Source organism: Apis laboriosa, unplaced genomic scaffold (assembly GCF_014066325.1).
Source record: "Apis laboriosa isolate Shangri-la unplaced genomic scaffold, ASM1406632v1 scaffold1321_cov151, whole genome shotgun sequence".
NCBI lineage: Eukaryota > Metazoa > Arthropoda > Insecta > Hymenoptera > Apidae > Apis > Apis laboriosa.
The window spans coordinates 1,560,905-1,632,993 of NW_025221248.1; the positions used below are offsets into that span (position 1 = coordinate 1,560,905).

General features: G+C 36.6%; 2 protein-coding genes across 2 annotated transcripts in view; one reads left to right on the forward strand and one right to left on the reverse strand.

The window, feature by feature from the left end:
• Window positions 1-4,532: 4,532 nt before the first annotated feature.
• LOC122720662 (muscle segmentation homeobox) lies at window positions 4,533-15,990 on the reverse strand. The gene is made up of 3 exons (XM_043947479.1): window positions 14,572-15,990; window positions 8,822-9,003; window positions 4,533-6,058 (listed from the first exon to the last, which is right to left on the reverse strand). Exons 1-3 carry the CDS (start codon window positions 15,479-15,481, stop codon window positions 5,840-5,842), a joined length of 1,311 nt encoding a protein of 436 aa, XP_043803414.1. The 5' UTR covers window positions 15,482-15,990; the 3' UTR covers window positions 4,533-5,839.
• A 54,027-nt stretch (window positions 15,991-70,017) lies between these two features.
• The window catches only part of LOC122720709, a 23,208-nt gene continuing 21,136 nt past the window's right edge, over window positions 70,018-72,089 (forward strand). The window contains exon 1 of the mRNA XM_043947592.1: window positions 70,018-71,788. Within this exon, the coding sequence (XP_043803527.1) occupies window positions 70,729-71,788 (1,060 nt within the window). The 5' untranslated portion in view covers window positions 70,018-70,728. The remainder of the gene's footprint in view (window positions 71,789-72,089) is intronic.

A 72,089-nucleotide genomic window follows, 5' to 3' on the forward strand; every position in this document is an offset into this window, starting at 1 on the left:
ATTTCTCAATGTTCTTTTGATGTAATATTTTTATTTTATGCAGTAGTGTTATAAAATCGTTGTGGAGTAATGATCGATAAGTATGATGACTCTGAAAATTTGTACGATCAAAACTTAATTGACTGAATTATATTTGTTCAAGAAGAATCGACGGAAGTATTTAATTATTCGATTAGAGGTGAAAGCACGCGTTGAGGGATAGGGGTGAACAGGTTTCATTAGGGTGCCGTTAGATAGCAATTAGACTAGGGAGTCTAAGCAGTCGAAAATAATTTATGATTAAGAATGCTGGTCGAGAATGGGGAAATTGAATGAGCAGCCAACCGAGCAATTAGTATCTTTGAAATGATGCTAACTGGACGAACGAAACCCACACGACACCCACATGAAACGAACCCACATCTCCGATTTTCACTTTCGATATTACTTGAACATTAAAAGAAAGTGTTTTGAAAAAAATTCGGCCTCTCTTTAAAATAAAATAAAATCTTTTTAAAATTGCAGCCAACAACTTGAGTTTTTTTTAATAGATCAAATTATCAGATGATGTGTAAAATAATTTTTGCAAAAATTATATTCATTAATATTATTAGCGATTAATTGATTTTTTATTTTAACTTTTTAATTTGAACTTTAAAAAAGAAGTGAAAATGAAAATGAAATCTTTATAACTATTAAAATTTAAATTATTAAAATTAATTTTTATTATAATTTTATAGTTTATCCTATAAATTTTTAATGTAAAATTTAATGTAAAATATTTTATATCTAAGTAAAATTTATTTTTAAAAAAAACTAGATATTAATAAATTTGTTTAACATTTAATTTCTAAATTTATCTATATTATTTATTTATAATTTCAATTTAATAAATAAACTTGTAATAAACTTTTTGTAATAATCTTTTTGTAATCTTCAGAAAAAATATTCTCAAAAACAAACTTATATTATAATATAAAATATATAAAAGCATTATAAATGAAATATTACTTTTAAACGATTACAAATTTAATAATAAAAATGCAATTAACGAATATGTTGTTAAAATCACTTACACAATTCTGATTTCCAAGCTTCAAGAACTTACTGTTTATAGAAAATTCTTTCTAATACCGAAATAACAAAATCTATGAAAATGAATAATTTCTTTTCTCTCTCTCTCCCTTTTTGAGCATCAGATAATTTGAAACACATCATATCTCATTAAATGAAAACATATCACAAGGCAATACAGATTTATACATAGATGTGTTATTCAATTCCAAATCCAAACAATAGATATTAAAAAAAACAACGACTATATACTCTTCACTTAAGCAATAAATTTCAAAGCATTTGGAAAATAAATAAACATACATCGAAACATCCTTGCCTCTGAACAATATCATAATATTCGAAACATTTGATTTTATTAAATTACTAATATCTACACCTCAAGCGTCGTTCCATCCCCAATCCATCTTGACAACAATGATGAACAATGAGAAATCAAAGAACGAAGAAGAACGTGGTAGCAAAAGTGGAGGAAAGGGAAGGGATGGGAGGAGAAGAATTAGAAAAAGAAGAGGAGCGGACGGGCCACCAGACGAAAAAATTCGGAATATTTATGCTCGGTATTATTAGCGTACGTCGGCGATATCTCGGTGGGCATCGCTAATTAGGCCGCGCGAACGGCGCTCTCGGGCCTTTCGGCAAACAGTGGTGGCTACTGTCTTTAAAGGTTCTCCACGGGTGTAATCAAGATGGTGGCGCCGGCCGCCCGGGGCGGGTCGATTCCGAAACTAATTGCCACGGCTAATTTATTCCCGCGACATGTACGCACAGAGACGCCATTCTCGGCTACCGCGTAATCGTCGCGACGTAATCGAGAGTGCCACCAGTTGGACACACTGAGGAAGAGGGGGGGATGTGTTTACCCCTCGAAGATTCTCATCTAATTCTCGTGCCTCCGTGAGTAAGTCCATGGTGCTTCGAGCTGTTTTCAGCTGTTGGAGGAATTGTTTGTTTGTTTGGTTTCTGGGTGGATGTGATGAAGTGTTGTGAAGTTGAATTGATTGGAATTTAAATGTTAATGGTGGAATTGGGATGAAAAATAGAATTAAAATGAGGGATGAAATTTTTTGTGCAGATACTAGTGCTTTATAAGAAATTTTATCCGGTTAAAAATTGTAATTTTATTGGAAATTTTTGTGTGTGAATATAATTGATTATATATGATTAAATCTCTTTGAGATTAAATTAAAGTTAAAATTTTGGATTTTGTTATATCAAAAGTAAAAAAGTAACGAAATGTTGAATGTTAATTTCACCTGTTTAAAATTTATCTAAAAGATTAAAATTTCTTTTTATATTTTTACTACGAAATATTCATTTCAAAATAATCCAAATCTCAATATATAAAATGATATCAAAATATACATTTAAAATATTATTTATGCAACTACTTTTTCAAGAAAAAGTTTATTTTCAAAATCTTGATAAAAATACTCACTTCTATTTATCTATTTTCAAAAACCAATTTCTATTTAATCAAATATAATCTTACTTAATTGTTAACCAGTAGACCAATGAATAAAAATGAAAGCAGTAACAAGTTTAAAACATCTAAAAATTAATTTCAGAAGAACATCAATTATGATAAAATTGAAAGCGTGTATACTTTTTTACCAGCAATATAATATATGCAAGGTACGATCAAAGTCGAATATTTCTTCAAAATTCAATTACTAAATCTTCGAAGCAACGAATCTTCGAAGTAACACGGTACGCCTAGCTCGTAATTCTCGACACAAAAAAAAAAAAAAAAAATCTTAATTAATTCGACGAGAATGTAAATAAAAGAAAAAAGAAAAGAATCCAATGAAAGCTTAGATAAAGGTTTCGATAAACAGTCTAATCAGCAGAAACATCTCTCTTCGGCAAGATTGGGAATTGGAAACGGGTACACGCGTGATTTCATGAAATATGACTCACGCCACCAACCGAGGAGGCGCGGAAGGAGATACTCGGTGTGAATTGGGAGGATTGTAGTTGATTAGTGGCAGCCGATGATTGCCGAACTTGTTAGAGAAGAAAGTTCCTCCAGCTCCTTCTCGTTTCGTTGCTTCACCGTTGCTCAAATGAGTTTCATATCGATTGAATACATTTAATTTGCCTCGAGACGAATAACGAATCACGTTCGATCGATCAAGACAAGTGTGGATTGATCTTGGCGATATTTTCATCATGAATCTCGAAAAAATAAAATTGGCAACTTCTTATATTATATGCTTGTTATATATAATATAAATAGAACTTCGTTTATATGAATTCTATTTTAATCAATGAAATTATTCGAATTAATCCTATCAGTCCAATTATGTGAACATCTGTTACAAATAAAAAGATGTAATAGATGTAATAAATACAAATTAGAAGTGCGAATATTTGAAGATAAAACTCTCAAGAATTTAACTTTAAAATAAATTTCTAAACGTAACGAAAAGTAAATGGTAATTATTTATTATCTTGGTATTATCTTGATGATGATTTTTTAACACCTGGTGGTCAGAATCATCCTAAATTGTTTTGTGAAAATTTTACTTGTTCAATTTTTGTTCGTTAAAAACAATTAATTAACAAAAACATTTCTCCTTAAATTTTCATTCAATCTTTATTCGAGATAAAATGTAATTTTAGAATTGGCATAAATTGATGCGAAATTTATTTAATTTCTGTTAGGTTAATTCTTAGTAACTTTCGTATTTATTAACAACATATTAAAAAAAAAAAAAGAAAATCATCGAAAAGTAATATCAATTTTAATACCATATTTACCAAATGAACGAATTAGATGTACCGATAATTGAAAAATTTCTTTTTTTTTTTTTTTTTGAATTCAGATTTTCGAAAAAGAAGAAATCTCTCGTTATATAAACTGGTCACATGAACATCCAAGTATTTCAATCCGATGCTTTATCCCCCCGTTCCCCCCTCCGGAATCCATCCCCGCAACAACTGTGTGGAATCGATCTTCTCGGTTTGTACGCGTAAACGCACAAACTCCTAAAAGCCTGTTGTCATTTACGAGGTAATAAATCTAACGTTATTCGAACGTTAAAGCGGATTATAAAGCTAGCTCCGTTCAAACGGAATAAATTCGTTCGATTTATCGATGATCGGGTGATCATCGTCTCGTTTAATTGCCATTCGTAATTTATTCCAACTTTCTAATCCTGCCTGCGCGGAAAACAAGAATGAAGAAAAGATCATCGATCTTTTCAATTAACGATACCCCCTCCCTTCCCTGATTTGATTCTTCCATTTCGATGTTCGAACACCGTTTTCATCGTTCGACCATCCACCGTTTCATCATTATATACTCAATTAGAGCTCGTAGCCTGGAAACAGGGTTCAGATGTAAGGATTATTAAATCTTATCGGTTATATACGTATACATTTTGTACACTGTTGAAAGATCGATACCATCTGGGAATTAGAGAAACAATATATATATATATACATATATATATATATATATATTTATATACGTGTTACTTCTATACTGTGGTTTATTAAATAAACTCTGCTACTCTCTCGGTTTTACATTTATACAAAATTGGAAAAAACAGGCGGGCACGATCCACCGAGGATCGTTCGTTTTGAAGATCGAACATCGTATTTACAGGTCTACCGTGAATTAACGCGTGAACGACGATTATTTACACTTTATGTACAAGACACGTCGGACGATAACGCGTCTGTTATTGGCACAGATTCACGATACACTATTCTCTGCTCCCCCAGAGAAATTTTCTTCTTGTTGTTGTTATCTCTCTCTCTCTCTCTCTCTCTCTCTCTCTACGAACGAATTTGTGTTTATTACACGAATGTCGATTGAGAAAAGAGAGTTTAATGTTTAGAATAGAGTTTTTTTTTTTTTTTTTTCTTTCAGAATTACTTTGGTTAGACTTTTTTCGTGAAAATTATTCGACTTCCTTTCCATTTGGTCTCCATTGAAAATTTTCATGAATTCGTACGCAATATGGATTGGATTCAATTTACGTTTTTTTTTCTTTTTTCATTCCCTTAAATAACTCGAGGCTGGATACGACAAACCGATCCAAAAGTAATTCCAGAAGGGAAATTTCGACGAATTCGAAGAAAATCCGGTTTTTACGCTTCAGTAGTATTTCTCTTGTTTCTAATTCCAATTGTTTCTCTCAAGGCATATTTCAAACCAAGAACCGGAACTTGGGAAAAAATTTCCGCAAAAACATTTGATCGTTCGAAGATCGATTCAGTTCGATAGATAATGCACTCATAAATGCGCTCCGTTTCGCATAATATTTCTTTCCTCCATACTTTTTCACCAACCTTTTCTTATATCCCATCAAATATCTCAACACTTTTGGTATATATTTCTCATAAATTATCATTCACTCTCCTTCTTTCCTCCTTCCTCACTTTTCTGGAGGTAAATATCTCAATCCTCAACAGGAGGACAATTTTATATAAAAGAATCTCTTCACTTCACCATAAATGCTTTGCAGAGTTTTCCTTTTACCTCTTCCTATTCTTCCTTCTTCTTCATCCCACAAGGCCAAGTTATACATCCAAAAATAATTTCAGAATGATCCTGGATCCTTGTTGTCCACCTCGATATCCCATAAACGCATTCCACGTGATCTTCTTTCCTCCCCCTCTTCCCTTACGTCTCTCCTGGCCATATCCCAAACCGGTCGCAACGCAAAGAGACAATGTCGAAGGGGAATCGGCCAATGTTCGCGAGGGATGATCCAGGATCGATTCACTACCGATTCTGACTCGTCGTCACCAACTTTGACCCCCCGCGCCCCTCTCATTCCCTGGATGGATGCTGGGAGATCGGGTGATGCGGCGTCAGGCCTGGATGAGACAGCATTCCGACCGGGTAGAGGCTTGCAGGCGTCAAAAGGCCCGGATGAGAGCCGTAAAGCGTGGTGTGGTGCTGCCTGACCGCCGACATCCGCAACTTCTCGATTTCCGCTTCCTGCATGCGCTTCGCCTTGGCGCGACGATTTTGAAACCAGATCTTCACCTGTAACAATGACAAGGGCCCCGAGTTTGTTATTACTTGTCGCCTCCCGATCTTAACGGATCGACGATTCTTGCCGGCCGGCTCTCGTTGCGGTCTCGGCTCGATTCACGGGATAGAGATGGGAAAAGGAATCGATCACGGCCACTGATCGAGGAGAACGGATCGAGTTTTTTCTTCTTTTTATCTAACTTTTTCCGTTCAAAAATGTTACAAATTTCGCTACTCGATTGTGGAATAGGATATGACAGAGAGGGAACGATAATCATTATACTTGTAATACAAATTTTCTTTAGAAAATATTTAGATATTGATTCTTGATTGTGTGTCAAAAATATTGGTATATTTAATTGGGAAAAGAAGAAAAATAGAGGGAGATAATATTATTATGGTTATTTTAAATTGTAATAAATATGTATTAAAAAAATGTCATGTCATGTAATAAAAGTAAAATATATTTATCTAATGCATAATTGAGGTAAAAGTAATTAAAAATTAAAAGAAACAATTATTCAAGCTTTTTTCATATATTTAATTTTTATAAATTAATAATGCAAATAATGTTGATATGGTATTCTATCTAATCTACCTTATTCACATTGCAACAATTTTGAAAAATTTTTAATACAAAGTATTAAAAAACCTTCTCTTTCTTAACAATCTTCCCCTCGCAAATCCATCGATATTTAATCTTCCATCCCAATTAATCCCAACTCGTCCCCCAAAGGGAACAGTGACGAGGAGGAGGATAATTACACGAGGAATCGAATCTCTTCCAAGAGAAACAGAAACCGTTCTAAAGTCGAGCGGGCCTAGAGATAAAGATAGAATGAATTTGTCGAGAAGACTGTAGAGGTTTCGGTGACAACGGCTGAGGCGGATGTATCGCCATGTTGACAGACGCGCGGCCGGAATCGCGTTTTCGAGAAGACAGGGGGGGAACAAGACCATGATAATTTGGGATAATTGGTCGGTCATCGCGCAATTTGTAATCTATTAATAAAATACCCAGTGTTGTCCGCCAGAAATATCACGCGCTAATTACCATCCGTGTTCTGGTAAACGGATTTCGAAGATCGGTTTAGGATCTTGTGTTGCAATTGATTCCTTTTCGATTCAATATCTGTGTTAATCTGCCTAAGGCTGGATAGGATGTCACCACAATAAGAGAATATCGGTTGGGGACGGATGTTGAATCGTGTTGAAAGTGAGTGTAAAGAAGGCGTAAGATGGCTCAAGTTTTGAGCAAGGATGACTGGGTTTATGGTGTTTGTAATAGCAGCTTGTTTGTCCTGGAAATAATGGGTAGAGAGGTTCCAGTGTATTCCAGGTATAAATAAAATATTTCTGAATTTAACTTTGACCGAGCACTTTGGAAAATTGAATGTCTTGGAAAGATCTCTCGAGTGTGTACCTTCGTGTGTGTGCTCGAATGGCCAATTGAATTTAAATTATATAAATCTCAATTTTGGGAATTTGGGGATTTTATATATGGAAAAAGCGAGGAGTAATTGATAAGAATAATAATATTTGCATGAGAATATTTTAAATAAATCTTTTTAAATAATCCTTTCTTTTGGGTAGGAATTAAATATTTCTTTTTTTTTTTTCGAATTAGAGAATTAATAGGTTGTATCTCAAAAAATACAACGTGTATATTGATTATTTAATTGTTTGAGGAGGAAGAAAAGGATTTAAAAGTCGTTTTATTCGAATATCGTTGTATTTAGCTATCTTGTCGATCGTTTAATTTTAGTTTTAATTATGGGATTAAAAAAAGTTTGAACGAAAAGAATAAAGAGGATAGAAGTCGGAACACGAATTTTTTTTAGATAAACATTTGTTAATAAAATAAATATCGACGTGCAAGTCGTTATCCTCGAATCTGTAGACACACATTAATAAAGATAAAACAACAAAGAACTTTCTTGTTCCGATCTTCATCTTATTACTTTTTTTTTATTATTCAATATCAGATCTTTTCGATCGAAATTAATTAAAATTGAAAAATGGATTTATGATTCCAATCTGATTCGACAAAGTGGCTATTAAACAGTAGTGAAAATTAAATTCAAACAGAACGAAAATTTTAAATTAAATGGCTGACGTAGAAGAAAAAAAATTTGCAATCTCATATATTATTATTCTATATTTTTACCAGTTCCATTATTTTTCTGTGTGCAACTTGTAAAGTAACTCATACTTAATTATAGTAGTGGTATAGAAAAATAACACAGTATCGGAATTAGTTAGATAACGACAAGACTAAACAAGGCTTGATGCTTTTTTTTATCGACGGCATACATCAAATCGACACGTTCAATCTTTTTCTTTACTCGCTTTATTCGTTCAACCTTTTATAAAACATACACGGTGGGACAAATAGAAATATGGAAAAATTTTTTTACACGCAAAAACTTCGAAACTTCTTATTCTCATTTTCTTAAATTGCATTATATTAAAGAGAACCTTTCACACGAATTGAACAACCCTCGTTATTCGAAAATTCGAACGAAAGACAGTACAATTAACTATTCGTTGCAATGATGGAATAATCATTTTTGTTTCACACATCCTTCTGACCATCTCTGAAACAAATTCACAAAAGATCCTCAACAATCTCTTCTAATAAACCATTGTCCTAAATAAAACCTTTAAAAATAACAAACATATTCAAAGTTGAATATTGTGTATACACAATCTATACACAATATCCCCGAGCAAGAAAGGAGGAAAAAGAAGAAGGAAGTAGAGCAGAAATCTCACCTGGGTCTCGGTGAGGTGAAGGGAGGACGAGAATTCGGCCCTCTCCGCAACGCTGAGGTATTGCCTTTCCGTGAACTTCTTCTCGAGCGCGAGCAATTGTTGCGTGGTGAAAGGCGTCCTCGGCTTCCGGTTCGGCTTGTGTTTCCTCAGGTTGCACTTGATCTTGGCCGGCTCCCCGTTCTCTGCAACCGAAAAGCAACAGGAGGATGATCGCACGACGCAGTCATCGTCACCGTCCTGGCGCAGCAGCCCCCCACAGCCTTAACGAGGGGGGAGGGGAGGGGAACCGGGTTGTTTCGCGGGTTACGAACGAACCGAGGCGAAACACCTCCGACCGCAACCTCCGTCCGTGTTTTTGCGGGACGCGGCACAGTTTCAGAGGAAAGCGAAACTTTTTAGGGATCGATTCATAATTTTCCCCCGTCGGCGCCGCAAACTCGGCCCTCATTTAGCCCTTTTTTGCGCCCCGACCGCAAGATCCCCAACGCCTTCCCCAACGCTTGTATTCATTAGATATATAGCCCTACCCTTCCAGGTGAAATGTACGTATAATCGCGATAATCGATACCCGTTTTCTCCAATAATTCGCCACGATCGGTTTGGATCAACAATTATGGATCGTCGAGGTAACTGCGTTATTGCAGAAATTTACCAGCCTACTTGCACGAGGGTTTTTCTTGTTTCTTTTTCATTATTAGTGGGATTAGTGGGGGGTGGTTTTGCGATCACACGTCTCATAGGATAAGCTTGTACTGAATTATATTCTATTATCACGGGTTTATAAGTTTTTTTTGTAACAGCGAATAAGAAGTAGGAGAGCGAAATGATATAGTCAAGTAGAAATTTAATTTCACGAATATGTTATAGAATAATCAAACTTGATACGTTTCACTATTATTCTCCGCGCTAGGTAAAATACGAGCTTGTCGTATTTGTCGCAACAGATCGATTCATTTTGTGATTCGTATTGATTTTCGCACAATTATCACACAAATGTGATAGCTATGTACTATCCTATAATATAATACACTGAACGAACCTCCTTTGCAAATCCTCTTTTCTTCTTTTCTTCAACGTTTGAATTGAAGAATTCATATTAACTCGCATATTATGGATCGTTGACTAACAACTGGCTGGAAAGAATTATCCACCACGAGAAAATAAACAAGTCAACTCGTTCATCCTCTTTGCCTCGTGAAAAAAAAAAATATTTACCTCGTGTAAAAAAAAATATTTCTACGTTTATACGTTTTATACGTATCTATACAATTGCTGGAAGCATCCGTCAAAATCATCCTCGAAAATCTCGAACAATGTCCCGGACTCAAGCGTCGGTTGTCGCAACCTGTACAATAAGCCGGGACGAATCGAACGCGGCGAAACATCTTATCAGGGGGAGGGGGAGGCGAGGAGAGGCTCGTGTCAAAACATATCGGTTATATTCCCCGAGATTTGTCTCGGGACAATTGACAGATTTGTAGGGAGGGAGGAGGCGAGTTTCTCGAGACGAGAGACAAAAGGGAATATCGTTCTCTCTCCGCCGCTTCTGAATTTCAAATTTTCCAGCGGATCTCCTCCCCCTCCCCCTCCCCCTCGGCCATCAAGTTATTCGTTCGCGCACGGGGGAATTTCGCGAATTCTTCGAAAAAGAGAGAGAGAGAGAGAGAGGAACATCCTTTTGTGCGATGATCCTCCCTTCTCTCTCCCTTTTATTTCTACCACGACTCCTCCAAAGGAGGCCCAATTAGTATCCGCCGATTCCTCGCCGGATGCCCGAAAACTCGAGGACCCGATTTCAATCCATTGAAGGCATTTCGAGATAATTAGCTGAGATACCGATTTTTGGGAAATGTGGTGAAGGAGGGGGTGAATGGTGGTGGGGATGATGATCGTTGATTTGATCGAAATGGAAATTGGGATTCTTTTTTATTCGAAGGAAGATTTCGGCAAATATTCAATGGATAATTCGAGAAATCAAATTGGTTGAAATTTGTATGAGCTCGTTTGTATTTTCGATCTTGTGGTTTCGTTAATGATTAATAAAGAATAAGAACGAAAAATAAGAATGATTAATAAAAGAATGTATTTAGATTTGTATTTGTATTGTATTTAATTTGATTGATGAAGATTAAAAAAAGAAACGGATAATTGATTATATTGTAACAATGAATAATAAATTTTATTAAGAGTGTGAAAATAAAGATCTGTGTAATATTACAGTTTCTGTATTGTGTTTTTGATCACAAAAGAGGATAATTTTCTTTTCAATTTTGTAAAATAAAGATAACTTGAAATATTTCAAATTACGAAGCCCTTGTTTTGTTGTTATTTTTTAATTGAACCAAAATTTAAGTTTTCGGATGCTTTATATTTTTTAATATTATTCAGAATTCGAAATGTAATGGTACATTTAACATTAATTTCACTCGCGCAATAACTTTTTATTCTTCAATCTTAGAAATGATATTCCAAATAATTTTCTCTACCTTTAATCGAGAGACATTTTTTTTTTTCAAAGATTCAAAGACGAAGCAATTGTCGAAGAAATATGTAAAATTGACGAAAGAAAGAAAATTGCATTGAACGATGTATATATCGAATGGAATAAGAATCGAACGTGAATGAATGCATAGATAAAAAGAAAGAGAGAAAGAAACGAAGAAAGATACCCTTTCGATCGATTTTCATGCAAATTGGTGAAATAATTAGCTGATTTCGAAGAGATATCTAACGAGGAGGACGATCGCCGCGAAAGAGGTAAGGCAGAATCGCTCTTTCGTTCAGAACGTTCTTTGTTGCGTTGCGCAATCTTTTCCATGGGCCACCACGAGCCCATCTATGCTCTCTCTTATTAGTCGGCTCGATCGATAAACGAGCAGTAAGCGTGCTCGTTTGTTTATTAGAAATCGAAATTCTAAAGAGCCTTCCGCGAAATCGCTTGTATTCATCTTCCCTGTCCAAATGAATCACCTTCTTTAACGGAGGGGGCAATTAATTTATACTACTTGACATTTGTTGAGTTCAATTCCTTCGTGCAATTACTACTAATTTATTTTTCCTCGTATTTTTTCTTGGAAATATAATCCGTGTAGAACGCACGAATGAGTAGATATTCATTCTGTTTGATATCGATACAATTGAACAATTTATTCGTAAATAATATTCAATCATTTGTTGAGTTGAAATCCTTCGTTTAACTTAATTAATTCTAATTTGTTTTTCTTTACTTATTTTTTCATGGAATTGATTTATAAAAAAGTACTCGTATCGATATTGGAGGTAATATCTTTCATTTTTCAATAAAAATAAAGTAAATAATGAAAACTGATTTGCATTGTTATTCCTTATATTTTTCTTGAAAATAATTCATAAATAAAAAACACAATCAATATTTACTTCCTGTTTTCAACAACCAATTATTTATTATTATTTATTATTCATTGATTCAATTCTTTCTTGATATAATTATTTCTAATCTATTTTTTTCTTCTATTTCTTCCGGAATTAATTTAATAAAAAAGCATGAATATGATTTTGTAATTTGTTTGCTATCAATATTAAAGATAACATTTTTTTCCATTTCAATTTATTACTACTCAATTTCTTCGTTGAGCTTAATTTATTTTTCCTTATATTCTTCCTGAAAATAATTTGTGACGGAAAATAGGTTTGCACCCTGTCGTTGAAGATAACACTTTGCAACCCCTATTTTCAACCCCTTCTCGAGCATATAGTTAAAGTAAAGAGCGGTGAAACAAAGTTTGAAGGGTTGCACAATTCGGAAGGAAGCACCCTCCATAAGTGGCCATATTTCAAAATCACGCTGGTTCCCCTAACACGACTCGACCGCCGGGACTCGATTATGGTCGATTGTACTCTTCTTCCCAGCCACCCTAAATTGTGCGTAACAATGATCTATAAATTGGAAGGATATAATAAGGATAGAAAATCCGTAATAAAAGGCAACATTATGCTTTATACATTCCCGATTTCAATTATATTCTATGATTAACATTAGCGTTTATTTATTTGAAATACTTGAAATATAAAGATATAAACACACGATTAATTTTATCTAATCAAAAATTAACAAATATCTCAGATTTTGTTATATATAAAAATGCTAAAAAATATAAGTTTCTATTGGGAAAAGATCACAAATAGATGAAATAAAATTTGTTACTAGAATTTCATAATATACAGTGCAACAAGGAGAAGTGCAAAAATTTTATTGCTCGATTAAAATACAGTCGAACGAATGAAAACTCTCGACTCTTCTTCTCGAACGTTCTTTCTACTCTGTATAACTGAATAAAAATAAAAATTTCCACATAAATCGTCTAGTTGAAAAAAAAAAAAAAAAAAAAACTGGGAAAAAAAATTTGATCAACAACGACGACGACCAGTTTTCCATTCCAACGAGTGATTTGCAGTTGCAACACCTTTTTGTAATAATCGCCTATTGTCTGTCGTCCAGATTCCACGAGGCCCGACAAGAACCGGCCCTCTGTTCCTTCTTTCTGCCTTAGTGGCGGCGCTCTGACGAAGCGAGAAAACTTTGATTGCCTCTTTAACGAGAACCCGGCGCAATTATCAAGCCGCGACCTCAATAATTAGTGTTAACGATGATTCAATCGCGACGAGTCATCCACGCGCGCGCGCGCGCGCACGCCTTCCAAGAACTGCATTCCTTTCGCGGTGATTTTAGGTGAGCCTCTTTCGACCGCTAATAACGTATTGGCGACAATATCGTGCGTCTCAATTTATCAATTGCCTGCGTTTTTTCTTCCTTCCTTCCCCCCTCCCCCCTCCTTCGATATTTTAATTCAACCAGTCCCAACCGATTAAGTATCTATTGCTAGAATTTGTTGACTGTGTCATCGATTTTTTTATCCCGATAAATATCTCTCAATCAATGAATAAATATAAAACGAGTCGGACGATACTTTTAAATAAAAGCTGCTGCTTTCTAAAAAATAGATAAAAAGGAGATAACGTGCGATTTCTATTACGAAAAGAAAAAAAAAGAAAAAAGAATTATTAGAATCATTAATTTACTTCGAGCATCATTTTCAATACCTCGTGATCCAACACAACTTATTATTTATATTCTTTTTCTTCAAACTTGAAGATTTTAAGAATTTTAAATTAAATGATATATAATTTCAAATTCTATTTATTTGAAAGGATGCAATTCGTAGTGTAATCGAAGTTCATATTTTAATTCGTCGTATCGATCGATCATTCGACAAGATACAATGAACAAACTGCTTCGAGTTACGGGAGAGAGAGAGAGAGAGAGAGAAAAAAGAACGAATAATCAAAGTCTCTACTTTCTTTCGAAATACCTTCAGCAATCACAATTTCGTTGCACGCGAGAATAGAAGGGAAAAAGAATCGAAGAACGATGGCGAAGCGTGGCTAGGCGACTTCCGTTCCGCGCCGACTAATTTTATCCGGGGACAACGGGGAAAGCGAAGAATGTCGAACCCGTCGGCTCCATTCAACGAATCTCTGTCGCATTCATCGTCTCTCCCATTCTCGCTCACGATTCTCGCGCCTCGCCTCGAACGGAAGAAAGAGAACGAAAAATATCGGAACCGATTGGCGGCCGGCCAAACGGCAACGAGAACGTTCGAACGCGAACACAGGTTTTCGTCGGCCTAGCAAATGGACCAGCGGTGGAGGAAGAAAGGGGGAAGAAAAATAAAGAAAAAAAAAAAAAAAAAAAGGTTCCTTGGTTCACTCACCGTTCAGGGGCGCGTGATGAGAGAAATGCGAGGGGAAGAAGCTGGCAGTGGCCGCGGCGGCGGCGGCGGCGGCTGCCGCGGCCGCGGCTGCACCCTGATGTCCTCCGCCCCAAACGGCGGGATGGAGCCCCGTTGGAATGCCAGAGATCCCCCCCAAACCGGAGAATCCCCCGATGTATGCAGGCGTTGGTCTCACCGGCGTCGGGCTGCTCCCCTGATCATCGTGATGATGACGACGATGATGATGATGGTGGTGTTGCAACTCCTCCACGTCGACCAAACTATTCTCGTCCTCCTCCTCGATGTCCTCAGGTTCTGAACACCTGGACCTGCCCTCGTGCGAGCTACTTCTCGGCGATTGGGAACCAAATTCTGGATGGTTGTTGTGCGTGGATACTTTGGGGGACGAGGAACAGGCTGTCACTTCCGACGTGGAACCACTTTCCGTGGACGTTTGCACTATGTAGTCCAGGGTTCTGGAGCGAGGGGATTCCACCCTGTCGACCTCGATTTCCGGAAGTCTGGCCAACGTCCTTGCGTCTAGGGTGGTTCTGGGGGCGTCACAGGTGTACTGGCCCGATCTGTGCTCTTGGGCGGTACATGGAGACATCGACGGGACGTATCTCGATCTGTATTCACCTGGATACTTCTGTAGAACGGTGTTCGACGTCGTGATAGACAGTTGATCGTGTCTGACAGGGGAGTAAGGCGCGAGGGGAGATGATCTTGGAGAGACGGAGGACGTTTCCTGTCTGGTGGTGTCCGACTTTTTAGTGTCTGCCAACAGGGCAGCGACGGAGAAGCTCAATCGATGCACCGGTTTCGAAATCGCCTGGGGCGCCTGGGCCTCGTTGGAACCTGGACTGCTCGATGGAGGCGTCACCGGGGAGGTCATCCTTAGTACTGTCATTCTTATTTACCGCGATTCAACACTTCTTCGAATCTATACCTTTCACCGAAACACTCTCGAACTCTTCCTCGATCTTCTTCTTCTTCTATATTCTCATCTTCCCGAAACATTAAAGGGAGGTATCTCCCTTCCTTGCTTGTACGAGGGAAGAAACAAAAATGTCCAAATGTCTCTTCTTTGATCGAACTGTCTATCTCTTTCTCTATCTCTTTCTCTCTCTCTCTCTCTCTTTCTCTCCCCCTCTCACTGACCCGTCACACGATCTCGTCAACACGACTCGTCGAACCGACAAAAAAGAAAAAAAGATCTCTTCGGGATCACGGCAATTTTTTTTTTTTTTTTTTTTTTTTTTTTTTTTTTTTTTTTTTTTTTTTTTACGATTAAGTCACTCGAATATCCCTCGAAGAAACTATGATGCGTGCGTGACACGTTTGACAGGTGAGCCGTTGATCGACGGATCGATGGATCTCCGGCCAACTGACCTGAACTAGCCTCTACTCGACTCGAGCTCTCCGTGTGGACTGACTTTGACCATCGTCTGACTGCGGCGCTCGGACTTTTTCGTTTTGCGGGTGGAGGCGCCTGGTTAGTAGGGGGGAGGCAGGGGGGAGAGGAGGGGAGAGAGCCCACTTCGTTGCTTGGAAAGAGACGGTGTCGGAGTCGGCAGTCGGTGGAGGGGGGACAAAGCGCGAGAAAGGGGAAATCCAAAAGTGGGCGGGGCCTCGAGGCGACAGAAAGGGCGTGGCTTCGGTGGCTCCGCCCCTCCCCCGATCTTCTCTTCACGGAACCGAAGTGAACCGAACCAGGGCTGATTTTTCCCTGCCGGGGATAAGTTTCTCTGTTGCAAATGTGCCACCACCGGTTTCGGGGGAGGCAGGGATTACCCGTGGATAGAATAAGGCTTGGTGGGGGGTTGCCTTTGCCGTTACTCCTCGACGGGAGAGAAAGAGAAGAGAGATTTTATCGTTTCGACTCGCCTCTCCACCGTAGGAGACGGTAATGAGCGTAATTGACCAATTAGGGCAGGTGATTAAGAGTGGAAAAATGCAGACACGCCTCGAGTGGCTTCGATCATCGTTCGCTTATTGATCCATTCCGCGGTTTCGAAATCTCAGGGCGAGGTGGATTCGATGCGGTGATGAATGTCTTTCCCTCCCTGATCGATCCGCGCCAAACTGATCAAACAGTTGTAATCAAGCAACGTAATCGAGATTTCGCGTTACGATTTCTTATAATTAAATATTGCTCTAGAGAACCAATCTGATGAAGAAAAAAGAAAAAAACGTTAATCCAAGAGAAATTAAACGACTGTCGACATCTATTTTATTCTTTTTCGTATATGATAAAAGTGTACATATTGTAAATTTATTCTAAATTTTTTCTCTTATCAATTTTGTGGATCAAATTATTTTGACCCAAATCCGTGATAACTAAATTTTGAAAATTTGCCATCAAAATTGAAATCAACTCGACAACTACATGGATTCATTTTTATCAACGTTTCTACCTTAAGTTGAAGGAATAATTTTATAAGAATTTTCTCTATTACAAATCATAGAAAGATAGAAAAATTTTTGATTAAAATAGAATAATAGCAACTTCATTAATAAATTCATTATTTCAATTAATTAATTCTTGTTTATCCTTACACAATGCCTTCAAAAAGAAACCTCTTTCTTAAATTTTGCAATCTTAAGAATTTAACAATTACCTATGCAATTACCTAATCTACTATTCTACACTACAATCCATCTCGTTACAATTAACCAACTGAACCACCAAATAAATTGATCGACCAATTAAACCGAAGAGAGAGAAGAAACTTGGAAGATATCTGAAAGATCTTATTATCGAGAGGGACGAGATATAGGGATGAGAAGAAAAAAAAAAAAAAAAAAGAGGCAAAGTGTTCGAGCATCCCCCCTTCTGGATTTCGTTTGTTCGCGCAGCCAGGTATATCGATTCGCATCGAGTCGAACGGGTGCTCCGTCGGCGCGGAGGGTCTTGCCTCACAACCCCGATCGTTCACGAGCCCGAGTAGCGAGAGATTTTCGGGGTCCTCGTGGCGCTCGTTTGTTCCGAACGCCGCTCAGATCCCATCGTCGCATCCGTCCGTCATATTTACGGTGGCATCCCCCCCCTCCCTCCCCCTCCCCCTCCTGGGGCTTGACGCAGCCACCGACCGATAAGCAAAAACAAATGCCTGCCGATAGGTGGCCGCGATAAGAGGCGGCCGAATAAAACCTCATAGACGCTCTTCCATTTGCGCGCGGAATTGGCTGAAAGCCGTAAATTTCATCGCGCCAACTTCCGCCGTCTCGCGCTGCCACTTCATCCGCCCGCCAAAAGGGGATCGATATCTTGGCCGGGGATCGATGGAAAACGATTCCGCAAACGGTTGTCTTTTATAGTCAGCTCGCAACGACGCCAATGGGTCGCTTCCTCGATCCTCTTTGACTCGACCCAAGCCTTCCTTCTTCTTCTTCTTTTTCTTTTTTGGATTGGGTAAAATTGATCGAGTGCTTTTGTTTTAACGATGTATTAAGAATCTTGAAATTTTAATTATGATAATATATTCATGATGATGCAGAAATATTGCGCGGTTTCTTCTTCCTTTATTTTATTTATTCTGATGATTACTTACGTATATATATATATATATATAGATGAGCTATATAGATAATGTCGAGTCCCGGTCTAGTAGATTTACACCGGTTATGGTCAGACGTGGTACTCGCACTTTATTAATATTAACATAACGCGAGATCTGATATTAAATACACGCGTAATAATGTACACGTTATGCTTCCTTTTTGCATCTACTACTAAAACTCGAAAGAGAAGGAAACAGTTCGAATTCCATTGCAAGAATAAACAATAAAATTATATTTACATCTCCAATCCTTCGTCTTTCCCTTCTCCACCGATTTCCTCCCTTTCTCCTCTTCTTCCTTCATCGAACGAACCACGTTTTCAATCTACGAGAGATTAGCATCGGTCGGTAGTGGCGGCGTTAAAAATTCGCCACCCCACAGGGAATCTACTTCACACTTTCTGCTTTCCGCGGAATACGTATATACACCCCCGGCGAGCGTGGACGATTAATTGCCTCGCTAGAATCGGAGAACCCGGAGAAGGACGCCGATCGAGGGTGTCGATATCTCGAGCTGGAGAATAAAAGCATCGATGGACGATGCCCCCGCGCCGTTGCAATAAATTTGCTCGCTCCAACTTCCTATACAAGGGGTGGGGGAGGAGGGGATCCCTTGCGTTCTCTTTGTCGATGAGCAGCGGATATTTATGGCCCTCGAAACTGCAGATTAAAACGGTAATTGTACGTAGTTTCGCGCGGGACAGATCGGTCTCCAGGAAATCGGTTTACGGCGCGCGTTATCGGCCCAGTTATAGCTTATTGAATCCACGAACGCTTCCAAATATATATATTTTGGACTGGATTCCAACACTCACACAGGATTCTATCTGACGAGGTGTGTGTTCGTGTGTGTACACTTGGAAAAATTCCATAAACTTGAGGATACGATGGAGGGATGGATTTTTGATTTTTAGGCGGTCGATAGGCACGATTTCGTTGAAGGGGGTCGTGAAAAATGATTTGATAACAAAGCAAAGGGGGATTATCGTTTAAGAGTTTATAGGCCATCGAGTTTCGAGATCGGTGATTAATCGTAGGAGGATGGATCGATAAAGAGATCATTGAGATATTTTGAAATTGAACACGATGTGATCTCTTGGAAGTGAGTTTAATCCTGTCTGTCGAGATGGAGTTATTAGCGAGAATAGAAAATACTTGAATCTTGAGTAACGTAGATTGACGCAAACGAAAGTTAATAGATTGGCAGATAAATGTAGATTTTAATAGCGGTTAATAGGATCCAAAAGATTTTATCCGAAAATTCTATCGAAAAATAGAATCTTTAAATAATTTTAAGAGATTTTTATGTTATGTATAAAAATTGTGAATAAATATTTTCATTTCTTTAACTGATAGATACAAGATATTGCAAATACTGAATTATAACTTTAACAATATAATACAATATTAAAAATAATATTTTAAATATACTTATATTATTTTAAGATAGACATTTTATTGAAATATATATGAAAAGAGATTAGATTTACTTCAAATAATAATTCATAAGCAGTTTTCAATATTAAAATTACAAATAATATAATAAGTTTCATTTTACTTTCTCAAAATTACATTTTGCTAAAAAGAAATATATAAATTCATGGTTTTCGAAGAAATTAATAGAATAAAATATCATGTTTCGTTTATTGAATAATTAGCAATTTACCTTCATTCCAACACTTTCACTTTCAGCTTCAAACGTTTCCCCTCTGATCGTTTCTATAAACATCCATTCCTTTCCCTCCCTCCTCGCCCAATAAAATTAGCGTGTAATCAAGCACCGACTCGACGTCACCAGGAAACAAGTGTTTTCTATTAAAGATAGAGCGCGCATATAGTTCGCGAGAAACTAAACGCAGCGTTATTAAACATCGGCTTCCAAATAATTAAGGGGAACACGAGTGAGATCGGGAGATGGTGGCTGGCAGCGCATAGAGAGGGATGGGCCAATTTGGATGGTTACCAAGGCAAACGATACGTTAAATAGATAGGACGGCTGAGCGGCAGGGAAGCCGACATAATGAGGACCACCCGCTAGCTCCGCAAGACCCGCTCGGTACACGTACACGGTGTGTCATCGAGTTTCGCTCCGTTCTTTTTACCCTCAACCCTTCCTCAAAACTTTTCAAGGAAACGAATCGAGAATTTATCCGGATCGATAGATGAAAATTCTCACAAATTTTTTGAAATGGAATGTGATTTATCATGGATGCGATTTATAACATTTGAAGAGGTATGGGGATAATTGAATAGTGCGATTATATTAATAAGAAATAATCAATTTACAATTCACACAGATAAACGATTTAAACGATTCTTTCTTTCATTTAATAGATTTACAATTCTGGATGAGGAAACGAATTAATTGAAAAATTGAGAAAGGAACTTTCGAGAGTTTTGCTCGGACTTTAATTAAATTCTTCCAGAAATTAAAATAAAGTATTAAAACTATAAATTGTTTAAAAATATATAATGTATATATCTATTCTTTCGATTGTTATTTACAAACGAATTTTTCTTCTGTAGGAAAAAAAAAAATAATTGTTATCTACGATCGGGACACCCTGTACGTGTAAACGACAAAGTGGCACGGCGTGGTTAATTATTAGCACGCCGCTATATTGAGCATGAAAACACTGTTTCTTTCGTCCAGAAGAGATTCAAGTCAAATTGGCGTTAAAATTGCAATCACGGTGGTCCGTCTCCAAACCCCTCCCACCCTCCCTCGCCTCGCCCTCTCGCCACCCCAAACCGCTACCGCTGGCCCCTTCGTTCCTCCCGTTCACGGAATTAGATCGTCTATTCTCAGAGAAGTTCCACGGTCGTGTCTAATAGCCGTTTGGAGGGATAATTTCTTTCCTCTTAAAAAAAAAAAAAAANNNAAAAAAAAAACGGCGTTCAATCTCACTCGAGACACTCGTCGTTCGAGATCGATTCGTCCCCGCCCACTGGGGAGTTTCGACAAATTCTATCATGGCGGGGACGTTATAAATATTTTCCTCCCTTGTCCCTCGATTCTTTGCAACTCGAAATAATAATTGGAAGTTTTCGAAATAATAAGCGTAACTCGAGCGAAAGGATATTATATTTGTACTTCTGTAAAATCAATAGACTCGTTGTATCTTAAATGTCATAAACGGTGATGATGATGCGATTAAGTGTAAGTATAAGGTGGCGAAAGAAAGCATTCGAAGAGAGGGCATTTCTTTTATCTTGGACAGCATCCATTTGACGTGACGTTTGTGTATATTTCTCTTCTCATTGTTCGGTGCGCGCGCAGACACAATGTAACTTGATAAATATTTATCCAATTAAAAATTAGCATGTTAGAGGAAGGGAGGTCGTCGTTCCGTTCCAACAGAAATCTCAGCCGGGTCTTTCATCCGTCACTTCTATCGATGCCAAGGTTATTCGACATTTGATTATTAATTAAAAGCGTCCAATAAAAATCCATTAACTTTTTTCACAACGCGTTACAATGCTCGGCAAAAATCAAAATTCATTATACTTATATATATATATATTGAATGAACGGTTATTATTTCCTCCCCTGATTTCATCCGGGCGATCAATTAACTTTTTAATAAATTGCAAATAAAACGCGAGGCGATTAAGTTGTTACATCGTTAAAATATTTATTTATAGATCGCAGCAATAACTTTTTCTGAAAATTATTATTTCTCGAAACAATGTTAATTTATTAATCTTTTAGAAACTATGAAATGACAGTTAATGAAAGACTGTCAAAATAAAGATTTATATTAAATTGATATGAAAATTCAAATTCAATGAATGAATCAAGTGTGCTTACAATCAATTGATTTTTAAAAATTAGGAAAAAATTAAAAAGCTAATTAAATCACTTACACTTTTAATCCTAATCCTAAATCTAACCATCTTCTTTCATTAAACGTTATTGCATCACGTGAAACAGAATAATTTCTTCATTTTTATTATAATTGAAGTGTTAAGTGTTAACTTAACTACTTACTTCATTACATTAAAAAATTAAATTATTCACAAAACTTTCAATTCGCCATTAAACTTGTTCGTTAACAAATCCTTGCGAACATTTGTTGCGCAAAAAAGCAAATTCAACCCTTTCGTTCGTTAAACGAGAAGGAATTCTAATCTACTCCGGCACGGGGCACCGAAAAATCCGCATTCACTTCTGATCAGAGGGGAGGGGAGGGGGAGGATGTCTGCGAAACACAGGGCAGGAGCCGTGAAGTGGGGGTGGCGAGAGGGGAGAGGAGCAAGGGAAGCAACCGACGAAACGACGGCAAAAGGCGAACGTACTCGCGGCAAGGGAGGAGGAGGGGGGGGAGAAAATCGATATTTTAATTGGACAAAATAATTGGAACGAGCGAACGAATGAAAGATCATAATCTCCAGGTTCCCCTTTTGTATTGGCGAACCTGCGCGTCCCATCCACCTTCCCCCTTCCCCCTCGTCGATTTCACTACGGCCTACCGCCGCCCTTACCCCGCTCTGCGCCACCCTCCTCTGTTTTTCCGCCCTTCCGTCGCCTCTCAAGCTCATTTCACGTTAAATCGCGCACCATCGATCGATCTTGCCCTTCCAGATTCATATTTATTTGTCGCTTCTTTTTTACGATCCTTTTTTGCGATTTTTTACGTAAGAAATTTGGAGAAGGAGCGTGCAATTTATTGCTGGAGGGGAGAAACGTAAGGGAGCACGTTTTTGAAAAAATTGTGAGCCTGAAAGTTTTATTACTTTGAAAGATTAAATTTAGCGAATTCGAGCATAAATATGAAAAAAAATGTCCATATTTAATTCTCGTATATTGTGCTAACACGATATATTAAAGAACAAATCAATAGATTTCAATTATTTTTATAAATCAGTAACATTTTTATAAATCGTTAATAAGATATATCTATTGCAAAAAAAAATAAATAAATAAATTCAAGAAATGGCAGTAATTTAGTAGTAGTTGCGAAGAATTTGATATTTATTAAAGTATTCAAAATATAATGGTATTTAATCATCAAAAAATTCTAATCGTATGCTCATATAATATATGCGAAGTTTCTTAAAAGAATATTGTTTGTATCCATTCATTTGAAATTTAAATTTGCAAATATTAGTTCTGAAGTTTGATTCGTCGGATATTTTATAAATAATTTTTCCCCGCAATTCTAATTTTCCCCCTAAATGTTCCTAATTAAATTTCCTAATTAACAATAATATCACAAATGCACGATCTATCTTTCTTATCTTTCTTATCTTTCTATTTTCCATTTTATTTTTGCGCAATATGCTCAATAATATACATTTAAAATATTCAAAGAGTTTGAACACGTGAAAAATATTTGCTCACGCGACCGCGACTTCGAGACATTTTCAGTTAATTAAATTTCATTTTCTGCCCGGTAAGCCGCTTTCGCGACACGGTTAATCACCAAGCCGGCCGCCAATTGTCTTTGCTTTTCGTCAACCACGCACTTGCGTCGCGGTCAATTTCATCGCGGCCGCCTCCATGAAATTAGAATACACCCCGTGGAAAATCACCAAATCGGACCCTCGGTGCTCGAAACATCAAAGAACCCGTGAGAAATCCTCGGCTAAGTGGTATAAGATGTCTGCGACTGTTCGAGGAGGGAGGGGGGATATTTTCGTGGATCGTGGATCCTTCATCCTCGGGGCAAGGAGAATCGACGTTAGTTGGAGGCTGAATTAAATGGCTCGGTGGATTCGTACAATTAGCCGTTTAACGCGTAATTGAACTTGCAGTGTAATTAGTTATTGCTCTTGGATTTATCGAGATATAATTGGGCGTGCGCAGCTTGTGTCTTCTAATTATATTTTGCGTATGTATAAATAAATTGTTAATTAGGAACTCGTTATATTTAATTAGGAATAAAAATTATCTTTCATAAGTAGATAATATTTAAAAGCTATTAAAAGTTAAATTTGATCTCATTCAGTACAAATAATATTTCTCGTTGCAAAAATAATTTTCCATGTAGAAGCTTGATCAAAGAAATTTATCATTTCCCAATAATTCTAATTTACACAGCGAACATCGTCTTAAATATCTTGTTCATTGTGAAATAGGAATAAATTTATAACATAAGATTAAATTAAAAATTAATTTTAAACCTGGCAGACTAAAAGCAAGTTTTTCCCTCATTATTATCATTAGAATTATTAGAGATTAGAAAACAATTATACAATTTTGACATTTCTCCTTCTCAAAATCGAGAAATTTCTCAAATAACCATCCTCCCGATAATTAATTAATAAGAAAAAAGTTTTTAACCGATTAATTAATTGAAACTCGCCTTACTCAAATTCTCCGCGTATAATCATCCCTTTCCAATTATATTGGGACAAACATGAATAAAACAGAGGCAACTCAGACTCAAATCGGCGAAAAACGCAAAAGCGAGGCGTAAAGAATTAAAATTCCTTTCGGAAGGGAACCCACGACGGAGTCGCGGCCAATTGCATGAGGCGCCCAAATATTTTCGCTCGGATTTCATGCCGCGTGAAATGGAGCGTCTCGGTTTGGCGGGAGAGAGAGAGAGAGGGAGAGAAGGGAGGGGAGCGAAGAGGTGAGGGAGAAAGAGGGATGGTCACGGTGTTTGGAAAAGGGTCGCGCGAAGGGCGCTAGGGCAGTCGACACCTCCACACGTGCTCGCCATGCGTGGTTAGTTAAAGAGGCGCCTACAAGCCAACTCGACGGCTAACAAGTATATACCCCGAGCACACCGAACGTATACTTGTTAGCCCTTAACCGGGGCCCGATCCCCGCCTCATGGGCTTCCACGGATCCTTCTAATAGTTCATTTGTTCCTCCTCGCTTCCGCTCAATCTTCCTGAGAACTCGCTAAGCCTCTTCTCGAGTTGGAATGATCGAGCGAAGAAATGGGGGATGTAATTACTTTTAACAGTTTTAGCAGGAAATAATTCGATTCTCGTTCTGAAAAATTAAACAATTATTATTATTTTTTGTAAAATAAAGTGTATAAATTTTCGATAAAACTCTCAGATAGATATCTTATCATTTGATTTTGTTTCTAAACAGGCAATAGAAATAAATTTATTTTTAACATAAAATATGAGCCCTCAAATTTGCCTCACACATTAGCTTTATTCGATATACGTTTGTGCATGTACATTATAAATATTTTTCGTTGAAAAGAGTCATTCTCTGTAACTATTATTGCATCCCAACACGAGCAAGACATTATTTTTTAAATAATCCCATATAAAAGCCAACTTTGAGGGCTTGTTTTATTAGCATAGAAAATATACAAAAATAAAAAATAAAAAAACGTTCCTATTTTTAAAAACGTCAAATTTTGTAAAAAAATCTGTCGTATAAATTTTATCCATAAAGCATAATCATGTTTAATATCATGATTAGAAAAACTTGTCCCCGATCATCGAAGGATAAACCGTATCTCTCTCTGGTAAAGCGTATCGCTCGGCAGAGCGTATCATTGTGAGCGCAGCTGCGAGAGGCGGTCTCGAGGAAGGCAAGGAGTGGTGAAAGGAGAACAGCGAGGTCCTGAGGTGGAGGAGTTTTCACACGGATCGAGAGTTTTGGGAAATCATTAATATCGTTCAGCAGCACGGGGTGCCTGCTCTCTTTCTCTTTCTCTCTCTCTCTGCTCTTCTCTTTCTCTCTCTGCTGTTTCTGTAAGTAGAGCGGTTAAGCGGACCGTTAATGGGCAGGCACGGAAGCGTGCGCGCGGCTCTCCGCGACGCCACTTAATGCTTCCGCTTGGTGAAGAGGTTTTGTTGCCGCTTTTTAAGGCGTCCCCCCTCCCCCCCGGCTCGAGATTTATCGCGTGTTTAGATCGGCCGACGCCTCGGCAGATTAAAGCATTAAATATAACCGGAGCCGGCAAGCGACCAGAAAATTACTCCCGTTCACGTGTATACACGAAAAATTTAAATATCTGCCTCTCTCCCGTTTAACTCGATACTCTCTTCCGAAACTGTTTGGTAATTAGCGCTTATTATCTCCCTCGAAGTTGTTTAATTTCGTAATTTGTTAGAAGCAATTATCTAACTCGATTATTTAACCACACTTGAGCGATGATTGCATCGTGTAGATACATACGTAAGTACACACGCATCGTGAAAATTCTTGTTTTATTCAATGTACTGCGCGTTATATCAGAATAGATATAACGTAATGATAACGTAATATAGGTAATGAATTTTCAGAAATAATTGTAAGGAGGAAGATGGTTTGTAGTTAGATTATATTTACATATGTAATTAATTGTGATATACAGTATTCATGTGTATATATATATATATATGTTGATATAACGGACTAGATAAGTATTTCTATTAAAATTCTAGATAGATATTCTTCCACAGATATAACGAAATTTCATTATTTCGTCATTAGCATGTTGTTATAATATTAAAGAAAAATTATGATCTTGCATCAAAAGGGATAATTAAATTTATTTATTAACCGTTTTCGTAGTTATTCAATTCCAATCCAAGAAAATTATATAGCAAATTACTTGAGAAAAATTTTATATTCAAATCAATGTTAATACTTATTCATATTTCAACGCTTAATAATAATGTATCCGCTTATTAATGATTTCTAAGTCAATTATTCTTCTTGATATATTTGGACAAACATATTCAATACGGATGAAAAATCAAGTTAATCCAATCCAAAAATTTAAAAAGTACACACATATATATATATATTTTAGAAACATCGAAGAATTTCTACAAAAATATTCCAACACGAATTTCCGTTTTTTTCTCCCCCTCCGGTGATCAACTCTTCTCGCCAAGAATCCAATCACCTGTCCGCGAAAAAAGAAACATTCTGCGCTAAAAGTTGGTGTACGTAATAAGAGGGGTGCGTGTTCGATTCGTTATACGTATTAATCGCGGCGCAGGCAATTACGCGGTGCTAACGACCAGGTTGACGTACGAGCCGTCGCGTTTTCGTAAACACGTTTACGGAGGCGTAACAGTCGGCCAATTGCGACGACCGCTTTCTGCGACCGTCGTGTCGCAAATTGCACTTGTCACGAGTCGTCGTAATTAGCGCGCCCCGCGTTTAGAGTCCATCAGCGATGAAAATTCTCGGCAGGCACGATTTTTCTGATTATTTAGACCGGAGAGGATAGCTCTGATATTCGAGGAAGAATATGTTCTTTTGGGAATTATTATTATATATTTAGAATATATTCAAAAATGTTAATATAAATATGCATTTAAAGTAACTTTTTCTTATTATTTGATTATAATTAAATATTCCTATTAAATGAAATTAATTTTTCTACTTTTTAATTTTTAACCTGATTTTTTTTTTAAATAATATTAGTTTAAGCGTTAATAAAAATTAAAAACATAGGGATCAATAATTGTAACGTCAATAAATGTATTGAGTATAAATTTAGACATATGAAAAATATTACAAAAATTAATTTTTTGTATACTGATTATTTAGACCGAGAGGATAACTCTGATATTCGAGGAAGATCTTTTGGGAATTATTAAATTATAATACGAAAATTTAAAGTAAATGTTGAAGAGATATTTTCGCGAGAAAATGTTATTTGAGGATATACTATTTTGTTTAAGGGGTAGGAAATGGATGAATGATGAATGTATGATGTATTTAGAATATATTCAAAAATGTTAATATAAATATGTATTTAAAGTAACTTTTTCTTGTTATTTGATTATAATTAAATATTCCTATTAAATGAAATTAATTTTTCTACTTTTTAATTTTTAACCTGATTTTTTTTTAAAATAATATTAGTTTAAGCGTTAATAAAAATTAAAAGCATAGGGATCAATAATTGTAACATCAATAAATGTATTGAGTATAAATTTAAACATATGAAAAATATTACAAAAATTAATTTTTTGTATATTGATTATTTAGACCGGAGAGGATAACTCTGATATTCGAGGAAGATCTTTTGGGAATTATTAAATTATAATACGAAAATTTGAAGTAAATGTTGAAGAGATATTTTCGCGAGAAAATGTTATTTGAGGATATACTATTTTGTTTAAGGGGTAGGAAATGGATGAATGATGAATGTATGATGTATTTAGAATATATTCAAAAATGTTAATATAAATATGTATCTAAAGTAACTTTTTCTTGCTATTTGATTATAATTAAATATTCCTATTAAATGAAATTAATTTTTCTACTTTTTAATTTTTAACCTGATTTTTTTTTAAAATAATATTAGTTTAAGCGTTAATAAAAATTAAAAACATAGGGATCAATAATTGTAACGTCAATAAATGTATTGAGTATAAATTTAGACATATGAAAAATATTACAAAAATTAATTTTTTGTATACTGATTATTTAGACCGGAGAGGATAACTCTGATATTCGAGAAAGATCTTTTGGGAATTATTAAATTATAATACGAAAATTTGAAGTAAATGTTGAAGAGATATTTTCGCGAGAAAATGTTATTTGAGGATATACTATTTTGTTTAAGGGGTAGGAAATGGATGAATGATGAATGTATGATGTATTTAGAATATATTCAAAAATGTTAATATAAATATGTATCTAAAGTAACTTTTTCTTGCTATTTGATTATAATTAAATATTCCTATTAAATGAAATTAATTTTTCTACTTTTTAATTTTTAACCTGATTTTTTTTTAAAATAATATTAGTTTAAGCGTTAATAAAAATTAAAAACATAGGGATCAATAATTGTAACGTCAATAAATGTATTGAGTATAAATTTAAACATATGAAAAATATTACAAAAATTAATTTTTTCTATACACAAATAAAATCATTTAATTTCACTTATTATAATTTGATTCGATAAATTTATATCATTTCTTTTTAACCAACGAGTCTGTCGCATCAAATTAAATACTTATTTTAATAAATAAATTCTCTCTACGGAAGATTTAAAAAAACAATAGCGCAAAGTTTTACAATAATTTCAAAAACTAAATTCTAATCTACATCACCCATAAAAAAAAAAATTCCATTTCATAAAATCATCAATTAAAACAATCGGTGACCACTTAAAGACAAGAAGAAGAAGAAGAAGAAGAAAAAAAATCCTCCACAGTTAAAACATTTCTTATTCTTCATCTGCGATTTCTTGTTCCTCGCAAAATATAAATCGTCGTCCAAAACGACGACGATCGCGAGAGAAACTCGATAAACTCTCGCTCGAGCAACGTGTCCGGTTCTTTTCGTGGCACCTTGAGGGGAGGGGAGGGGGGGGGGGCGGTGTTTAATATAGATCATTCGGATTTCACGGGAAACGAGCGGTGGTAATGAAGTGTTAATTGCGAGGGAAAAGGAAAGCACCGCGGGGAAACTCGGTTGATTTAGCGAAATTCCCGGTCCCTCGGGTTGTTAGCGTGCCTCGGGGACAGGAATAAAAAGCCCCATAGCCAGAGCTAAACCGTGTCGCATTAGCGTTAATTTCCTCGTTACGGCGGCCAGCTCGAATCTTTGCTGCCTTTCGAATTACTTTTTATTCCACGCGGAATCGCTTCATCGCATCGATGCTTTCATCCTTATTTCCTTGCTCTGTTTTACCAATAGTGGCAACTCCATGGTTTCCGTTGTTTAATTTGCAAAATTTAACGAGAAATTAAAGGAAGGATTGAAAATATAAGGAGTTGGAAATATAGCTAAGCGAGAAGTTTTTTTTTTGTGTGTGTGTGTGTGTGAAGATTTATTAAGAGATTTTTTTTAAACTTATCGATTCTATTACAATACTATATTCATGTTTCAGATTTTATTTTCTTTTACTTTTAAAAATAGTAATTTGTATCTTATCTATTTTTAAAAAACTGATTATTCGATAACTGATAACTAATCTATTTACATTAGAATAAGAAATTTTAAACTGCATCAAGTTTTCAAATTTTCCCAAAAAAATTTCAAAAATTTATACACTTGATTCCCAATGAAAAACTCTATTCTCGAGACACATCGATCACATCCAACTTTCGATTTAAAGATCTCATAAAACTTTCCTTGTCAAACGATACAACTTCTACTTAAATCTCCTATACAATCTCTTTCTAAAAAAAAAAAAAAAAATCTACGAATTAAACAATCCAATAAATCTCTAAATCCTACGTGTATAAAATATCGATCAGCCTTAATCATAAATCTAAAAATTTCGCTAAAACTTCTATCTCGAAATGCTCGTAACAGATAAATAGCGTCCGTCCGGTAAAAATTTTCACAGGTAATTCTTAAGCGAAAATAAATCTGATTCGTCTAGTTATCGGCGCGAGATAGTAGGCCGGTGAAACGCGTCTCTCGCCTCGTTTCGTGAGCCTATGTTTAGCTTGGACGTTTCGGAGATGAATGGTCGGCCGCGCGCCTCTTAAAGCCCCGTTTCGAATCTTTTTTCCCCCGTGCGTGGCAGCAGGACACGCGTGCCATTCTACTCTCATTTGCGAGAGAACGGCTGCCCGCGTAAAGCGTCGCGCTTCTGCGCATCGAGAGTTGTCCGCTAATTAGAAGTGTCAAGCGGCGATCTTGCCGGCCGCCTCTTGAAAAATCGTTTCACGCCACCATACGCTGATACATACTGATTGTTATTAATGAACGACTTGACTCGAACATGTTGCGTAATAGCCTTTTGCCTTTTCGAATGATATCCGTTTTGCCCGGATTGTTCGACGATTAGTTAAAAAATTTGAAAGCACTTGAGTATGAGGATCGAAAAGGTATTCCTCCTAAAAACAAGGAAAATTTGAATTGGAACTTTTTATTTCCTTTGCTTAAACGAGGAAAGAATTATTATTCGAAGAATGAAAAAGAAACTCGTTCCTCGATATCCTCTATATTTAATCTTGGCAATGATCGTTTAATAAACGTTGCTCACAAGATCTTTAATTAATATATACGCGACACTTTCGAAAGGTTCTAAAATAAAATATCCGGTCCAAGTTATTTATTAAGTTATCAAATTACTTTTCAATATAACATCTTGTGTAATAATTTAAAAGAAGAAACTCGCTCAAAATGAGAATTGATCACTGTAATTGAAGTACAAAAATACACACGTATATAATTCGAAGTTTCATCAAGAAAAATTTGCATCTCGATCATTACAATCGTTTCGCATCGTATCTCGTAAAATCCTTCATTTCGTTATAATTTATTATTCTATTATATTAAGAGACTACTAAGAATTTTCCTGATTGCCTAATATTTCGTGTTTTTCAAACTTGACAGTGAGAAAATGATAATTGATGAAGAGGGATATATACGCGCGAACTCCTTGGCTGGTAAACGCAGACTCGTTCGTCATCGTTAATTCGCAGACTGTTCGAACATGCCAAGAACACCACACAGGCGGAAGGGAGGGGGTACGCGTAAACGCGAGTAGTTACGCAGACGTTTAACGACAGGAAGCGTTGAGGTCGAGAGAAACACATGTTTCGGGGGTTTCGCGCGCGTTCGTAATGATTATACTCGCGTTCGACAACTCCCTCGTTATTTCGCTCTTAATTATAGCCTTTGCTCGCACCATACTGCTTTTTTTTATCTCGTTCCTTTCTCCAATATCTTTAACAAAACATCTCACGATATCCTTCGTCGATATTTCTCGATGTTAGTTATTTCTTTTGAGATTAAATGTTTAGACAATAATAATAATTACAATGTTAATTATTTAAAATAAACATTAAACTTCCAATTGTGTACATTATAAAAGTTTTGAGTTGGAGAATTTTTTTTGAAAATATCTTTTTGCTATTATAAAACATATCTATTCTCAACGGTATTTTTCATTATTATTGTTATTTCTCAAAAATTATATACCAGACAAAAAAGAAAAATAATCTGATTAACAGTAATATAAAAATATATAAATTAATTATTTGATATTTGATAGTCTTACATTTGTAATGATATCTTAATATTCATAACATATTTCAAATGTTTATAATGATTAAGAACTTAATAATATTGCTGCGTATTTTATATCTTGAGAATGTAATTTTCATTGTTATATTATTATTTAATATCAATGTTTCTATTTTATTTGAAAATTGTTAATTGAACTGTGCTTTTTCCCAAAGGATAATTTTCCATTGAAAATCAGAGCAAAACAATTAAAACAAGTATATTCAATTTCGCAAGGAAGGAAAAAACATAGAAACAGGAATTTATAATGGCGATTACGAAGTTTATAGCGATAACCTTATTAATTCAATCTCATTTATCTTTTCGTAAAAATTCATTAAAACGCGAGATCTGAACGATCCCTAAGGTTTTATTAAAGGAATTATGGCGATGACACGAGTTTATCTACCGTTTATCTCGATTATGGTAATAAGCTCGTCGACTTTACAGAGGGTAAACTCTCGTCAAGATAAATTACAGGCTTCAATAAAATTCTTGTGATGATATGATATATATATAATTGATAATAACTAACAATCAATTTCGACAATTGGAGTGAATTCATTAAACAAATCTGTAATTTATAATTTATAAGTTGCAAATTTTATAATACAGTATAATAATTATTTAATGAATAAGGCAAAGATTATATCGAAACAACATTCAAACTGATAAGTAAGAAAATGAAAAATAATAATTTATTGATTTAATCTATCAAAATCGATGGTAACCGTAAAAAATCATTCCTTGTTACGTTTTCTATCAAAGAATTATTATTCAGGCAATTAAATATGCAATAAAAAAATAGTAAAATATTAAGAAAAATAAATTCTTTTTTAATATATATAAACATTTTAATACCAATTTAATAAATAATTATCCACTATTTTAAAATAAAAATTTTATTGAATTTTACTTGACTAAAACTAGTATATATTGGGCAATATAAAAAATAAATAAGCCTTTTACTTGTACTTAACATTTGAACATTGTCCAAATCTGAGTGGATATTTTTCAAATATTAATTAATCACAAAGTAGAAATTCTTCAAACAAGGTACGAGTTCCTAAAGGGACTGAGCCTACTATTAACACGCTGAAAACACATGAAGGATCGAAGAAGGAAGAGAGACGGAGCTCTCACGAAAAGAGAGCAATCCGAGATGTCCGGCTACGACAGGAGAGTTTGTTTTTTGAAGTCTGTATTGCTTACAAATGTCTCGGTGTAAAAAGCGAGCAGCATGCTCCTAATGAGTCTGGTTGTTAAAAGACACTCTCTCCCTCCCGCCTTTTTTACTCTCCCTCTACGCCACCCCTCTCTTCCACCACCCCCTCGCGTTCGCCACCACCGCCCGTTCCTCCACTTCCATTAGGCCTGTACATTGTAGCCTGGAATCTTAATATTTTCGACGACGGGATTCGTGACAGTCGGAGGAGCAATCGCCGTCGATTCGTTTATTTCGGGAAAACGCGGCCGCGCAAGCGAGCAAGAGCCCCCGAAGAACATTTTACGACCGCTAATACGGTCGCGCCGGAACAGAGAGGTCGCCGACGATTTTTACGAGTTCTAACCCTCCCCTTCCCTCCAATCATTCCATGCATCTCCAAGGAGTTGGAGAACCGTTTGACGATGTTTTAGGGAGGAGGTCTAAGAGCTCGAGGTAATTTTTGTATTTCTGAATGGCTGATCGAAAGAGAGAGGGATGGAATAACGAAGCTCTCGAATTTAGATTCTTATTAGCCGTTTCTAAATTATATTCACGAATGTGATAAAGTAGAGGCTAGTATGATGATACATCATGGTACGTTTATACGGAATTAGTAAGGAAATGGGAACGTCACAAAGTCGAGCTTTTTTTTTTATTATCTTTAAACAAATTTTAATAAAAATAATTGTATTCCGTCTGGTTATTTCTCTTGCCTAGTTGTCAATATTAATTCATAAGTAACAATTTTGTTTTAAAAGAAATTCTTGCGAGGAAAATTTCATATTTATGATATTTAATCAATAATACATAAATCGACGAATAATTTGTTACTTTTCAGATTTAATCCTAATAATCAAATCATTATATATATAAAGACCTATAACATGTACTGATGATATAATCAAAATAAATATAAATCAAAATATAGTGCCTTCACTTCACGTCACTAACACAAATTTAAATTGCCTATAATTTAATGAATAAGCCTCAATTATTGTATACCAACTTTTACATTTGTTTTGATTCCCTAGAACCGACCTCCAAAGATTTACCTCGAATGTATTTAACATTGTGCACCGTGAAACTAATATTTTAACTCCACTCTCACTCATCTAAATTTATCGATTAATCACCGGCGCCTCCCGAGAAATAACATCCAAATTTCTCTAAATACGATTATCTCAAAATTGCGTGCGTGCGTACGTAACTCGATTGAATCTCGTTCATAAAAAGAAAAGAAAAAAAAAAAAACAAAAAACAAAAAAGGAGAAATGTACAAATATCGTACGCAAAAATAAGAAAAAGGGGCCCGTACAACGAAACGTGCTCGACCTGCCGGTCGCTCCGGAGCGGGACGCGCTAATGTCGACCGTTGTAAATGGTTCTCGGGCGCACTTAAACGCCCATTTCCTTCGAAATCCGGCCAAATCGCTTAGGCCGAGCAAAGCGTTCCAATTAAGAGGTATGCGTCTCGCTTCTGGCATCTCGGCAACGAGACGATATATTTTTTCTCTCTCTCTCTCTCTCTCTCGTTCGTTTCCCCCATCGTTCCCCTACGTTCCGCTCGCCGTCTACCTTTGTCTTCGCTGCGTCAGCCTGCGGTTAGGCATAGCTTCACAGACTCGTCTCCTTTTCCCTCGCTCGAGCCCTCCCCCCTCTCCCTCTTCGCGAACCGAGGAGCTCGCGCGTTAAACAGATGAGAATCTTTCGGTCTATTAGTGGAGCTGCCACCGTTTTGCCGCGTAAAGAGAATTGATATCTGGCCCCAGCCGCGCACACCCCACGTGCATCAACCGCTCCTCCTTCTTCCTTTTCTTCTTCTCTGCACGACACACCCGTTCCCGTTTCCCGTCCCCTCCCATCGGGCACGTTTTATTCGCGACCCTCTAACCGTATTCGCATTTCGGTGCGGTTTGTTGTTTACTCGTGGCTCATCGAAAGATCGATCGTCTTAGGAATTGGCGTTTCTCTGTAATTGTAAATACAGTGGTGCAAGTTTTAAAATACGATTTGTTCGAATTATTTATATTATAATTTGAATTTGGAGAATGGGGAATTTTGTTTTTTTTTTATATATATAAATTTATTTCGTCTTTCTGTTGTAAATTGTCGAAATAGTTTAGCAATGATGTCTGAGCTTAATTTTATATATTTTTTATAAATTGTAATATCTGGGCAAGAATTGGGAGGATTAATTATGGACTCTAAAACAATGGTATTTTGTTTAGATGGTAGTTCTACTTTGTAGATCTAACAAAATTTTTATCATTTTATTGGAATAATTATATTTAATACTTAATATTTATAATTCAAAATATAGTTTTGGAACAATATCAGTCGAAAAATATGAATATTGATTACATAGTCAAAAATTTTCATTCGAGAACAATTTTTCATAAATTAAATTAAAAATATGGATTGGAAAAATATAAATGAAAGTTTAAACAAATTCTCAATGCATTTCGATAAACTGTCTTGAAGATTACCTTTACCTTTGATATTAACAAAATAAATATTAGAAAGATAAACAAAATAATCATTATTTTATTTCTATCGTATTTAAAATCATAAAACAAATTATTTACTCACCAATTATATAAGAATCTCTATAATATCTCACGTTATGTTATTCTTTTTAACAATACGTATTTCATAATTTTTCAAGAAAAGAAAAATTCGAAATTGTCAAACGAAAAAAAAAAAAAAAAAAAAAACTTAATAAAACCAGCGATCTATCTTTCGTTAAGCAATTTTATATTAATTTGGTATTAATTTCCTGTACTTGCTCTCCCCTTATTATCGTAAATATCGAGAAGAAATAAATATTTATTTGGTGGACGGACAAGGACAATTACACGCTCTTTCATCGCTCGGTCGTCTTTAGAAATTTTGCAGATGCCAGTGATGTTAGGTAAGGCGAATTTTCAAATATTTTTAGACGTCGAAAGGGTCCGGGAAACGGTCGAAAACGGTCCCCTTTGTTTCGCGTTCGATCACGTGCAACGCGTACGCAGATGATTCGTCGCGCAGTTCCGTCGACAATTCGCGGCGATCGTAAACCTGGCCCGCTACGTCGATGGGGAATACTTCTTGGAAACGGTGCGTGAACATGTGTTTAGAATTAGGTGGCGTGGCTCGCTTCGAGGGGAGCGTGCACGACATCGCTGTTGAAATTTCTTCTCCTCGCGCCGTGCCGCGCGATTAAGCCTCGATGGAACGTCGATAAAATTCTCTTTGCGGATAAAAAATAGAATCGAAACGCTGGGAGAAAAGATCTACAACGACTTATTTCGCATATATATATATTGTGTAAATGTGTTTATCTTTTTCTTTTTCTTTATTAAAATTATTCTAAATAAGAAAAAAAAATTAAAATCTGAATTCGAAGAACTCTTTTGTTAGAATCTTTTTTAGTGTTTTATAGAATCATTGAAAAGAATCTAATTATCTTGTTTAGTTTTTCTTTTGCTAGTTTGTTTTGTTCACATTCACATTGTTCACGGTTTTCACTTGCCCAATTGAAAATGAATGTCAGCTTTATTATCGATCGGTATAATGCTGATTTATTATGTTGCTTTATCCTATTTTTTTCTTTTCTTTTTTTTTTTTTTATCGCGCGTAATCGGCATGACAGCGTGGAAAATGAGCATTATATCGATCGATTATCGATTGACGTTCATTTTCAATTAGAATAATGTGAAAAAACTTTTAGATATTATATATATATAACAAGTTTATATATATATATATATATCTTTTTTTTGATAAAGTATCAGTAAATAGAATTCCTCAGAAGTTCAATGACTTTGAAATATATTGTTAAGAGTATTTTGATTAATTTTTTTTTTATTATTTATAATCCGGTTAAATTAATTTTTGAGTTATTTGCAAAATACTTTAATATACGATTTCTTGACGTACACGTTCTTCGAAATTGTTTGTATAAAATATAAACAAAGGATGAATTCCTCAATTTCTCAATACATAATTAAACGAATATATATTTTTCTGTTTTATAAACATAGGTATAATTTAATTTACTCAAATGAAAACTAATTTGTAAAATCTTATTTTACAAATCATCTTTTCCTTTTGTGTAGAGACTAGAGATCAAAATATGGATATCTATATCATAAAAATTTTATTCTAATTATATCTATTTATTACAAAAGTGTAAGAATATTAGAATTCAATGGTATCAAAATTCAATATTCCAAATTCATCACCTACATCAAACAACCATTTGTCTACAATGAACGTAATTTCCTTTGAATAATGAATCTGCCTCCCAAGATCTCATTTGTCTCTCCCTTTCTCTCTCTCTCTCTCTCTGCTTAGATTCTTTGATCCCAACAACGTTTCGTGTATTAGCTTCCCATTAGTTTCTCGATCCACCAAACAAAAACTAACAGAAAAAAAAAAAAAAAAAAAAAAAGAAAAATGAAAAATTTTCTCCGACAACAAGAAACGCGCGGGTGAGAAAGAGACAGAGGGAACGAAAAACTCTCGATATCTTCATAAAACGATCGCGTAAAAATCGAGATTGCACAAGAAAAGAGGCGCGCGTTTCGGTGCAAGGCCGCGCTTTTAAATCACGCAACGAAGAGTTAAGTGACCGAGAGAGAGAGAGAGAGATAGAGAGAAAGAGATAAAGAAGGAACAGAGGAGGAGAAAAAGGATAACGAGGGAGGGCAGAGAGCCGGTATTCGCATTCCGGGAGCGCGTGCCACGATGTCAGTTTGGAAAGCGAATGATACGTAATTTATAACGGCGTGGAACTAAATACCCCGTTAGGAAGAGGAGTGTCTTGGAGGGGGGTGAAGCGGAACGGTGAGAGAATCTGACGTGTACTAGGGAGGGGTGTGAGGAGAGGAGAAAGAGTAGAGAAGACAGAAGAAGGACAGAAGGTGGCACGTTCGTGGTGGTTTGTGGAACGAGGGAATCCGAGGCGAGTAGACGAGAGAAGACGGGCCAGTGTCTAAATATCGAGCACATGTCGGTTTCCCCCTTGAAAACGCGCCAACGAAAATAGAAGCCACCACCGTGGACCACCGTACGTACGGCCATCTCACGCCGAAGAGAGAGAGAGAGAGAGAGATGCTCCTTCTCGATGCTTGCCTGTTTTGCGGCCTCGTGTTTGCTGTTACGCGGCCTACTCCGTTTTCACGCGTCGAGTCGTCCGTCTTGTTCCTGCTTCCTTCCCATCCCCCACTCTCTCTCTTTTTTCCTTTTATATTTCACCCGTTTGTTCTTGTGACGAGGAGAGGAGAGGGGAGGGTTACAAGAGAATGTCAAACGCTGGCTTCTCTCTCTCTCTCTCTCTCTCTCTCTCTCTCTCTCTCTCTCTCTCTGTCTCTCTATCTTTCGACTTTCCTTTTCGCGATAAATGGATCGAGATTTGTAAGGGGTATATACTGTTTTGAGAGGTAATAAAGTAACGGGAGAGCGGTAGGTATTCTTTAATAGACTGGCTGTCTTCTTAATTGAGCGGACGGCTCGAGCGAGAGCGCGATGAGTTACACCTCTCCCCGAGAAACCAGTCGCCTCGGGTTCCGGCTGGGAACTGTCAGCGGCTGAATGGCTCGTTCCTTTGTTGAATCAACGATACTTGCAGCCGGCGAAAATTGACTTCGGCGACCTTTAATCACCGTTAAACTTATCTCGTGCCTTATTGTTTTATTGTTTTTATTGAAGCGAGATAAGGAGGCGTATTTTATAAAATTATCGATGAATTTTCTATGAAATTTTTACGTTCCGTTAAAATTTATTGTCATAATAACGTCTTAATAACAAGGATCTTATTGCACAAAATATAATCACAATTGCGTATATAATAATAACTCAAAAAAATGAATTGCTTGATAAACGATATAAATCTCGTCAATTAAAATAAATCCGTTTCCCTTCAATTAACTCGCGTTTCTCGTCGCCCAATTTTCTCCTCGGCGCAGCACCTTCTGTTTCTCTTATTTCATCGCTTAGACAGCCGGCAGAAAAGCGGAAAAGAACACGAGGAACAAAAAGAGGAACGAGAGAGAGAGAGAGAGAGAGAGAGAGAGAGAGAGAGAGAGAGAGAGAGAGAGAGAGAAGAGGAGGAAGGAGGAGGAGAGGAGGACGGGCATCCCCTAATAGATCGGCTGTCTTCTTAATTGACTAGGTGGGTCGTGAGCGTCTGACGGCTCGCGCCTCCCGTCTCGAAATAAGCGGCTGGATTGACCGTGAATGCCGAACGAGGAATACCGACCTCCCTCCTCTTCGCCCCACGAATGATGGAGATTGATCGTGGCAATTATATAATCGACGCGAGGTCCGCCATGAGATCCGACATTTATTCGCGATACCTTTGTCGAGGAGTTGCTTCGTATCTTTTTGAATCGTCACGCAGATCTTTCTTTCTTTTTTTTTTTTTTATATCGTTCGAAATCACGAATATTATTATCCGTTAGAATTAAACTATAGAGTATAATTTCAAGGATCTCGTAGGAGGAATGAAGATTCGTTTCGAGAACGTAATTTTCGAGAAAAATTTGTCATAAAATTATCGTTTCAAGTTAACTCGTTCATTATCGCCAATTAAAGAGGAATTTTACGCGATGTGAAAAAAATTAATTACACCTTTCGTCGAATGCAAAAAAGTTGCGAGATTTTTGACGAAAATTAATAATATGTGTTACTTATATTATAGTTACAATATTCAATGATAAATGAAATTTGTACTTTACGTATATGTGTGTAACCTCTGTTAATTAATAATAATAAACATTAGTAGTAATTATATACTGACAATTTTCACCCAATCCTAACCCGCTGTACCAATTCAATTTTACTTAAAATTATCTGAATTTTTTGACAAATTCTCATAACAATAATTCACATCGATAGTAAAAAACCGTAAAACTCGCGTGGAACGAGACGCACAACGAGATATATTATAACCTTTTTAAGAAAAAAAGGAAAGAAGGAAGCTGCCTACCTCGATTCTTCTAAAGCAATTACGAGCGAGAAAGGGAAGAATTCCAGATAAACGATCCGTGCCCACCAAAACGATGAAGTAGCCCCGGTGGAAGGAATCTCATCGTGACTTTTACGAACAGGACAGCGGGATCCAAATTGTTCGATTGTCCGTCTCGAGTGGCCGCGGCATTGTCACCTGGTCGCAGCTGCCCCGTGCCTCTTAAATCGCAATTATGCGAGGCAGGGCCAAGCCGCGGGAAAAGAAGTGGGAAGCATTTTCTAGGGTTTCGCTCAAAAACTGATCCTTCAAAGTGGTCGACAATGGGCGCAGAACGAATCGACCACGCGGCTTTATCCGCTCTTCTTCTACCACCGCCTCCCTCGTATACGGCTTCTTCCCGCAGACCGGCCGAGATCGCCGCATTGTCGAGGGCGTGAGGCCCTCCAATGGTTCTCTTCCACTGCAAACGCCATTCAACACCACGAAAACGAATTGTCCGCCTCGTGCACGTTCGGTTAAAGATCGGTAGTGGGATTTTTTCTTGAGTGATTTTTCTCGAACGATATATGGGAAATAATTCGTATAGAAATTCGTCGATCTCCACGTTTCTATTGTATAATTGTTCTGAAGCATCGTATATTTATATTTATTTCTTCCAATTATACTTTCATTAGTAAGTTTTTAGTTTCGATGCCAGTTTAGACAAAATTCAAATACATAATGTTTTCTATTAGTTAGTTCGAGTCTTGCAAATTCGTGTGCAAATTTTTCAATAATAGTCGTCACAATGAAAGAAACAATTATTCTGCGATGTTTTGAAGGAAAAAAGGATAACGAATTTCAAAAAAGTATTAATAAAGAGATTATTAAAATGTTAAGATATTGCAAAAGATTATTCCAAAGAAATAATCCAAAGGAAAGCGTATTATATACGATTGCTATACTAAACCATTCGTCTAAAGGACGATTCTCAGAGAAATAGTATCATCTTCCAACGCTTTAATGAACCGGGCGTGTGGTCTTTCAGGGGCGCGAAGCCGTCCTTGTCTCGAGAACTGTGTCGAATAGAAGCTGGCTGAATGGGTGGATTCGCATCGCAGTTGTTAAAAGATCCGTCAGTGGTATTGTGCGACCCGGCCTGTGTCCTGTGGACCATTCCAAGTTGTTTAAATCCTTGTAAAGCTCTCACGGAGGAAGCGGGAAGGGAGGATGTGCGGTCGTGGTGTCACTTTCCTCTCTCGAGTGGCTTCGATTGTCGACCCCTTGAAAAGAGTGAAATTGAGTACGACAACCCGAACCCGCGCCACCGAGCAGGTGCTCGCAACTTCCTCCCTCCCCACCACTTTTCCAGGAAGGAACCTTCGTAAAATCGTGGAGCCTGAAATGGATCCGGAACGCATTATCGTAATGGAGTCGGAAAGACTTTCCTTGGAATTTTTCATCATTGATTTCAGGAATTAAATCGCTTTTTTCTTTTCTTTACCTTTTTTTGGTTTATATTTTTCTTCTTTTGATGTTGCACGCGAGATTTTTATTCGTCTTCGAATTCTAAAAATTTTTTTAAAACTTTTTAAAAAAGTTTGAATGTGAAAAGTTTCTCAACTTTTATTAAATTACTAATATTTTATTTTTAAACTTTTATATAGGATAATTTCGAGGAAAGATGGGGGATTCTTTTTTTAAATTTGATTTGCTTCTGTAATTAATGGAACAATTGTTGTGATTACATTCATTTTCAAGATTCTTTATCGCGAGTCAATACCTTTTATATTTCTGATTCAGAAATAACAATTTAACAATTAACTATTTTATTTTTGAAGATCAAATGAATTGACTTATCAAATGAATTAAATAAGATAGATAGATACTTTAATTCATATTTACCTTTACATTCCAGAAATTATAAATAATTAATTAAAAAGACAATAACCTAGAAAGAAATCCAACAATTTAATTATTCAAATAATCTCACCCTTTTGAGCAAAATGCATGCAAAACTTTCCTCAAATTTCCACAAACTTGAAAAAATTCCTCGATCCTTTATCTACATCACCAAATCTAAATCAAAACTCCGATATAACCAACCATATATATTCTTCCACTTAGGTACCCTTTCTCCTCGAAGCTTCTCCAAACGAATCATTTCTCACACGTCGAGCGCCGACACTCCTCGCGACGACGACTTTCGAAAAGCACGCGCGGATCGAGGATGAACATTTTAATAAAACAGGGCGCGCGAGTCGTTTCTTAAATACCGGTATTCTTCCAGCCGAGTGGAACGATCGGGGAGCCCGAGCTCAGCTATTAACACGGCGTTTGTCGTTTAACGAGCGGTTTGATGGGTCGCCGCCGCGGAAAGGGTATAAAGAAACGAAATCTCGGAAAAAAAAAAAAAAAAAAAAAAACATCCTCGAGGAATCTCGATACGCCGTGGCCCGCATTAATTTCCTCTCCTTCCTTTCTCGAATCCGTTTCGGTATAAACTAATTTATTCTCGTAAAGATGGGATTAACGCCGCGGGGAAAACGAGTTATCTGCTCGTTCTCTACGAGTGATCTGATGATCCACTTAAGCCGCCATTTGTTCTCTGCAATGTCTTTCTTCTTTCTTCTTTGGAATCTCTGATTGATCGTTTTTAGAAATATTGCTAATACATCGATTCCTTGAGGAGTAATACTCCAATTTTTGTAATGTTTCATATAATAAGTATATATAATTCTTATTTCTTAATTCACAAATAATATCTCTCAATGAAAATTATATCTATAAACACCGAAATAAGAGATAACAAGATATTTAATCTTAATAAATATCATATCTTTCGGTAGAAAGAATGTAAGAATAGAAAAAAAGAAAGATGAAACAAAATGGTACATGTGCGTGCCTCGTGATAAATTTCTCGTGGAATGTAGGAAAAGGGATGTAAGATATGATTGCTCGTTTCGAATACAATTTGAACAACGTGAAATGTATAAAACTAACATTCGTTTCGCATCGATAAATAAACAATATATATGAAATTTTATTAAACGAAATTGTTACCTATGCATCAAAGATTCAAAGATATTTATTAAACTCTCTAATACAAACACAACAAATAAATAAATTTTACTTCGAGCATAATCATCCCCATATAAAGGAACATATATAATTTTCTAAAGAGAATTAGAAAACCACAAATCCGACTGATCCATCCATCGAAACATCGAAAAATCTCTAATTGTGTCGAAAAGCAAGGGGTCACAAAGTTCAACAGGTTATAATAAATGAAAATTAAGGAAACACGCGCGTTCGAATGAAAGCGATCGAAAGACGATCGGATATGGTCGCTCGGGAGGGGAGGGGAGGGGGTTGGGGGAGAGTGATATACAGTTCGGTAATGGTGGCGATCCGATCCGACACCTGGCCCCCGTGGCCCCCTTTGTGAGAGGTGGTTCTTGAAGAGCGAGCCCCACGCCATCAGTGGTCCCCCATAAACTCCGTCGTGCATTCAGCTAAATGGTTCTAAAGTGCTTTGAAAATACGACGAGCCTGCGTCTCTACGAAAAAGCGTCTCTCGCCGCCGCCGCGGAGGGAGGGCCCCTCTTTTTCCTCTCTCGAGAAACGATATGGGTGGCTCTCTCTCTCTCTCTCTCCTCTCCTCTCCTCTCCTCTCCACTCCCCAGAGAATAAAAATGCAGATTAGGATTAACAAGCCGGGACGACGATTCCCGGCTTCCGTTGATTTACCGTCCTATATAATTTTCGTAGGCCGCGTGCGCTCGGCCCAGCGTAATTTTTCTCTATCCCTCCCCTCCCCCTCCCCCTCGATCCCTATCGCGCTTGTTTGGGATACGTTATTAGGATTATTTGCTTCCGTGTAATTTCCCACTCGACCGTTCGGATTACGAACGGGAGGAATTTCTAATCCCAACTTCCCCACCCAACTTCGAATTTCGATTCTACGTGGTGGTGGAATGTGGAGAAAGAGAGTTTAGAGAATATTTAAAATTCGCAGAACTATTTTATTATTGTGAATGTAAATTTTTATTAATATTTTTGTTAACAAAATCAATAAACATAAGGGTATCGTTTATCCAGTCTCAAACGATAAGGGAATCATCTCATTTTGTAATCTCTGTAGACAAAATAAATTGATTATGTGTGTGTGTGTGACGTTTAGAATCGAAAGTATTATGTGATAATGAGTTGTTTTACATTGCTCAATTTATCTTACAAAATTATATAATTAGAAATGTTTGTATACTTATCTACTTTGCTAATTATCTCTTGGATTTCTTCCAAGTTCTATATTATTGCATTTCGTAAATATAGTTATGAATATATTACACTATAAGCGCCGCTTGCTCGAGTTTTTTTTTTTTTAATCGCAATTAATATAAAAAAGATTATAAATCTCGTTAAAATTATTGTTCAATTTAAATGCTTCTTCCGAATTGAATTAACTCATTTGATCTTTTTTTAATCGTAAGTCACACAATCGATGCAAATGATCCCTGTAAAACAACCACGTTGATAAATCGTCATCATCGTCATTTCTCGCTCCAAAACTCTGTATTTGATATCTTCGACACTCGTTCGAATTCAACTCGAATTTTGTATTATTCGAATACAATCTTGATCTTAAATCGTGCAACGATGATGATGTACGACTTGAAAAAGATACTTTTTGTATCGAAGAGCCAAACGAGAAAAATTCGAGCGATGCGTGGGTAGAAAAAAATGTGTACCCCATTCACACAGGCCCATTGATCTCACGAATCAAAGGCGAAGAGTCAGGTAAAGTACAGCTGCCACGAAAAACGCATATTATGATGATCGATCCTCGGGGATCCTCTTTTAAAAATTTCCTCTTACGATCATCGAATATCTTGAAAATTCAAAAAAAAAAAAAAAAAGAAAAATATTCCTCCCTTAAAAAAAAAAAAAACTCTTTTAAACGTATTTTCAAACGTTTCCATTTGAACAAGGATTAATAACATCCTTTAAATTTTAATCTCAATTCAGAATATTTGAAAAACGCTACGCGAATCTTTTCCTTTCCTCCGTTTAACCATCAAAAAGTGTCAAATATACGATATATTAAAATAATTCATTCACGACTTCAACTTCAAATCGGCTAAAAGTTAGGATTAATAACGAGTCGAGTTATATCATGGATCAGAAATCGATCTTTCCGATTTTGCTCGCGCAGAACCCTCGTGGTAGCCTGGATGCTTTTCGTCGTGGCTGTACACCGCATCCCTTTGCAAGAAGGTGTGACTATGTTTGAATACACTGTTGATTGGGCCATAAATGTGTCTCTCAACGTACAAACACTCTCTCTCTCTCTCTCTCTCTCTCTCTCTCTCTCTCTCTCTCTCTCTCTCTCTTTCTCCCCCCGCATAGTCATTTTCTCGTTCGGTTACCTCGTGGCTGGAGGGCCACACACAAGACCACAGCCGTTTGATTGGTACCTTCCCGGGATAACGCGGCGTGACGCAATTGAATTCTAGTTTGAAAGATGGTCATTGTACAAATCCCGCTGCGCTCGACTCGAAATTACCTTTTCCCTCGATCACTTTACACGAACCGTATTTTTTCCTTCTTTTGTACGTGGACGGAGAGGAGGGGAGGGAAGGAGACAAGGGAGATAATATTTATGGAAATTATCGAAGCACTGGTGGTCGCGTTTAACAGCGTTTAACACCGCAACATCGCAACGGAAGGGTAAACGGTGGAGAGACTCGAGGCGCAATTGCGATTTCGCAGAGAGTTGAACGCGAGCCAAAGGCAAACACGAGCGAATAATTGCAGCGAAATGTAGCGAGACAGCGACGACACGAGCCGCGGGACGATTGCTCGGCAAATTCTTGGAACTGTCAACAATTCAGGAACGGATGGGTGGTCGGCCTCGCGATACGTGCGGTCTAATGTGCATCGGTCGAGCCGAGTTATTGCTTTATTTGCAAAAAAAAAAAAAAAAAAAAATATCCCTTNAAAAAAAAAATTATCCCTTCTTTTCGGTAAATTTTGGCAAGTTGAAAGGATCCTCTGGATCCAACATTTCACTTTTTAAAAAAAAAAATGTATCGATTACCAAAGATCTGTAATTTTATTTACCTCTGTGTTTCTCTCGGTTCTATGCTAGATGTTAAATTATTCATTTGCGATTTTCAGTAATATTAAACGTTATAACTTTTCGAGAAAAAAGAATCGTGGCTTACAAAAAATGAGTAGCTTGTATATATGTACATATAATCTAAATGATTATAGTCAGAGTCAATAACTGAAGGAACAGAGTCTCATAGAATATATAATTAACGTATTCATAATACGCATTAAGCAATTTTAATACTTGTTTGACATAGAACGCTATTACTTTCAGATTTATAACCTATAAATTTCCAACATCTTTTATCGTGTGACAATATATCGTGAAGAATCATAAGTTAACAATAATTGATAAAAACTTAAACAAATTAATATTAAATATGTTAATACGAATATATATACATATAGATATTTATTCTTGAAATTTTCGAGATCTGTGCTGATCTCTGTGAATTTGCTATCGAATATAATTATATATACATATGTGTGTATAATTTTCTTTTAATTGGTTGCATAAAATAATATCTCGACTCTCGTTAAGGAAATAGATAATTAATAATTATAAAATCAAATTAAAAGCGTCAGAAAAGATTTTCCATATTTTTTTGTCCCAGCTCGCGTCACCGCTTGATCGAGTCAAGGTCGCGTAATAGCGCGATTCAAAGAAAGATAAGTTGGCGAAATGCAGTCTCGGTTGCATCATCGCGAGGCATGTGGACTTCCAAGAAAAAACCGTCGTCCGTTTTTTGACGGATCCAATTAAGCCGGGCCCCGGTAAGGTCATTAGCATTGATACCGAAATTCGTGTTCCAATCAAAAGGCATTCTTCGTGCATTCGTGCTGAGATCATCGTAGCGACCAAGATCCACGATCATCCTGATCGCGATCAATGGAAAGAGAGAAGGGATCGATCGAATATACATATCGATCAATTTCCCATTTTTAACTTGTTTTCTAAAAGATTACACGTTTCTTAAAAATAATACGATCAATTTATTTACTTTCTCAAAAAAAAAATATATATATATATATATTTTACAAACAAATTAAAATTAAAAAAACACAGTAAATAATTTTAACCACTTTAATTCTCCCCGCAGAAAATATTCGCATTAATTCAGAAAAAAAAAAAAACTAACCCTTCTCCAAACTCCTCGAAAAAGCACCAAGCAAGAACAGCTTTCAAACTATCAGAGATCTATCAGCGGATATTTAAACGATCGGGCGTTCGCGTGTCGATGAACCCTCGAAATTAATTTCTCTATTCACGCCGGGGGCGGGCGGCCGTGTATCAAGGTCGCGAGCTCATTAGCCATTGATAGCGGCGATTCTCGTGGCCCCAATCAAAGGGCATTCTTCGAGCGCGTTCGTGCTGACGTCAGCCCACTCCACGCAAGTACGTCGGCCCGAAGGAAAATCGAAATCCTTCGGGACGTGTGGCCGTGCCCTCCTCGTCGAGATGAGGAGTGCAAGAGAGGGAGGGGAGGAGGGAAGAGAGAGAGAGAGAGAGAGAGAGAGAGACGAGACAGGGCGGAATAACGCGGCGCGCGAGGAGGAAGATAAAAAGCGGGAGGGAGGGAGGGAGAGAGAGAGAGAGAGAAGAGGGAGAAAGCCGAGGCCCGTTCAGAGACTAGTTAGCACCTTCTCTTAAGTCCGGCGCGTTCTCGAATCAAGGCGAGCATTCTGCTCGAGTCGGGCCGGCCTGCTTGCTACAATGCGGCATTGTACTTAAATCAGATTCAATTTGGGCCCCATTGAAAATTACGCTTAATAAATTATTTGGGCAATTCATAAATCCGACTCGTGCGGTGCCTGACTTGGCCTCTCCTCCTCTCAGACTCGCCTCCTCCCGCTTTCGAAACGGCGCAAAGCTCCTTTTCCAAAGACCGTTTACTAATGGGCCGCTCTATGGTTGGACGCGTCCCAGGGAAGTATTCTTCTATCTCCTCTATCCTCGCCATCCCCAATCCTGAGATTTCACTCGAACGTGAACTCACTGCTCGTGTGTAACTATATTACGAGCTATGTAAGAGAGAAAAATCCTTCGAATTCGTTTGAATCGAAGTCAGAAGTATGTTTTGTAATAAGTAATATTGAAAGTGTCAGTTTTCGACAATTCGTAATATTATATTGAAGTAGTATTGTATTGAAGTAGTAAAAAGAGATGCGTTCAGTTGGTAAAATCGCACATTTCATCACGATCGATAATATAGATGCAAGGACAATCGTGTATCGCGTTCTGTTGTTTGTTGTACGAGCGATATCTGTATTTATTTTTTTATTCTCTTCTACGAATTATGTTGTACGTATATATGTCTGTTTGTTGTAAGAGCGATATCTGTATTTATTTATTTATTTTTTTTTCTTTCATTCTTATTCGCAATCAATAAATATCTTGTAATGTATGACAGTTATAATCAATCTCGTATTTCTCGTTTATCAAATTATCGTAGAATTTAGAAAACTTTTTATAAATTGTAACTAATTCACGACATATCATTTAACAAATACGATGTTGCTTGCTGTAAACAAGCGTTTCATTTTTTCTTTTTTTCTTTCTTTCTTTCTTTCTTTCTTTTTTTTTCTTTCTTTTACTGTATATAACGAAACTGATATTATAAAGTTACGAAACGAGATGTATCTTTCGAGAGACGAGGAGAGATATCACTGACTGAACATTTTCAAGCCCGAGTTTTGAAATGTTGGAAGAGATTCAATCCTATGGATGCGGCCCTGAGAACGATTAAGCTCGAAGGGTCACCAGGTAAATACGCACGCGCTCTTACATACACACAGGCAATGATTATCGACCTGTGCACGTGTATATCGTTTATACTACAAATTAGTAGGCAGTTATAAATGACAGTTTTCTTATTATCGTGCTGGCCTTATTATCATTCCTCTCATTGACGTTTGACCGACCGGTGTGCGTGAAACGACGTATCATTTAGGATTTCGGCTAAGAAAATTATGAGATCCATTGTCAGTGATTAATGTAACATCGTCTTATTGTAAATTGGTATATATTTCTTGTTCTAGAATTTTATGATCATCAAAAAAAAAAAAGTGAATTCTCGATTATTTTTCTAGGATTCCATGACCAGTGAATGGATCTTTGATCGATACGATAATTGTCACTTTAATTCGAATAGTTTTGAATGATTTTTTTTTACACGACGACAAAAAAAACGATATTCTTTATTGCGAAATTTCGTTATTAAATTTTCAATAATTTCGATATCGTGCAAGTATGTTTATACGTAGAGCAAACTCTCTTATCAGAATTTATTAATAATTTTCTTTCCAAACAATTAAATAACAAACAAAAAATTTTAAAAATGCAATTTTAAATGCTCTCGCGGTATAATTTTAGACGATAACGCTATCTATACGATGTGGCAATTATGGGGCAATATTGAGAATTGATTATCATATGTAAAAGAAAAAAAAGAATAATAATTTTATACATTTTTTCATATTTATAATTAATTGATAAAAAACATGATTTAATATATAACGATAATAAGATATTTTAAACGAATTCAAACGAAACATTTTTATTTTTAAATTATACTCATAGATATTACAAAGACTTGCTAATATTTTACAATACCTCCCAGACCATCGAACCAATCCTCCTTGTCACGATTATCTTCTCGATAATTGCCACTTGAACCGTCATTTTTCAGCTAAAGGAGCGTTGCTATTCTTCGTTGCGAAATTCTAAGATCTCGTATTAAAAAAAAAAAAAAAAAAAAGGGAGAAGAGTAGACAATTGGGAAATAGTTAGGAAATTTACGAGGAAACCACACGGTGAAAAAGGTACAGGAGGTCCTTTAACAACCCGCAAACAAGGGCCTGACACGTTCAAACAATCGTGGAGGAACCGACGAACCTATAATTAGTGTAAGATCCTTTCGAGGATCTCTTTTTGGCATTCGTTTTCTCGGGGCTAACCAACCGGCTCACCATACGATCCACCATGCCTGTTTTCGTTCGTTAGATCGTCATCTGCGAATGTTCGACATGTCGAAGGATCTTTGACCAGAATTCGCCGCCGTAAAACGCCGCCCGAACCATGAAAATCCAACCAGGCGTCTTGCCTGAAGATTCGTTCAGGGATAAATCTGTGGTATATTGCATTGAACGAGATGGAACAACGTGCAAATTGATTTGAAATCGAGGAAAAAATAGTAAATTTACTGCTATAGATTTAGCAAAACAAGATGAAGAATATTAATTAATTATTTAAAAATATAAAAATACAGTTATGGTCTTTTCTATATTTTGGTCTTTTCTAATAGAATATATTCCAGAATAAATAAACTGCCGGTTTAATAACAATCATTCTATTTATTTTATTTAATAAGAATCTGACATGTAAGAAATAGTGCATAAAAAAAATTATGATTAAGATTAGAACTGGAATTTATATAATATAAGTAATAATATCCATATTTGCAAAAATTTTTTAGAAATTTTTATTTTTTTCTACTTGTTCAATCGTATAATATATCTCAATAATTGCTATCTTAAAGTTATTATAATATATTTAATATTTATTAATTAATTATTATTATATAATATTTATAATATAAAAATATTTATACATTTCGAATATAAATAATTAATTGATTATTTTAAATGAATTATTTATTTTATAATTAATTTAAATTTGCAAACAATCTTAATGTTTCTATAACTTATAATTATGTATTTTATACATCTTATCTGTTTTATTTTAATTATCTAATTTTTTTTATGGATCGAATGGAAAAAATATTGTTTTTTTTTTTAATATATTTTTAAAGTTTTCTCCATTTTTTAATTATCTAATTACATCTTATCTGTTCGAATTGCACTTTCATTTTTTTAATATTAATTTTTAAATTAAAAACACGAAGAATATGCGTAAGTATGATATAATAGGATAAAATATATATGATTCTAAGTTATTATACAAATTCCAATCCTAGTGTCATAAATTTTTTTAATTATTTATCATATGTAAAATTTTTATTAAATAAAATAAATAAAGCAGTTATCACTGGCAATTATTAAATTACTGAAATATATTTACTTTACTGTTATAGAAAAAAAACAAATAAATTTTTAAATAATTAATATTCTTCATCTTGTTTTGAAGCTAAATATGTATCAGTAAAATATAAATATCTTTTACTTTATCAACAAAATTAATAAAATACTTATTATCATTAAATAAAATATAACAGATGTAGACAAAAATGTTAATAATTCGTTAAAGTATATCAATTTCGAAGAAATGACTTCTTCAATAGATATTGCTTTTATCCATAATTGAATAATAGAATACAGAATGATTCTAAGAGTTAGAAGAGAAAACATGATAAATTTCTACATAAAAATATTTAATAGCTTAATGAAAACTATCTTTCTATAACGTGACCATTTTTTATGCGTTCCATGTTTGATAAGCCGATTTTTCTTGTTATTCTGCGGAAAGGTCGGTGAAGATTGAACGATTTACGAGATATTTCGTGCCTTATGTCAGAAATCTATTTTATCTCCCTGTTGTTGTAACCTCCAATGTAAATTCTAAGAACAGTGCGATATCGTGTTTACTACATCGTCTCACAAAGTATGCATAATTTAACTCGTAACACTTGGATCGTGATAAGATATTCAAAACAAGACTATTGATAAAGAGAGGCCAATATAATTCGTAATTAATTCCAAAATTAAAAGCTGAAAATTCTTTTTACGAATATATCTAAATCAGAGAAATATACATTTTCAATCGTGAAATTTCTATTATTTTCAATAAATTTCATCATAACACATAAAAAATATTCTATCTTTCATCAAAATGTGTAAACACATGTTTTTTTCCAAATTTCAGAAGATTAAAATTTATTTCAATTAAAACTATATTATTTCATATAACAAATAACAAGTAACAAACAATTAATTCTGTAAAAATATTGTCAATAATTGAAAAATTAAGAGAATTAATTCAAAATCAAGAATTCAAGAAAATTTTAGCAAATCTGCAAGATATTATGTTTTATCAAAATAATATTAATACAAAATAAACTTTATAAAAATATGTAACATATTTTTCATCTATTATTTATTTTGTTTTCAATAAAACAATTTAAATTGAAAGAAATTTTAATCTTTGATGATAAATAGAGTTTTTTTTTATAATAGATAAATAAATTCAATTGTTATCAAAAATGGAAGAAGTTCATTGAAAACAATGACGAATACGTTAAGAGACTAAAATAAATTATTTTTTTTAATCAATTTATAACGGAACTCATTAAAACATGTACATGCACCTAGGTTAACGTCAAAAATATTTCAATTTCAAATCGTTGTTTTATAAAAATTTCACAATTGAAAATGAATATTTCTGTATTTAATTAATACGATTAAAATATATTCATAGAATATACTTACGTAAAAAGAATTTTCATTTTATTTTTAGAATTAATTACGAATTATATTAGTCTATTATATTTTGAACAAATCGAATATCAATGTTTTGATAAAGGAATTCAACAGTTATCGTGGCGATAGAAAAGTCATAATTGACTAAATAAATTACTTACTGTTCATAACATAACATAACATAACTTATTCCTTTATAACGAAATCCATATTCTGCACGCACATGTAACGAAAGTGAATGTAACGAAGAATTGCAGCCGTTTTATGGAAAATAGAAGATCCCCTTGGATATTCCTCCTCTGAATAAGAATGATGGAACGGTGGTTTATCGCGATTTGAACTATGCCACATACAATTAGTTGAAAACAAGATAACCAAACGAACAAACGACGTCGTTAAAGAACGATAGTAATTATAAATAACTATACACCTGCGTGCTGACTAGTGCTTCGCGAAAAGTACATAACCTAGCGAACCGATACATGCACGCGCACGCGCAGTAAGATTCATTTTCCGCGCGCTCGGTGGGTAATTAATTCCTTGCTCGTCAATGCCTGCAATTAAAATTATACATTAATGATTTACAAAAACTTATTTTATTGCAGATGGATGGCATGTTATCTCTGTCGACCTCTAATTATAAATCCAACTTCTTTGATACATGGAACGAAACGAAGGAAGATGAAAAAGATCTTATTCTTCATTTCCTTTTTTCCTTTCGTTTCTTGCACTGCTCGTTTTCTTCTGCTTGTTTTAATATAATTAGAGTAGTGATAAAAATGAAGCTCAGTAAGTATACATTATACTCTTTTATAGCATTATTAACTCTTATATTTAATTAAATATTAATAATTAAATTATTAATAAAATATATATATATATATATATTTTATTAACTTTATACAAAAAAATTTAAGATAATTATATAGAATTATAGATTTCTTTTTTTTTTAATTTTTCTATTTATAATTATCTCTAAAAAATTTAATTTAAAATAAACTTTCCTTAAAAAATATATATTATTTTTTTAAAACAATTAAAAAAAATATAATTAAATTTAAAAGATTATATTTACTTATTCATTTATTAGATTTTGTATATTATGAGAGTTTAAAAACCATCTTTTATTTGCGTTGAAAACAAATAAAAAAAAAAAAAAGAAATAGAGAATTGAGAAATAGAGATTAATAATAGATATTTCATTGCTATTTTAGAAGAATTCTAGAGAATTTCGATTTGAAAAAATAATTAAATAATATACGAATAGATTTCCAACGAAATAGTACTAATATCACTAACGAATCCAGTTGTTTTCCGTTTGAGCAGCTGTTAATTGGCAGTGACTAATTACAACATGTTATCAAAAAGTTATCGTTATGTAGCATTTTACTAAATGTTATTCTGATCTCCTTCTGTTCTGATTCCCCCCAGTCTCCTCCCTATCACGAACAAGATTGCGTTTTCAATTCGTTACACGTCTCCAATAATTTGTTTTTATTTTGCAGTTTGACGATTGGAATCACAAACTATTTACCTTGTTAAAAACTGAAAAAATATTATTAAAGAGAGAAAAATATTGTAATAAAGTAAAAAAATTATCTATAAAATTTGTTCCATAGCTAAAAATGATTTATAGAATTGAAAATTGATAGTAAAGAATCTGAAAAATTTTCATTGAAAAATAAATCTTGCATATTAATTATATTCCTTCCATTTTTTAAACATTTTTTTATTTTTTTATTTTTTTATTTTTTTCATTTTTTATTTTTTTTAAATTATAAGTATTTTTTATATTTTTTGATTTGCCGAATTATATCCATTAAAATATTGAGAATTGAATTGACCTGATTCAATAATATGTTTGTTATCTCTATTGTAGAAGTTTTTATATTTATTTGGTTTCGATTTTCATTTATTAATTAATATTTCTAACATATTGTTTTAATTACCATCCTGACCGTTCATTTAGAGAAATCATAATCTAAAATATTAATATATATATATATATATTTTTATGTTGGATTATTTATCTCATAAAAAATCGGACCATCTAACCCAAAAGTCAGAAAGTGATGATTCACTTGTTTTTTCAATATATATACGATAATATTTCATCATACAAAACATAATCTCTGAATATTATATTAATTTTCCAGAAAATCATTATTTTTTGATAAAATGCCAGTGTATTTTTTTGTGGTTTAAAAGATATATAAAAAGTTTCTAGAGTTTATTTTCGGAGATATACAATTTTTATATACATTTCATAATTTTACAACATATAACTTATTATCTGATTTTTAATTGATGAAACAAACAAAAACAATAATTGATATCTATACAAATGTGTATACTAACAAAAATAATTAAAAATCAAAACGTTTATATAATTTTTAATGATCAAATCTCTCTCCAATTTACGTGACTATATATATATATATACATGTGATTCTTAATAAATCTACCCGATCATTCCCAAAACTAAAAAATAAAAATCATCGTAAAGAAATTTTTCATTTCTCGAATTTGTAAGTTTAGTAATTTAACGAATAAAAAGCAAAAAAGCGAGAAAACTTTTTTGCTCGCATTTCGTCGAATCCCATCCTTAAATAATGGACAATAAACTGTAACTCGAAGACGAAGTTTTAATATAACAACATGTGATGATAACGCGAATTACAACAGAGTTCGAAGGCTAAATCAGTTTGACGAATTTTTGACGTGATCTAATTGCTTGTGACGCAAACAATGATGACCTTAACTCTTTTTAACCAGAAAATATGCCGGATTTTTTTATATCTCTCCGATGTATACGATGTATACGATACCACTTTGGGGAAAAAATTATAACGAGAAACTTATCTCGGCCGCCTTAATTACTCGTAATAATAATATAATATAAATATAATATAAACGGCCGGTTGATCTCTCGACAATTTGTATCTTGGCACATCTTCTTCTCTGTAAATTTTATTTATATATATATATATATATAAAAAAAATTCCATTGATCCCTTCTTACTTTCTATCTCGAAGCGAGAATTCGTCGAAATTCGTAACGAGACACGCGCTCGATTCCAATAATCAACATCGTATAACCCCCTTATATATAATTAATAATTAGACGACCGATTCATAAATCATCAAACTTTTTCCACAGCTGCGAAATCGATGTGAATGCCCAGGGAGTTCGTTATCATCTGTGTAATTAAACGCCGATACACGAAGCTTGGAACGTAGGAACGTGCACAGGCTATATATCGGGAATGCTAATCAATTGGTCGCAAACGGCAAGCGAGGAAAAAAGTAATTGGATCAGCGTACGGATACAAGTGGAACAAGCTCGTCCGAGCTAAATGTTTTAATAATCTTCCAAACATTCACATCCCTCCCCATCTATATATTTAACAACATTTAATAATACAACGCAAGATCGTTCTCCAATAAGCGAGAGAGAAATTAATTAGATATACGATATAATTTATTGAGGAAGAACGAGAGGAAGAGAGAGAAAGAGAGTTCTTTTATTAATAATCGACGACTCATTTGGAGACAAAAGAAATTTCACTTTTTTACGATAATAATTTTACGTATCGTATAATTGTTATTAATAGGCAGAGGATATTTTTACATGCACGATAAATAAAATAATGTATTCATCTTATTACGAATATTAGAAATATTTAATATATTATAAAAAGTTAGTAAATAAATAAAAGATTTTCTTTTGTATTTATAAACAATCGTGTTCAGAAAAAATAATTAATAATAATAATAATAATAATAATAATGCAATTTTTAAATTCTTCTAAAACGAAACGATTGCTAACTAATTTCCCGGTTTCTCGATTCATCAAGAAAGGGAGCACCAAGCTCGTTTCGTTTTCCAGGAGGGATCCGAGGAGGGATGCATTTCGGGTTCCAGCAGACGGTCGAATTTCGTGTAAAAAAGGCCGACACGTCGCCAGGGCGTGGCATGGCCGCGTTTTCGAGCGGCGCGAATTCCTTTTTGTCTTTTCTGGCTATCCTTTGGTCACCCCGCCTTTCCTTCCCTTCTTCCATTTGCTCGAATTTTCCTCGCGGCCCCCTTCGGCTGCCCCAATCGCCAATTTGCATGGACCGCGCACTGGCAATTAGTCATCTGGTCATTCTGTCATTGTTCTTGAATCCGACACCGATATCCGCTCTGAAAGCGGAGCGAGGCGCCACTTTTCTAATTAGCCAACCGACCAACCGAGATTAACAGATGAAGAGGAAAAGAAATATAATTTCCTCCTCTGGGATGGAAATGGACGAGAGCGTGATCATTTGTTGGGAATTTGTTGAATACGAAAAAAAATTGGTGTGCTTTTGGAATTTGGAGATATTTTGTGCTTGCGTTCTTCGATTCGAACGACTCGTAAACAACATGAGTTGTATTATATAGAAATTTAAATTGAATTTGATCGATATGCCCTTTGAGAGGATGAGAACCATTTGAAAATTATTATTTTCATTGATTTATAATATTTTGTTCAATAATTTAATTTTTGCTTGTAAAGAAAGTAATGTTTTTTGATGTATTTTGCAATTGTTTTTTACGATTAATTTGCTCATTTATATGATAATATCAAAAGATTTATTTATTAATATGAAATTAAGGAAGACAATATTATAATTAATATAAGAAAAGAATTAAAGAATAAACAAATATATTTAAAAACGTATTTAAAAAGAAAGAAATAAAAAATTAGAATTTCAAAGCTTTTGCACAATAAATATGAAAATTTGAAACATTTTTTCTTCATTTTAAATTTTAAAACATCTGCACTTTATTATTCAATAGATTTTTACATCAATTAATTAAAAGATTTTTACAGGAACTCGACTGCGAATAACTCTTTGATTAATTGTTGTTTCTTAGCATTTTTATAATAAATTTTTTTACTCCGTTTCGTGCAATATTTATAGAAAATTTTTCATATTTTAAAAAAAGTTTATTGATTTATGGTAAATTATGATAAAAAGAATTAAGCTTTATCTTAAAAATATAATTTTTAAGAAATTAATAAATTGCTTGTCTAATTATCGAGACAAAACGTGATATTTTACCCTATTTTCAGTTCCAAAATCAGAATGAATTAATAAACTATAAGAACGAAATTAATTATCATTATTATATATGTGAATCATTTAACTCTTATAAATTTTCATAAGTTTTTTTCTATACAAAAAATCGTTTTAAATTTATTCATAATAAATATTATAAAATGTATGAGATGTAATAATTAATTTTTCGTAACATCATTATATACTAACGTGTAATTATTTAACTATGAAAGAATTATTGAATAAAAACCTATTTTAGAAGAACAAATTTCAATAAAAAACTTTATTTTATTCGAATCCAATTCACGCGATAATTCATATTACAATATTTATATTATTACACTAATATTAATCCACGATAAATGGAATCCCAAAAAAGTATCCTTTTCTCAACAATCTTTATTCGATTCTCCGGAATACTATCCCCTTGTAAGAGGGTCGAGAAACGATAGTTGATAGATTCTATTCAAGAAGGAAGAGGGGAAAAATTTATATTCGAAGAGAAGATTTCCTCCAATTTCCTAGTTTCTCCAATTTCACGAGAGAAATCTTCATCGATCTTCGAAGAAGCTTTCCAGAAGCTCGAATATTTCGCTTGTTAAACGTGTAAGCGCAAATATGCGAACGATTTCTACAAATCGTTCCGTTTAAAAGAACGATTAAATTGAATCCGTATAATTGGCAACATGTAACCAGCTTATACGAAACCTGACTACACCTCCCCCACCCCCCCTCCTCGTATGCCTGAACGCGTATCCGTGAATGCGTTCATTGTATCGGTTTTAAAGTGTTGGTAAATAGACACGATTACGGTCGTATCGCGTGTGCTCATGCGTGACGGTACGATGCGTGTCGACCGTCGGTCAAAGTTCGAGACTCTTTCTTAATTACTGCTGCCTCGATACGTATACGGATTTATTAGGCTCTCAGCTTCCACGATATTGTATATTTGCTCGTTGCTCGACTCGATTTCGATAACGAGTACATCAAAATAATTTTAATTTAATATTGTGTAGATTTCTTATCGTGTATTCTCTGGAACAGTGTTTCCCAACCTTTTACGAGTCGTGACCCCCTGTTTATAACAGTCACATAATTTATTACGATCCTTCTCGAAGATCACGTCCGATATGTATAAGGTAAGATAAATTTAATTAATTAATTAAAGAAAATACTTAATTATCTTTTCTACATTTAATACAGATTTAATATTTTTAAATCGATTCAATTTTGAATTTAAATATTATAAAACAAAAATTGCTAATTTCCTCTCTCTCTCTCTCTATCTCATTTAAAAATTATTGTTATATCATAATACAGATATAGATAAAATGCGATCCTCGGAAGATATTTCGCGAAGAAAGCCATCATTTGAGAATGAAGAAAAAGTTCCAGAAGAAGATTATCTCGTCATAAATGTGATCGAAAAAAAAAAATTTATTTTAAATATTCCACGATTATTATTTCCCAAATGAATAATAGAATAATAATTAAATCAAGATACAATTGACACGCCGCTCCATCCAGAGTTAACGACACTTTTTAAAACGATAGAATCTCGTGGAATCTCGAACTTACTAGCTACACTTCACGCGTCCCATAAAAGAGAGATTAAACGTCCGGAGACGACTAATTCACTCGTAAACTCGCGTCCATTTCCAGAGGATATATATATATATACATTTACCAGGCCCCTGTTCGTGGCCCCTGCCTCCTTAATCGGGATCAATTTCATCGGAATCACAGATGGGAAGCGCTGTCAACCGATCGTGAATCCTTAAATCAAGGCACAATACCGAAGGCCGTGCCACCCTTCTTCCCGGCCGTTTTGCACGGGCCATCGTCCATTGTGCATCACGCGACACGGTTGGCCGGTGTTCCGTGACACGCTGATTAAAAGTATAACGCTTAGGAATTGCAGAGGAACGGGGGGAGGGGGGAGAGGCCGGCGCACGCGTTTCAGATATAATCATCTGTTAATTAGATCGTGGTGGACGGTTGCATTAGACGTTGTTATCGTCTTACTGTACCCGAATGTACCTCTGTTCTTGGCCATCAATGTTAACGATATCTGTGTTCCGAATGCAGGAACAGGATTAAAGCGGTTACTCTGTTGTCCTGAATTTATACACCACTGTTTCGGGATAAATGAAACTGTTGTAATTTGATTTATCCAGCTGATTAAATTACACACGGTGAAAACGGTACTCGCTATAAAATCTGGGACGAAATTTTTGAAGTAAGTGATATATAATTGTAGTGTAACATGATTACTATAAGTTGAATATAATAATTATATATTATATAAAATATTATTTATAATATATAAATAATAATAAAATTATTATAATAATGATAAAATATTATTATACAATATATATATATATATATATATATATATATATATATATATTATATAAAAAATAAATATATATTTATTATATCATGTAATATTAATAATAATGTTATTGTAATTTTCGTAAAATTTTTTGAACTAATTAGATTAGAAATAAAGTAAATTTTTTTATGTATTATTGTCGAGAAGACTCGATTAATTCATCCCTATTTAAGATAATTTTATTACGTATTCCCATGCGAGTTGTCGTGTCATAAAGCGATTTACGATTTATGTAAAATGGGCCAGTTTATAATAGGTAATATCTACTTGAAGTTTTATTTACTTTTTTATTAAATTTCATAAAAAAATCTTTCATTAAAAAATCTTTCAAAATCGTTCAAAGTTATTTGAAAGAAATATCCTCGAGGAAAAGATTATTTATTAAAAGATCATTTCAAGCATAAAAATCTCTATATATCCTGGAAAATGAAATCTTAAACCAAAATTCGATTCATCAAATTTAAATCGATGTTGGCGTATGTCAGTGGGCCGATAATGAAATAAAGATATAGCCTTCTCTTTTCACATTGGTGGCTATACAATCTTTTTATATATCCATTTACACGGGTGTATAAGATATAATCAAACTTCCTTCGAGATATCGATTGAAACTAGATATACGAGATAGAGTAGATAAACGAAAAGGATTACTGTTCACCGCCCTTGTTTCCTGAAATTCGAGTAATATTTTCGTCGAACAAGCTACGCAGGGGTCATAGATCGACAGGGATCAATGGCAACCCCTCGAATGAAGCCGTTCCTCGATCACGGCCAGCTGTGATTTTCTAACGAGGCTTTGATGGAATAACGCCCCATTCAATTTCCTTGAGTGCTTCCAAACTTCGTTTCGCCTATCAGTTTTGGCAATGCGGCACGGAAGATAGTTCCATTACGCGCCGATATTACAATAAGCATGAATAGACAAATCCACGAAACGAGGGGAGGGGGAGGGGGAGGGGTTAATCGATTATTCACACTCCGCTCCATCTTGCCCTCTTTGCCGCGACATACTTACTATATATAAGTATATTATAATAAATATATTATAATAATATAAGCGTAACAATAGAATTGTATTGATTTAATCCTTTGCATACAAATGTTACACACGATTAAAATATTCAATTTATATTCATGAAATAGATTGAATAGACTCTTCGCCAATATATAATTTTATTTTATAAAAATTTATTATAGATTCTTATATTCAATTATCTTCATCTTTTATGTAACGTTTTATTAATATATATATATATATTTGTCTTGCACAAACACTTCAACAATTTTTTATATAACTCAATAAATAAACTTCGACTGATATTTTTACATACGAAAGCAAAAAAGTTTCATGAATAAATTAGTAATTTAATTAAATATAGATGTATATTCAATGACTTCTAGTGAATTTTTTTTTTTTTTATATTGTTCTGTAATGTTCTGGATTTATATTAAGCAAAGTGCAAACGAAATTATTCAGTCGTTTATTTTACAGATTTTGAAATTCTGTTTTTCACGATGTGAAATCGATCAATTTACTTTTATGTAAACGTTTCTTTATAACAAATTAGAATATAATTCTACATGCGGAGCAAAACTATGATACAAAGTATAGAAATAATTCTACGTGTAAAAGTGAGTTCGACAAAAGTAATATAATTTTTTCGTTTCTCGAATGAAAGAATTAAGTTCAAAAATTTTTCAAATACAATTGAAATTTCACTAAAAGATCTATATATGAAAATAAATGGAAAATGTAAAATTCAATCGTTTACGTTCTTATCTTTGAGAAAAGAATTGAGATTGAATCTGTTGTATCTATTTGCAAATATAGTTAATTCAAATAATAAATAATATTCGTGAAAGAATCTTAAAATTTAATTAATTTATAAATATTTGAAAATAAAAAATTTATTTTCATATAAAGAAAAATTACTCCTACTAATAATATACTCATATTCGATTAAAAATTATTTATACACGAGAGACATGATTTACCCTGAAACATCAACATCAAAAAAAATCTCACGATTTTCAAGATTTAAAAACACTTAAACCTAAAAGACAATCGCACAATTTATAAGACAATTTTTCTTAAACAATAATATTTGATATTTTTATCAAAAGCAAGGTACAAGTGAACGCAAGAAAAGAAGAAAAATCCACGGTGTACCGTTATATCCATAGAAAACGAACGGTTACCCGCCCCCTGTATCTGAGCCCGTTCATCTCAAAACAAAGTAACGGTCGGTAGATTTTGTAAATTGGATTATGGGCAGGAGAAGCGTGCGCGTTGTAAAACAACGATCACGAAACGCGACTTAAGTCGTGGTGGTGGGCTCGACTGGCTGGGCCCTCGAGACCCACCCGCAGTTCCGCAAACTGTCCCAGAAGGAAATTTTCAGGGACGGTACAAGAAGAAGATTCGTACAAGCGAGAGAGATAGAATGGGAAAGCTAGGTGACGAAGTGACACTGACTCGGAAAGCCAAACACAGCCGATCCTCTTGGCAACCTGCCATGGTCTTGACCTAATCCCGAGATCAGATGAACCGGCCCGCCCTGTCAAAACTTGTCACGAGATTTGGAGTTGGTGAGGAAGAGAAAGAGAGGGCGGATAGAGGTAAAAGAGAAAGAAGAGAGAGGGAAAGGAAGAAATTGTCGCGCGAAGATTTAATAAAATAAAGAAAATCTATTACCGATGATCAGTATTTCTGCTGAATTTCTTATACCATTTCATGATCTAGCGCAAATTTCGTTATTCAAATTATATTATTCCAGATCCTTTATTACGATCGAATAACGCATCTATTCTTCCTTTCTTCTTTATTCATGAAATTTAATTTATTTATGATAAGATTTGGCCGATACTTCTTACCAGAAAATGAAGAGGATGTTAAAATATCCTCTTAAAGAATTTCAAAAATTTCGAAAAAGGAAGATACTTTGGAAAAGAACTCTACTAGCCTGCCTCCATCTTCCATAATAAATCAACCACCAGCCTGACAACATATCTTGTTCAAGCTTCTATTTACCCTGTCCGGTTACAAAACGTTCTATCGTCCCACGAATCAGCTTATGCCGGTCGGCTAAAAATTTCCAACCAACCCCTCGAACCCCTCCTACGCCACCTTGAGGGGGTGGCGGCGCTCTTATTACACCAACTTATCCACCGGCTATTGAAAGGCGCGAATCGGTGACGACGTCGAGGGCCGCCCGATACGAGTCGTGGGTCGCCTCCCCCCTCCTCCCTCGTATCTCTCACGCTTCGCGGGTATTTCTATGGGGAGGGAGACGCCCGTCTAATTTCCTGTCCTGAATTTCGAACGAGCGGGAATTTGCACCCTTGAGTTCACATCAACGCCGCGATGGAAGAGTGAAGAGGAGCGGCAGAGAAGGGGGAGGGGATGGAGAAGTGGAAGGGAGAAGCTTGGAAGGGGTGGCGGCCATGGAACTAGACAGAGAGAGAGAGAGAGAGAGAGAGGGGGGGAACGCGCAAAATCGCGCGCGCCCGAGTTTCGAGCGCCATTTTTCGATACTACCCGTTCTTCCGGTTACGTTCTCTTTTCCGCCCCCTCCCTCGTTCGCCCTCCTCTGTTTTTTTCGACGACGAAAGCGAGGAGGAGGAGGAGAGGAGGAGGAGGAGGAGAGGATCGAAAACGCTTTTCAATTCGGGCGTCGCGACCGGTGATCGACTGTCTTTATCGGGGCCCCGATTTTGATTCACGCGGACAGCGGACGCCGCCGCCGCTCGTTTTTATCGAGTCCAGGGGGGATGAAAGGGACTCGAGCGTTGCCCGGATGACGGTTTTATATTTATATACCCTCGCGGTGCCGTCGCGTCGCGGAGAAAGTGTGAAACTTCGGGGCGAAGGAAGGACGACAGAGGCGGCGGATTAATTTCCTGGACATTGGACGGATGAGAGGGACGGCGAATGAGAGAAAGATATAATAAAGAATAAAGGATAAATTCGTCGTCCTCTCCGAGTTGTAGATACAGAATTCGGTGGATTTTTCGAAGAGGCGTGGAGAATATTCCGGAAAAGTTGGTATTGTGCGAGGAGATGTGAGCTCGAGCGTGACGATGCCATTGGAAACTTTGGAAACCAGTCCACGGACAAAAAGCTATTATAGCTATATATATATATATAGCGGGGTTCCTATTATGTGATTGTTATGAATTTCCTATTAATAATAAATAAACAAACATAATGGGGGCCGTCGCGGTGCGTTAGCCAGCGGGGCGCATCTGGTCGTCATCGTGGAGCAGGAAGATGGAACGAGAAAGATTTTACGAGGGTTGCCACCCTCCAGCCATCTCCTCGACTTCTCGTAACATACTCGTGTGCAAGCGGATCTTCTCCTCCAGGTTCTCTCTCGCTCGCGCGATTGGCTCGATACGAGGTGCGCCGCCCCGTCATTGGCCGACCACTCGAACAATGACCGGTTACAAATCATCCCCTTTTATACCTCGAAGCGATCAAGTACGCGTGACGATTCCTTTCTCTCTCTCTCTCTCTCTCTTTTTCTCAACGAGATACTCGACTCTATTCAGGGTAAATTTAATTCGCGCGGCGAATGAGATATGACGTTTCGTAACACGGATAGAGAGAGAGAGAGAGAGAGAAAGAGAGAGAGAGAGAGAGAGAGAGAGAAGGTTCGGACAGCAAATTGAAATTTATCATCCCCTTCAAAGATACACTCTTCTTCATTGTCGTTGAACAAATGGAATTTTTTAACTTTCTTTCGAACCTTTGTACACACGTTTCGACACACGATTTCTTAATGGTATTTTAGAAATATTTCGGATGATTTAAACAACGTGGCGGATATCCACGTGGCGTACGTAATTTCAAATTGTTTCCCAGGAAAGAAATTTTTACTGGAAGAGGATGGATAGAGAGAGAGAGAGAGAGAGATCGAAATTTCGAAGTCGTAAAGTCAAGTTTTCTACTTGGGAAGAGCAGGTAGGGAGGCGATTTTCGACCGGCCGATCCCTGAAAAACCCCATCGTGCATCTCGTCCTAATCCTGTTTGCCGGATGAGCCGGCCGTTGTTTGATTATTTTAGAACTTTTCCAAGGTACGCGAGACCATTTTGTCGAAAGCATCGGATAACTCTGTCCCACCGTAAATCCTCTTTCCTCGTTCTTTTATACCGGCCTAATCCGAAAACATTGCGAGCGATCATGGCTTTTTTTTTTCCTTTTCCTTTTCCCTTTTCTTTTTTTTTTTTTTTTTTTTTTTTTGCCTTTACTTTTTTCACCTTGAAATTGAAATGTGAAGTAACGGCGAATTGTATTAATTCGTACGACGTTATTATATTTCTAAATGGCATTATTATTCAAAAGTGGTATCGATTGTTTTCCGCAGAAGACGCATTTAGATGCGTCGCATTGTAAATTGTGCTAATATATCTATGCGGATAGCCTTGACTTCTTAATTGGAAATATATCTTTGTTAAAGTATACGCGAGCGCGAGTGTGAGTGTGAAATTCTGATGCAAAGAGCGAGAGTTGGACGTATTTTATTCGAAACAAAATAATAAAGATAATCGATTGAACTTTTTAAAAATTAGAAATCCATTGAAATAGTTAAAAATTAATCAATTGTTGCAATTATTAATTACACCAAATCCTATGAATTATATTCTATTATAAAAAAAAAAAAAAAAATTGTGTTATTTATTCATAAAAATGTTCCATGATTTGGTTAACTTTTTTTAATTTAACAAAAAACATTGTGTGTAAATTGTGCATAATAGAATTCTGCGACATTTTTAAATTAATCAAGATGAAAATATCACGAATTATTATACGGTTATTTCAGTCGTATCGATAAAATTCGTTATATTCAATTATTCATTAATAAATTCATTATTGATGTGTTTAATAAATCAACCAAGTCAAATTAAAAATTCGCTACATTGTATCAATCTTTAATTCATATAATCGTAATTTACATATAGATATTTTTACTTTATATACGTAGATATAATTTCTTTTTTTTTTTACTATGCTAATAAATTTATTTCATGAATAATAATATAGCAACAATAACTTATCGAATATATCATGACGACTATATTTAAACGTGTATTTCTAATTCGATTAATTCTATTAACTAATGAATCATAAAATTTAATTTTCATTTTTTTTTTTATACTGACTTGTCTCATCTAACGTTTCAAAATAAATATACCTTTAAGAAAAATAAATTCTAGATCCTCCTAGAAAACGCATAAAACTTCCTAAAAGTCTTTATAACTTAAAAATTAAAGAAAACGCTTAAAATATTTTAATATATTCTTTCAAAAACAAATGATAAATAGATATATATATATAAATAATATAATACAGAATTAAAATACGTTACAAATTTTCGCATAATATATATATATATCATCATAAACGAAAAATTTCCATTAATTTGTATTAGATAGAATACCAAACATTTTTGAATTTACTTAACAATTATTGGAAAACACGTCACGTTTCCCGAGAAATGCAAAGCCCTTTACCTCTCGCAAACGTATATATACGCGAATCAGGGGAAGGAGAATCGAAGAAGAGGACGAGGCGGAGTAAGTTAGTCACCTGCGCAAAGTCCGGTGCCGGTTGTTGCTGGTGCCTAACTCGACAAAGAGCCAGGTATTTAAGATTCCATTGTACCTTTTAAACGGCTGGCATTATCTCGTTAAACTGAAGGCGTGGCGCGAATTTTGGGAGACTGCTGGATTAAAGGATCGCCGGTGTCGGCCATTTCTATTGAAAATTCGCGTAAAAAAAAATTGTCAAAAGTCCAAAAGCAATGTTCTTTCGACGACCGAAAAAAGAAGGAAAAAAAAAAAAAAAAAAAATTATTCGAAATCCATTCAAGAAAATCATCTTTCTCCTCGTGAAGAACGAATCTCCTTCTATTCAAAGTGAAAATTATTACATTAAAACTTCTCGAAAACTCCTGAGAGATCCTCCCTGTGACAGAGGATTATTCTTCCTCGATGAATTTGATAGGGAAAGTTTACGCTCGAAACCGATTTCGCGTCCCAAAAGTGTTTTCGATCGTTCGAAAAACGAAACCATCCCGTCCTCGAGAGCTCTATTTCTTCTCTGAAATCCCTGTCAACGCCGCGCTTCGAGAAAAGCGGGAGAAAAGAGAGAGGGGGGTAGAGAGTCGATTTCGAAACGACCGCTTTGCTCCCAGGACAGCGTCGAAACGAGCGTGATCGGCGAGCGAGAGAGTGCAGCCGCAGCTAGGGGAGCCGCTCGACCATGAAACGCCAAACTAAACGGCGCTTCGAGGCCCAAATATGAGATCCGACTCCCCTCGTCCACGCACACTATACCCTTGTGTACCCTCCTTTCGAATCGTATTTTTACGTTTACACACGCACAGGCGTGCGACCATACACGAACCGTGGAGGAAACGCGTGTATTTATTCCTGTGTGACGCGAGGAAAGCGCAAAAAGGGCATAATAATGGACCCCGCAGCCAGATAGGTGTATATAATGAGGTTAGCGGGGAGGGGAGTGGAGTAGGGGAGGTTGAGGGGAGGGAGGAAGCGGGGTGGTTGTGTCGCTGATACGGTTGTGCGACAGAGAGGGGGCGAGGCAGGGCAGAGGTGGAGGGGGGCCGTTTCCCCCTCGTCCAGGACGCATCTGCCCCATTATGCTGCCCCGGGGCACTCCCCGAGACCATTAATCCTCGCTAAACGACAGCCATTTTGTACCTAAACTGGATTGCCGACTCACTAACTGGTTTTGAGGACGCTTAATAGACTACTCGCCGCTCCTATTATGGCGATCGCGCATCCGCGCTATATTTCGGTGTCGTTTATTCCCCCGCTAATGTGCAAACGGCTTTGGAAACCGTACAGAGACGAGACGAGGAGAGAGAGAGAGAGAGAGAGAGAGAGAAAGCGCGGCTAACTCCTCCTTCGCTCGGGGAGGGAAAGGGAGGGAGGGATCCTCGTTTCGCTCGTTCCTCGATAGGGAAACGGGGGCGCCTCGGTCGAGGGATAATAACTGTGACGTTGGTAATTGGAAAAAAAATTCCTCCTCCCTGAGAACGACGTCGTCGTATCGGGGTGGTTGGAATTAACGTTTCGCGGCCCAAATGTCTAAAAGTTGAGAGGCGTCGAGAGGAAAAAATCGGAGGAAGGAATGGAGGAAGGAAGATTCTTCCGAGGGAAGATTTTGTTCTTCCTCCATTTGTGGTGGCCACGAAACGGCACCCCGCAGACTTGCTGTCGCGCGGTTGTAACAAGATTTCGGTTAATCGGCTTGACTCGGTGACGGGAAGATTCCGCTTTCCTCCTCCTGCTTCCACGGAAACGGTGTTCCCACGGGACATTTCGGCCGGCTTTCGGCTGTCACTCTGGACTATCACCATCAACCTGCCGATAGGATTAGTTTAATCCTAAAATATTGTCCGCTGGGTACATAACAAGATCGCGAAAATTTCCAGCAACTTGGGGAAAAGCACGGTCAGCTACGTACGTACAGAGAATTTCTCTACAGAATTTCCTCTAATGCCTCCTTTGATGAGAAGATTCACCCGGGGGAGAAGGAATTTGCAATTAATTTTTGCATTCCGTGCCATCATTAGGGTGGCCTTTTGATGTAAGCCTCGGCCACGGATTTTCAATCCTTTGATAACGAAGTAATGAAGTCGGTTTTTGCGCCGATACCGAACACCGAAACTTCAATCCAAAGGGAATAAAACAAGGGGAAAAAAGGGAGTACCTTATCTCCCACCCTGCGATACATTTAACGGTACCCTCTAACGGACCCGCTGCTACACTCGGCCCGTCATTTCCTGTCTCCGCCGGGTTTCAAATCCACAACAACCACGTCAAAAACCTGCCAATCAAACTTCCAATTTCCATCAATCACCGGCCGCCCGATACCACCACCACCACCACCTATCACAACGCGCACCCCACCCCTTTCTCTCTCAGTGCACGCGATACTTTCGAGGGATTTTTCGCGAAAAATTTTTTTCCAATGAGAGAAAAGAAGAAAAACTCGTTGCAACAATCCGATCCGAGGTATACCCGCAACTCGTCATTATCTCGTCGACGACGACGAGAACGAGGAGGAGGGACGTAGGAGGGTGGACGATGAAACGTACACGCTCGCGCGCTCACGCACACAGGAACCGGCGGCGGACGCGGCACAGAGGATTGCCAATCAATTCGCGCATCGCGCCCGGGAATTAGACAATTAGGAGTCGTCACGTTCCCCGAGCAGTCGCCTCATCATCCCAGACCCCGCGTCGTTCCGCTCCAGCCCCTCCGCTTCCCCCACGCGGCGCCCCACCCCCATTTTCATCCCCGCTACGCGCTCGTTAACGAGTCACCACCAGGCGCTCCAGATCCAGCCAGCGCCATCTGGCGGTGGACGGGGAACGCGGCGGGACGAGGCGAGGCCCGGTTTCCCGAGGCGAGGGAACGGAGGCGAGCGGCGATTGGCCGAGACGGGCGGCCGGGCCACGCCCACCGGGCAGGGGTCCGGGTTAGGGACGTGGTGTGACTCGGGTGGCCCGCATTGGCCGAGGACAGGACACGGTACCGGTTCCACGGGTCTCGCGGGGGCGGCGCGCCACGGCGGCAAGCACCGCGACGCCGGCCGCCACCGAGAAAGAAGAGAGAGAACGCCTCGGCAGGCCTGGCCGAAGCCGAGCTGGTAATCAGTGTCGTTTCCGCGCCAGCACCGGCCACCACGCGGCAGATTACGCAGATTACGTACGCTCTGCGCACCCCCCGCGCGTACCCCGTGACAGTGCGACGGCGAAGGCCCTGCGTACCCCGAGCCGTTGTTATTCGATCACCATATTCGTGCCCACCAATTTTCAACTTAACGTTCGGATACTTGGTGCTTCGACAGACTTGACAGGAAAGAAGAAGAAGGGACGACGACTTTGATCGGCATATATATATACATATAAAACGGCGATCGAACACATATATATATATAACGTGGAGGAAAAGGCGTGGATGTAATAATGCTTAACAGGAGTCGAAGTCGAATCGTCATGCCGATCTCGTAGAGAAACTGTTCCCGACTTAAATGGGGGGATCCGCTCGTGCCGGCTCGGTCGGTCCACGGCGATGCGGCGGATTCCGGGAATAACGGGCCCGGGAGTAGTCGTTCGGAATGCCAACCCGTGAACCAGCGATGATACCATAGTGGCGAGGGACCGCTGATCACCGAGTCGGGACGACGACGCTGTTGCGATGACGCGGTTACCCGTTGGCTCCGAGTTTCGCATCGATGTGGAGGGATAAGAGACGACGACGACGTTGTAGTTTCGTAGTACTTGTCGACGGACGAGGTGCTGGTTGGCGCGCAGTGACAGTGAGAATCGCGATTGAGTGAGCCGATCGAGTGAGAACACCTATATATATATATATATATATATTCTCCAATTCTCCTGAGACGTACACTCGTCGTGAATCGAGGGGGAGAGTGAAGAAAAAAGAGGAAAAGAGAGGGGAAGGGGAAAAGTGGAATATAATCGTCGGAATGAGCGGCAGCGAGGGCGTGGTGACGGGTCAGGGGACCGGTAACGATCGTCTCTGCGAGGACGTCGATATGGCAACTTCGACGTCCGCTTCCTCCAATTTGAAGCCGCGTAGCGGCAAGATCAGTTTCAGCGTCGACTCCCTTCTGAGCGACATGAAGAAGACGGGCGGCGCTTTCGCGAGGCGAGAGAACGAGGATCGGATGGAGGCCGAGAAGGGCCTCGACGTGGAGGCGAGGTATCGCGAGTTGCTGTTGGAGCAGCAGAGGCTCCAGAGCAGAGAGCTGTTGGCGAGGCTGAGCCCGCACGGGCTCGCGTTCGCGAACCACCATCACCACCACCACCACCACCACCACCATCATCATCAACCGTCGAGCAGGCCGGATCAGGATCAGCATCCGTCGGCAGGCCGCCAAGAGATCCTCACCGTGAAGGATTTCTCGAGGACTACGGGCAGCCACGACAAGTCCTCGTCCCCTATTAGAATAGATCAGGAGGCCCAGAGGGAACGGGACGATCATCGGCGATCGTCCTCGAGCCCGGCCGGGAGCAGGATCGTCGTCGAGTCGTCGATGATCCAGAGGGAGCGCGGCCAGGAGGAGGACGAGAGGATGGAGAGGATCGGCGACCCCCGTTCCGTCTCCCCCGCGAGTAGACGGGAGATGATGGGAGACGACAGGAGCGACTCGGAGGCGAATCGTTCGTTGGAAGGGGACAGGGCCGATCACCTGGATCTCGAGGATCAAAGCGAGATAAGGAGCGTGGCCCACTCGGAGGATTTGAACGTGATGGACTCGGACTGCGAGCTGGAGAGGGAGGTGGACAACAGCCAGGAGAAGGAGGAGAAGTCGAGCCCCGTAGTGCCTCAACCGATTCATCCAGGGGTTCAGAGGCCGTCTCAGGGGCCCCCTTACCTCCCCGGTGCCCCGGGCGCCCCCGGATGGAATCCCGCGGGATTCCCGCATTCCCTCGCGGGATTCGCGTGGCTACCCCCACCCCCGCACCCGCACAATCCGCATGGACATCTGTACACGCCTCACGGGGGGCCCACTAGTCCGAACGGTAAGTCCTCTGTATATCCCTTTCTTTCTCGCGTAGAGAGAAAGAGGGAGAGGGAGAGCAAAACCGAGACGAGAATCTCTCTCTTTCTCTCGAACCTTCCTTTCCTCCAAAGAGAGAGAGAGAGAGAGAGAGAGAGAGAGGAAAAGGAAATGAGGGATTCGCGTGAAACGGTTTGGTTGAGATTCGGCCAAAACCGTGGAATCGATTCGCGATGGGTGGCGCGCGCAACCCATTATTATTCTCGGGCAATCAAAGCGAGATCGGAATATTAGCCGTAGGGTAATGCAATACGCTTACTTAT

Bases quoted from the DNA above. Each gene is read 5' to 3' on its own strand.
- LOC122720662 (XM_043947479.1), bottom strand. From the start codon at position 15,481: ATGACAGTACTAAGGATGACCTCCCCGGTGACGCCTCCATCGAGCAGT. The intron at 9,004-14,571 runs GTGAGTGAACCA...TTTCGGTTGCAG, and splicing joins TCATCACGCGCCCCTGAACG to AGAACGGGGAGCCGGCCAAG. The intron at 6,059-8,821 runs GTGAGATTTCTG...TCATTGTTACAG, and splicing joins TTCACCTCACCGAGACCCAG to GTGAAGATCTGGTTTCAAAA.